Here is a 72,089-nt window from a genome sequence, read left to right on the forward strand (position 1 = left end):
ATGGAATGATAAATGTCACCAAAGCTTTGAGGAACTAAAGAAGAGATTGACTTCTGCACCTGTGTTAGTGTTACCTTCTGAAGGTGGTGGCTTTGTTGTTTATACAGATGCCTCGGGACAAGGTTTGGGATGTGTTCTAATGCAAAATGGGAAAGTCATTGCATATGCTTCTAGGCAACTGAGACCTCATGAGATGAATTACCCCACACACGACTTAGAGTTGGCAACAGTCATCAATGCATTGAAGGTATGGAGACATTACCTATATGGGGAGACATTTCAGATTCTCACTGATCACAAGAGTTTGAAGTACATCTTTACACAAAAGGAGTTGAACCTAAGACAAAGGAGATGGATTGAGTTATTAAAAGATTATGATTGTACAATAGATTACCATCCAGGAAAAGCTAATGTGGTTGCAGATGCTTTGAGTAGAAAGAGTGTTGATATTGTGGCTAGTATGAAGAGTTATAGTTTAAATTCACTAGTGGAGATGCGAGCCATGGATGTGCAGTTAGAAGTAAATGAAGTAACAGGTTTGATGGCTACACTACGGGTAAAACCAGATTTGAAAGAAAGGATCCAAGAAGCACAATGGCATGATCCTTATTTACAGAAAATGCGAGATCGTGTACAACAAGGTAAAAGACCTGATATTTCTGTGGAAGATGATGGAACTATGATGATAGGTAGTCGATTATGTGTTCCAGATGTAGCAGATTTAAGATCAGAAATTCTACAGGAAGCACATAATTCTCCTTATGCTATGCACCCAGGAATGACAAAGATGTACAGAAATTTGAGACCTTTTTACTGGTGGCCTACAATGAAGAAAGATGTATCTGATTTTGTTTCCAAATGTTTGACATGTCAACAGGTTAAAGCCGAACATCAAGCTCCCGTGGGAAAACTAAAACCTTTAACCATACCAGAGTGGAAATGGGAGAGGATCACTATGGATTTTGTGATGGGATTACCAAGAACAAGGCGTAGACACGATAGTATATGGGTGATAGTGGATAGACTTACGAAATCTGCTCACTTTCTACCGGTTCAACAGACAGACTCGATGGATAAATTGGCTAGACTTTATGTGGAACAAATAGTGAGGTTGCATGGAGTACCTATATCTATTATTTCAGATCGTGATCCTAGATTCACATCTAGATTTTGGGGCAGTTTACAGCACTCCTTGGGAACAAAATTGCATTTCAGTACAACTTTTCATCCACAGACAGATGGACAATCAGAAAGAACTATTCAGACCTTAGAGGATATGATGAGAGCTTGTGTTCTTAATTTCCAAGGTGAGTGGGATATACATTTACCTCTTATGGAGTTTGCTTATAATAATGGTTATCATTCGAGTATAGGCATGGCACCTTATGAGGCATTATATGGAAGACCGTGTAGAAGCCCTATATGTTGGGATGTTGAAGGAATGAGGCAATTGGAAGGACCTGAGTTAGTCCAGGAAACTGTTGAGAAGATCAATGTCATAAAGAAGTATTTAAAAGTTGCACATGAACGTCAGAAAGCCTATGTGGATCAGCACCGAAGGGAAATGGAATATAAAGTTGGAGATAAAGTGTTTTTAAAAATATCCCCATGGAAAGGAATAGTTCGTTTTGGCAAAAGAGGGAAGTTGAATCCAAGATACATCGGGCCTTATGAGATCATTGAGAGAGTTGGACCATTAGCTTATAGGTTAGCTCTACCACGAGAATTGTCTTTAATACATGATGTATTTCATGTGTCAGTATTAAGAAGATATAGATCAGACCCAAGTCATATGATTCCTGAACCTGAGATTGCAATAGTGAACACAGACTTGACTATTCGTGAGCAACCTTTGGAGATTTTGGGACGAGAAATGAAACGACTCAGAAACCATGAAATTCCAATGGTTAAGGTGAGATGGAGTCATAATCAAACACTTGATGAGGCAACTTGGGAGGTAGAAGAAAATATGAGGACACAATATCCTTACCTATTTGAAGCTTCTGGTAAGTGAATTTCGGGGACGAAATTCTTTAAGGGGGGAAGAACTGTAAAATCCCTAAAACCCTAACATATACATCTTCCCACATTCATATATGTTTTCATGATCACATACATTTTAGATTCATCTAATTGGCATTGGAAGTTTCGTATGCATAATGCGATTATCATGCGATTAATAGACGATTAGTGTGTCGTTAAGATGTAACGATTGGTTAATTGAGTTAGGACTTAAATGAATGAATGAATATGTCCTTAATTGATCAAATTAGACTTGTGGAGGGCTGGAAATGAGTTTTGTAAGCAAGCACCTCACTTAAGCACGAGGTGTCATCCAAGATTGAGACAAAATGCACCTCTTCATTTCAAATGGATGTACACAACTCATTCTTTATGCTTTCCAGCCACAATTTCGACAAAAGCTTCATCAAATCTTCCCTTTTCATACCCTAACATCCTCCAAAGAAAACTCTTCCAATTTCTTCCATTTTCAAGTCAAACAACTCAAGTTAGGAAGCATACTAGGTGATAGACACAAGTTGAAGGTTAGTATGTTGTTTTAGCTTGTTTTCTATGAGTTTGAGATTCTGAAATACCTAGGTATGATCATAGGATTTGTTTTGGATGAGTTGTGATTGAGTTTGTTGAATTTTGGTGTTGTTTAAAGTGGTTATAGGCTGTCCAAATGAAAGATATGTATCAAGTGCCCTAAACAGAAATCTAGGGTACTGCTTTCAGTCATTTTGGAGCATGTTTTTTATATTGATATTGTTCGAATTTGAAGATATATAAAGAATAAACTATGTTCTTATATGTGTTATGAAACCCTCTGTAAAATATGGGACTTTAATTCCATATATAGAGGAAGAAAACCTAGATGGATCATGACTGCCTCGAAATTGAATGTCATGTGAGGCAGCCATGTTGATGTAGCATTTTGAGGACCTTAGAGTCCGAATTGAGAAATTTTCTTTATACAAAAGTGTTCCTAACTACTTGATGTATATGTCTGTAAAAGTATTTGGAAATACATTGTGTTTATTGTGAGATAGGTTGAGTGCATTATGGTAGATGCAAATCTGGGTAGTCTGTTTCTTGGCTGGAAACAGGACAAAATCATTTTGCATGCCATAGATTGTGTAGAAGTGATCTTAATATGAATTTTGGATATGTTATACCCATATATGTCTAGCTTCAGTAGGTTCAAGAAACAGGGCATTTGGATTTATATAGAGAGAGTTATGGCAGAATGTGTGCAAGTAGGTCATGTGATGATCTAAGACAAAAGGATTAGATTGCATGAACTTTGTGGAGTTAGTGTCTTGTAAATCATATAGCATTCATTAGTTTATATTTTCATTAAGTTTATGTTAAGGCTAATTGTATAAATGTTATGTGATATTAGGAGGGCAAGGTGCAATTGAACGCAGACCCGATCGTGTTGAATAGATCGAACCAAGTGCGACGGTAAGCATATTGCTTATATATGTGTATGACTGTATTGTGCCTTGTAACTTGTTGAGTGTGAGATGTGGTTGAATCTGATGTGAATGATGTGAATAATGTTTGAGTGTTTGTGATACGTCATCATTGATAAGAAAGTGATATGATTGAGTATGTTGCAGTGTTATGAGTAAATACGGCATGTTGAGCCTTGTGCACATACTGGAACTGAATAATGGTTGGATTATAAATGACTATGAGCTTGCTTAGATGGATATATGAAATGGTCCAAGTTGAGAGTGCTATCCGAATATTGTGAGCCAGAAGCACATGTGTTGAGATATATGAGTACGTGAGTTGAGTGTAACTCATCCGTAGCACAGATGATTGTATTCCGAATTTAGTGAGCCGGAAGACAGATTGGGCCCAATGACCATTTTATATATATTGTCTAAGTACAACAAGGCCTTTCTAAAACTTGAATGGTGGAAGCCTTGAATAATCCTCTAAAGCACGAAGGTTGGTGTTCTTCAATGGCAGACGGAGGAAGGACTAGGATTCTTCAAGGATGGAGGCTAGGGTGTTATTTTACAAAAACTAAGGATCCAAAAACTAAAACTAAAAACTAAAAATTGATTGATGGAAAACTGATTACAAAAACTTTCTTTACCCTCTCTAATTTACAAACTGGTTAACTTTTTATTCCTTACGAATGAAACTATTTATAATGAAAAACTAAAAGTTATTCCTAATAAAAAACTAATTAATAGAACATATTTCTAATGAAAGACTAAATAATAAAAAACTATTCTAATGAAACACTAATTAATGAAAAGCTATTGTAATGAAAAACTAACTCCACAAACATTATCTAATAAAAACTAATTTATCTTTGGGGATGGAAAATCAAATTATTTAAATATAAAAAGTTCAAAGATAATCCCTAAAAATCTGTCAAAATACTAAAAGATTTTTATTTGAATTTGAACTCTTGAGCAGGTTCAATGAATCTGGTCAGAAAGACTGAGTCCAATGAATCTGGTCAGAAAAGCATTCTGATTTTGATCCTTTAAATATCTCTACCTTTTTGTCTCTAAAAATCTGCACATAATCTCATAAAATATTATTTAGATAATTCACCCAATTATCCTACTAAAAATTATTTTTAATTTCCAAGTCAAAATTGATTTATTTTTGGCAGGTTAATTTCTTAATTTTGGATACAGATTAAGCTCAAAATAACATATAGAGATTAATTTATCAAAAGTGACAAAAGTAGAGATATTTAATAAAATGATAAAAAGGTAATTCAAAACTTAAAATTGACAAAACAAGAATAAATTACTATTAAAGCAAATAAAAAGATAATAAAAGATACAAAAGAATCTCTAAAACCATACTAAAATATAGGAATTTTGACCCATATCAGTAGGCCCTTTTGCTTAAATGTTGTTTATATATGTATGTCTTTATTGATGTTGTATAATATTAACTTGGCTCTTGTTTGGTGGTTTGTAGTGAAGATGAGTTCCAAAGGGTGCTCGATGGACTTCACCGATATTGAGTTTGACCACCTCAAAAGCTGATCGATATTCTAGGTTCCACTCGAAGAGCTGCTCCTTTTAAGCAGGTGGTAGAAAGGAATGCACTAATGAGCGGGACTACTTTTCTAGGTTTTATAGAAACATGTGTCAATGATTTGGTGGACTAAGGAGGTTTTGCTTGAAGTGATGCTCCATCGTCACTCCACCGAGAGCCTTTTTATCGAGGAATCTCTAGACCTTGGACTCCATCATCTCTTCAACGTCTAGGGGGACAAGGGGGCCAAAGGCTAGGATGATGGATGATTGGGTATCATACTGTTCCTGTATTAGGACAGGTTGGATGAGATTTGCTAAGATCAGAACTGCTTTTGGGACCATTACTGGTGTCCTAACGGACGATGCTGGCAGGATTGATGTGGAAGGTTGTTATTGCAGGGATGCTTGTGCCTTCAAGAATTCCTAAATCTTCTTATTTTCCTCTTAGAGGAATTGCTTTGGTCGACGGTCTTCATTTGGGCAGCCGTCCGAACGACTTGAGTGGTTTGTAAGTTTTTTATCATATTAATGTGCTGCTTGGAGGGCTAGCCGACTCTTCATCCAAGTCGACCTCTATTAGTAGAGGGCCAATGTTCTACGGCTGTATTGCAGGGCTATGCTCGACTTCTGTTGCGGGGGAGCTAGAGTTAGCAATCAAGAGGTTTATCATCTCCTGGACCGGCGTAGGGGTTGACTGTTGATCCGCCATGCTTGATACAACTACAGTGGGAAATATGACTTTCGAGAATGAGAAGAGGAGTCGTGTGCTACTCCACGCTCACTACATCAACTAATAAGGTTATGAGATTTCCAGACTATGGCTTCCGCTGGTTCTCCTCCTGCGCCAGAAACAGTCTCCGTGAACACTCTGACGACCAAGTTAGAAGAGTGATAGAGCAAGATAAGCAATTAGGCTATGTTCTTTATCGCTGAACTGAACTAAATGCTACTGAATACTGAACTGAATTTAACTGAATGTTACTGAACTTAACCGAATTTAACAATAATGATGATATTAGACTTTAAAATAATTTTCATGATAATATTGGACATTAATGAACTTATAATAATAATAATGGTTCTAATAAATTTAATAACATCAATAATAAATAAATATATTATTAAAGATAAAACTAAATTGAATATCAAATAAAAGCCCGGATTGATAAAATTTTGGCTCGATAAAAGCCTATGAAATTAAACAAAAATGAGTCTAATTTAAATTAAAAATACAAATTACATACAAACACAAATTTACATATAATTTAAAGCCTATGAAATTAAATACAAATCTTCATATGAATACAAACTCTTAACTTTTTATTTTAATTAAGGGTTAAAGTGCAAAAATAACGTTTTGGATCAGGAGTAATTTTACCCCTAACGTCTAAAATGGTGCAATTTTATCTCTAACATTGTAAATTCGGTAAATTTGAGAAATAATTTATAATATGGATGCAATTCCTAATTTTTAAATATGGATACATACTTTAGTTTTAATTTTTTTTATTAAACGATATATATTTTAATAAACTATCATTTCTTGACTTTTATATAATTTATAGATAATGATAAACTATAAATAATAATAATAAATAAATAATGATAAATTATAGATAAATAATAATAATAATTATAATAAATTATATATAAATAATTATAATATAATAAATAATGATAAATTACTGAATGCTGAAACTGAACTGAATTGAACTGAACTGATTGATACTGAAATTAAGTGATAAAGAACAGGACCTTAGTAGAGAGTTTTAGAGAGAGATCCTGAATCACTTAGCCAATGGTGTAACTCATATATTTGTGAGGATGGAATACTGGGTTTCAAGACTGACGTGACTTTGGACAAATATCCTGATGGGCCTAACCTGAGTTGGGCCAACTTTTTGGATGGGGGCGAAGGTGGACTTACTAGGCTTTATATGTTTACGGGCCCACCTGTTCCATCAATATTTTTTTTAGGTGATTTGTTTAATTGAATTTGATATTTGATTTTTAAACTCGAATCTGGTCAATCCAAATTCGCTTAAATTAATAGTGGGTTGAACTGAACTAGAGCTAAATATTTTTATATGAAATTCACTTCGACACGATCCGAGTACAACTTGTAAACTATGTCTATATAATAATGGGTAAAAGTTTCTATTATCACTAAAGTAGAGACTTTCTGCATCACTAGTCACACTGACGCAATTTTTCATCCAATAAAGTCACTAGAATAATAAATTTATGTCAATAAATTCATTATGGTTGGATTCGATAATTTAGGCCATCGAAAAGCCATTATGGTTGCCATGTCAACAACACCTCACAATATGTTTGTGCAATATCGTCATATGATAATTATTTAAAAAAAAAGAAAGGGATTGATTTGAGATACAGATTAAAATATTAAAAAAATCAATATTTCAGTTGTCACGTGCCATTATATGGCTGCCACAACATATCAAATATATAGTGAAGTGTTGAGATGATAGCCACGTCAGATTTTCGGTGCTCTAAATAGTTGAATCCGGTTAAATTGACTTTACTGATAATGAATTTAACGACTTTATTAGATTAAGGTCATGTTCTTTAACACTTAATTTCAGTATCAGTAATTTTAATTCAGTTCAGTAATTTTTAGTTCGAAAATTTATCATTATTATTAGGATCTTTATTATTATTATTATTATTATAACCTTATTTATTTTAAATATTTGTATTTTTAAGTCTAATATTATGAACATTTATTTCAGTTCCGTTTACTTATTTTCAGTCAAGAAGAAAAAGCGAAAAAAAAACTACAGTAACTTTATTTTTTTTATTATAAAAACTACAGTAAATCTATTGGTGTACTGTATAGTGAGCATAAATTCTTTTACCCGCCTAATAATATGTGATTGATTTTTCAATATTAGAAAAGGGTGTCTTCTATGGTTACTTTGTTTTTGACAAAGTACCATTACTTGGTGTGTTTTCACCATTAGATGATGGAGTATAAAATTAATCCAATGGTGAAAATACACAAAGTAAGGCTTACTTTGTCAAAAACAAAGTAAGCATAGCCTTTACCTAGAAAAGGGTGTCTTCTATGGTTACTTTGTTTTTGACAAAGTACCATTACTTGGTGTGTTTTCACCATTAGATGATGGAGTATAAAATTAATCCAATGGTGAAAACACACAAAGTAAGACTTACTTTGTCAAAAACAAAGTAAGCATAGCCTTTACCTAGAAAAGGGTATCTTCTATGGTTACTTTGTTTTTGACAAAGTACCATTACTTGGTGTGTTTTCACCATTAAATGATGGAGTATAAAATTAAGGGTAAATTTCAAAAAAAACCCCTGTGGTTTCACTTTTTTGCCAAAAAAGGATTGTGGTTTTTTTCGTTTCAAATACAGGACTGTGGTTTATTCCGTTACACTATTTACGGATTTGGTGAAGATGCCGTTAATTTGCTGACGTGGCTGAAGGGCAATTATGGGTTTTTAAAAAAATTGGGATAAATTTTTTTAAAAACAACCCTGTGGTTTCACTTTTTTGCAGAAAAAGGATTGTGGTTTTTTTTTCTTTTCAAATACAGGACTGTGATTTATTCCATTACACTATTTACAGATTTGGTGAAGATGTCGTTTATTTGCAGACGTGGCTGAAGGGCAAATATGAGTTTTTTAAAAAAATTGACTATAAAAGGCTTTGAACAACCATGTGAGATTGCGCTCATGTGAGATTTTATAGTCAATATTGTAGCCGCAAAATAGTTATAAAAAATTCATCGGTAAATATTGTAGACCCAAAATAGTTATAAAAAATTTATTGATCAATTTTTTCAAAAATCCATATTTACTCTTCAGCCACGTTAGCAAATAAACGACATCTTCACCAAATCCGTAAATAGTGTAAAGAATAAATCACAGTCCTGTATTTAAAAAGAAAAAAAACCATAGTCCTTTTTCTGCAAAAAAGTGAAACCACAGGGTTTTTTTTTTAAATTTACCCTAATTTTTTTAAAAACCCATAATTGCCCTTCAGCCACGTCAGCAAATTAACGGCATCTTCATTAAATCCGTAAATAGTGTAACGGAATAAACTACAGTCCTGTATTTGAAACGAAAAAAACCAAAATCCTTTTTTGACAAAAAAGTGAAACCACCCGAGTTTTTTTTGAAATTTACCCTAAAATTAATTCAATAGTACAAACAAAGTAAGCATAGCTCGTAAAAGATGATATTCTTTTAATATCTCCAATTTGCCGTTAGGCATTAGCCAAAGCTCGCAAAGGGGTGGTTGTTTCCTGCATCAGCTTCCTCTGCCTCCAAAATGTTATCTTCGGCCATTTCCCGCCTAAATCTCCTTCCGAAACCTTCACTCCCTCACGCTCTATCATCTTTCAGAACTTCGAAACTTCACGCCCAACGAATAAGACTCAATTGGTTACTTTTCAGTTCCTCGAACTGTTCTCCTTCTGCTCGCTTTTCTTCTTCGACCGACTCTAATTCACTGAAATCCCAAATGGACGTTAGGAGCCCAAAACATGATTTGGTTGTTCTCGGCATCGAAACTAGCTGTGATGATACTGCGGCTGCTGTTGTATGTAATAGAGTTTCTTCTTCTTCTTCTTGGTTGTATTTTGAAAGCGGTGTTTGTGAGTTTTTGTTGAAATTAATCGGTTTTGATTGTTTTTGGTGGTTTTATTGAGTTTAGGTTACAGGAAATGGTGACATTCTTAGTCAGGTGGTGTCTTCTCAGGTATTAATTTAGATTGTTGAATTGTTTCTTTCACATATTTTGTGTTCGGATAGCTTATTCCAAGTTTTAACTAAAGGCAGACCTGCTAGCAAAATACGGGGGTGTTGCTCCTAAAATGGCAGAAGAAGCACATTCGCAAGTGATTGATCAGGTTTAATATTTGGATTATGATTTAAGTATTTCTACATCGAATTATAGTGCTTTGAGCTAGGGATTCCATTCTTTGTAATTTTGTCGTTCTCCTCGAGCATTGTTATTCTTTAGTGCAGGTTGTACAAGATGCCCTTAATCAAGCTAATTTAACAGCAAGTGATCTTTCTGCAGTTGCTGTTACCATTGGTCCGGGTTTAAGCCTTTGTCTTCGTGGTAATCTAACCCTTCTATGAGTAGAATCGAGAGAAATTTGAAAGTAGGAGAAAAATGAGATAGCTTTCTTATCGGTGTTGTAGTCTGTCACAAAAGATTACTTGTATAGTAGAGGGATTAGGTCTTTTATCCCATAACTTCATTCTATCCTTATCACCATATCATTTGCCCTATCAAAAAGGGCGGCCCGGTCGCACGCACTACGCGTCCCCGCTGAGCGAGGGTCCGGGGAGGGGTCCCACCACAAGGGTGTACTAGGGGCAAGCCTTCCCCTACCAATTTATTTGGCAAGAGGCTGCTCCTAAGACTCGAACCCGTGACCTCTTGGTCACACGACAACAACGTTTACCGTTGCGCCAAGGCTCGCCCTCAATATCATTTGCCCTATCCACGGGATAAAATTCCATTACATCTGAATCACTTTAAGATATCATCTTTTTTATTTTTATTTTTTATCCTCGTGGACCCATAGCTAGTCATGGACAGATACAAATTCTTACACTAGGCGTTATGGTTTAGGATATTTGATTTTGTAATGTGGGAAGAAAGAAAAATTGGGCTATGTTCAAGTTGTGTATATATTTTTGTGGAATAGTATTGGTATTAGGGGATACATTTTTTAATTTTTGTAATGCAGTTGGCGTGCAGAAAGCTCGTAAGCTTGCTGGAAGTTTCAATCTACCAATTATTGGGATCCATCATATGGAGGCTCATGCTCTAGTATCCAGGTATATAGTCAAAAATTTCAGAGTAAAGAATGACTACAGCTTTGAGTTCAAATGTAGATCTTTTACTATAAATGATGAATTTTGTTTTATGTTGTTCTCTGATGAGGTTATGTGTTCTTTATTGAATCACAACTTGTCACATTGAAGTTCTCTTTAACTAATCAGCATCTTTTTGTACATGTCTTCTTCTAGGCTAATTGAACAAGAGTTACAATTTCCTTTCATGGCATTGCTTATTTCTGGTAAGCACATATCCTTCTGCCTATTTACGGCGGGTTCTTCCTTTTCTTTTGCTACTTAAGCATGTTGTGGGAGGACTACTTAGAAAATGTGTCTTCATCGCATAGATGGTTTTAAATTTCATTTGAATTTGAGGAATGAAATAATTAGGACGGGAGTAGGGGTTACATCTATTGAGAATAAAATGAGGGAAAATCGACTAAGGTGGTTTGGCCATGTAGGATGAAGAACACTTGATGCGCCGGTTAGAAGGATTGAAGAGTGGCAAAGGGATGCAATGGTGAGGGGTCGGGGAAGGTCTAAGCAAACTTGGAAGAGGGTGATTGAGAGTGACATGAGTTTATTGAGGATTGAGGAAAATATGACAGTGGATAGGATGGAGCGGAGGGAGAGAATATATGTCGCTGACACGACTTGATTTCACGGTTTTTATGACTGTTCATGTTAGCCGACACTGAATCATTTCGGGACTAAGGCTTTGTTGATGTTGTATGTGTCAAACAAGCATTATTATATGAATTGCTCAACTGGTGCTAGATTGCTAGTCATGACAACATCAATTTGAGAAATTTTAGTCCTTGACTTCTGGCAAAGCATTAATCATCAATTTTTACTTTATTCTTATGCAATCCCTCGATTGTGTGCATTGTTTTATATATCTTGAAGAAAAAATCAATTCGTTAAATTTTTACATTGTCCCCACCTTCCTTTGGGTTCATTGAAGTTCAAGTTATTCTGGCTGCATATGTAATAGCGTTCTCGTCAGTTCACATGCTTTATGATTCTCAGGAGGACACAACCTGCTTGTTCTAGCTCGTGATCTTGGCCACTACGTGCAACTTGGAACCACAATTGATGATGCAATTGGTGAAGCATATGACAAGACAGCCAAATGGCTCGGTCTTGATTTGAGAAGGAGTGGTGGACCAGCAGTTGAGGAACTTGCTCGAGAGGGTGATGCAGAATCAATCAAGTTTTCAGTTAGTTATTCCCGAATGCCTTGGTCATTATACGTTTTTCTTTTTTCTTGTTATGTGATGTTTGGTAGCATGTGTATTATACCGTTTGGTAATAGGTACCGTTCTAATTTTTAGGCTTTTTAAATTTTGCTGCTTTGTTTTCTTAAGACTCCAATGAGACAACATAAAGATTGCAATTTCTCGTATGCTGGTCTGAAGACTCAAGTGAGGATGGCAATTGAATCAGGAAATATGTATGTAAGAGACACTGAGATTTTTTCTCTCTTACTGAAAGCAATTGGCTATATGTAGGGTAAATTACACCATGGCCCCTCAACTTGAGCCTCACTTTGTTTATGGACCCTCATCTTCAAAACCGGACATAAAAGTCCCTAACTGTCCTTTACTAACGTAAAAGTCCCTTATGAAAGTAAACGACCTCAAAATGACCGTTAGTGACCTCAAAATGGAAAAGTCCAAGAAATAAAATTGTTTAGAACTACATTTCCCATGGATCCACATTTTTTATTTTTCAACACCACCATTTTTAAAGCTTTCTCTCTCCTAACCAAACAACACCTAAATGACCTCAAAATCAAAAAGTTCAAGAATAGAAGTTGCTTACCATCAACTCTATAGTGGTAGGTTCCCTCCCCTGCTATTGGAGTGGTTAAAGGTTAAGGGACTTTTATGTTAGTTAAGCGCAAAGTTCATAGAATTTTATGCTCGGTTTTGAAGGTGAGGGACCATAAAGAAATCAAGGCCTAAGTTGAGAGACCATGGGTATATTATGCCAGCTATATATGTACGAAAGTCAACTATCTGGAAGTTAATACTCTGTTCTCTTCTCTGTTTTGATTATTGGTACACTTATGTGCTCTGTCCAGCAATGCTGAAATTCCAATATCCCTTGCAAGTAGCCAAGAGAGAAGCTCCAGAGCTGATATTGCTGCATCCTTTCAGGTTTTCTTTTGCTAATATTAGAAATTTGTTAACTTGTTTTGCTCGTTCTGAAACCTGTTTCTTATTCAGCGAGTAGCAGTATTGCATCTAGAGGAGAGGTGTGAGCGTGCAATTGATTGGGCAAGAAAGATTGAGCCGTCTATAAATCATCTGGTGACATTAACTGCAATTTCTTTTTTTCCCTGTTTATTCTGTCCACTTTTGATGCTGCTTTCTGTAGGGGTGTGCATTATTCGGTGATAAACAAATTACCAAACCGACTCACTTCGATTTTTTGGTTCTGTTTTTTTAGTTGTTCAGTTCAGTTTCGATTTTAGGTATATTTCGGTTTGGTATGGGAAAAATTGTAAAAAACCAAACTGAAATACTCATATTATATATACACACATATTTGATTTTAGAATTTTATTTGTTTTTTTTATTATTGTTTAGATAATAATTCAAATAGGTATATATATATATATATATACACACTATTGTTTAGATAATAATCCAAAGTAGGTACTCCCTCCATTCCCTTATATAAGTCTTTCTAGCAAATTAGTTTTTTCCCCGAATATAAGTTATTCTAGTTTTCCAAGAATTTTTAGTTTAGTTTTTCGGTCCAAGCATTAAATTTTTTGTCTTGGTCCATGTGTTTTTTAACATTCAAAGGCTTATTCCCCTCCCCAACCATGACATTGGAGAGAATTTTTTTCAGTTAACTTATATAAATTCATTAATTTGACTCTATGTTAATTGTATTTCTTAATTTGTGTGAAATACCCTAGAATGACTTATATAAGAGAATGGAGGAAGTATATTTTGAAAGTATTTTAAGTTTTCTTTGTTGTTGTTTGAGGCAAATTAATTGAGGAATTATAGTGATTTATTGTTGTTGTTTTTTTTTTATAATCTAAATTCGGTTTTTTAAGTTTAAAACTGAACTGAATATTTTGGTTTTACATGTTATTTGGTTCAATGTTGGTGTTAATTAAATTGGTTATATGGTATATTTGTGGCAATGTATTGGTCCATGACTCAAAGCTTTATTTTCACCTCTTGCAGGTGGTCTCTGGAGGTGTGGCATCAAATCAATATGTCCGCACCAGGCTTGATCATATCGTGAAGAAGAAGAACCTCAAGCTTGTGTGCCCTCCTCCCAGTCTATGTACTGATAATGGTAGGATCTATAGTCTTCTGTCAACAATGCTGTAAATAATCCACAACGTTGCAGAATGTGAACTCTCGCTCCACACAAAATAACTAGTTCCTAAAATCGCAATTTGAAATCAATAAAACTAGGTGGCTTTTGTAAGAGAAGAGGGGTAAAATACATCCTTGACCTCTGAATTATAACCATAGTTGTCAAAGGCGTGCCTCAAGGTCCTGCACCTAATAAGTCCTAGGCAAGGTTCTATTCAAAAGGCTCTCGCCTTGTGCGCCTTGCCTGGGCTTCGCAGGCTCTCCTCAGGCGCCTCTTCTGCGTTTTGATTAGGATTAGGTTCTTAATTTTGTTTTTTTACTGCTCTCATCAAAATAAAAGGTAGATTAATCTTAAATACTTATCCTTTTTAGTAAACTTAAATCTAAACTGTTGATCTAAGTAAAATAATAATAAGAAGAGATGTAAAATAGAAAGGAGGGAAGAAAAGTAAGAGACATAAAGGAGAGGAGTTCTTTCTGCAGTGCGACACAAGAAGCCAACAGAGGTCTGGTGCAGTTCTCGTATCTTAGTCTATGTTGTCAATACTTAACTTGGTGTTTTTGACGTTTAATATTATGTTTTTATGTGGTTATAAGTGTTTTTTAGTTCATCACAACTTGTGCCTTAGTATCAAATATTGATAGTTAGATTTTATATCACTTTTTCTTTCATTTGCTGTGCTTTCTGTTCATCGGGGATGCGCCTAAGCCTTGCACCTAGGCTCCAGGACCCCTAGCGCCTTAGTGTGCCTTTAACAATTATGATTATAATGCTACTAACATTACGGCCGCTAAACTTCATTTCCTGACCTAAAAAATTGCGGGCTTTACATTATTTAATGCTAAAGTACAAATCCGTTAAAAAAATCAATGTAATGTTGATATAAACAAGTCTGACTACATTATTGACTCTTTTTTATCCGTATCACTACAGATTATGGTCATATACCTATTTCCAAATCATCATTTGGTTAATTTTGTAGCCTTTTTTTTGGACTTCAATGTAAATAATGTAAAGTTTAAAGATTTTTATATCACGGAATGAAGTTTAGGGGTAATAAGTAGCGGTACAGTTCAAGGGACATGGATTTGTATGTCGTTTGACTTTAACTTTGAAATATGGTGCTCGCTCTGTAAGTAATTTCCAGCCATTGATGTATGTAACGTAAGTTTCATTTTCATCTCAACTCATTAGGTGTAATGGTCGCTTGGACTGGAATTGAGCACTTCCGTGTGGGAAGATTTGATCCTTCACCACCTGCAGTTGACCCTCAAGATTTTGTGGTTTGCTCTCTAAACTCATTACTCTCAATTTTTTGTCTCTCCCTACCCTACGTGCTTAGACACTCAATTTTTGACACGATAATACGATTTATAGAAACAATCCACCTAATACGACTCATTTGACATGGTTATTATTTTTGTTGCATTTATATCATATATAATCACATGGAATATACGGATCACATTACACAATTATGACGCTATATGTACTCATTTTCTATACCACTACACTTCTCCAGAACTGTATATAGAATTATGAAGCTGACAGATTTCACAGAAAGTTGATATTTTATTTAATTCTGTGCAATTTGAACTTTTGGGGAAGTTAAAAAGAGAAAAAAATTGTGGTTTTGTGCTGACATTTTGAAGATTGTAAACTTTTTTTTGTGACAAAATAGTATATGTGGTTCTCGTTATTAGCAGAAAAAGGAATTTTTAGTAATACTCTTAAAGTCGGACGTTTTTGTTCAATCGCTTTTCTTGCCTAGGCATTCTATTTTGCTTTTTCTGCACATAACTCAAATCACTTGAAGTCACCATTTTGTGCATGTATGTGAGGGCGAGCCTTGGCGCAACGGTAAAGTTGTTGTCGTGTGACTGAGAGGTCACGGGTTCGATTCTTAGGAGCGGCCTCTTACCAAAAAATCCGGACCCCTCTCCGGACCCTCGCTGGGCCGCCCTTTTTTTTAAGTGAGAGCCTTGATCAACATAATTTTGGTTCTTAATACAGTATGATCTGCGGCCTCGATGGCCGTTGGGAGAGGAATATGCTGAAGGAAGAAGCACTGCTCGCTCGATGAAGACGGCTAGAGTTCATCCATCACTTACATCTATGATTCAAGCATCACTTCAAGAGCAATGACATCTTCATTCTCAAATTTCTATACAGTACAGTATCACTAGTTGGCAACATGAGGATAACGAATTCTTTGTTTGATAATTCAACAAAACATGCAAAATTTAGGATGAAATGTACAAATTCTGCTAATTTCAAGTCGTACTTTGGGGTACGGATCAAAGGCTTGACAAGTTTGGAGATTCGTAGTGAGCGTACTGCTTCATTCGGAGTTTTACTCCAGAGACGGGATCATGTGAATTTAGGTTCATTCGGGTTCGTACTTCGGACCTTATTCCAAAGCCGGATCATGTGAAACTTAGCTTAATTGTAGCTATTCTAATTGTAGTTGTACGAGTTTTTTTTTTTGGAATTTTTTTATTTTTAGCTTTGGACTATATGCGAATTTATGTGAATCCTTATTATAGTTGTGCGAGTTTTCTTTTTGGGATTTTGTTATTTTTAGTTTTGGAAAATTGCATTTTGCTATTTTAGTCCTTTATTTGTGTTTTCTTTTTGGTATTTAAACCCTTAAAACACAGATATTAGTCAATCAAATTGATTTTTTCCAAGGGTTTTTCTATTAGAGTTTCTTTTTGTGTTTCTTACAGCACTTCAATTTAAACAATTTAGAATGGCAAAAAGCATCCTAAGGCCCCTGATCTTTCATTGTTTGGTGCATTAAGCCCTCGATCTTTTATTTAGACACATTGAGCCCCTGATCTTTCACCATTTGGTGCATTAAAGCCTCGATCTTTCATTTAGACACATTGAACCCTTGATCTTTCATATATGAGTGTATTAGGTCCTTCCATAAATCAATTAATATATAGGTTTATTAAGGGCATGTTTGGTTAGGTTTATATAACTGCAGCGTTTCGCATTTTCTCTGGACACTGCAACATTTTGGAGCTTTTCACGAAAAGCTTTTTTCATGAACAGTTGTTTGTAGTTATTTGTTATTGATAAAATTACCCTTCTTATTTCCACAAAATAAGCTTCAATTTTAACATTATTTTTATTTTTAGAACATAATTATCGAAAAACAAGGTTTTATTATGTTCAATAAATTTTTTATTTTTTTATTTAAATTATATTTATTAATTTGTATAATATATTTTTTATTTTAGAATTTGTTATTTTTAGAACATCATTTGTTGTCACACCAAACATGCCCTTAATAAACATATATATTAATTGATTTATGGAAGGACCTAATACACCCATATATGAAAGATCAAGGGCTCAATGTGTCTAAATGAAAGATCGAGGCTTAATGCACCAAATGGTGAAAGATCAGGGGCTCAATGTGTCTAAATAAAAGATCGAGGGCTTAATGCACCAAACAATAAAAGATCAGGGACCTCAGGATGCTTTTTGCCATTTAGAATTTCCTTCTTGATTGTTGGATACAGGATTTATGATTTCACAAATTTATTTTATAAGGGTTCTTTGACTGTTTGATTCTAATTCTAAGTGAACTGCTAAATACCACCTCCAAATTTCTTATCACCGCCTATGTTGGATTTTTTTTGCCCTTCTCATAATTTTGATCAAAAACTGTAAATTCTCTCTCCAAAATCATAAACCCGAACAACAATAATTGAAATTATGAAAATAATTGATGTGTGACAATCCGAACCCCGAAAATGGATGATTACGAGTCGAAAATATTAAGATTTACATCTTTTTATCAAAGAACTCATGAAAATAATACATATTTTTCATAACGATTTTGCATTTTTCTTCACAAAAAATAAGAGAATTTTTCATTTTTTGTCATAAAAAATTGAATGATTTAGTATTTTCGTCACTAAAAATTTTACGATTTTGCATATTTCAAAATTTGGCCTAAACGGATGCGGCATACCGCCTGACCCATGGCGAGAACGGATGCGGCATCCGTTCCCGCCATGGTTCGGGCGGTATGCCGCATCCGTTTAGGCCAAATTTTGAATTTTCTCTCAAAAAAAAAAAATTCCCCAATTTTGAAAAAAAAAATTATGCCAAGGGCAAAATTGTCCAATAGAAGTGGTGATAAATAATTTGGGAGCGGTAAATAGCAAAATCCAATTCTAATTCATTGCCATTTTTAGGTGATTTTGGGTTTTCAAAGCTTTGTTTGCACCACAACATTTCTTAAATTCGTTGTGAAGAACTTGATGTTCACTTTCAGTATGATACATCAAAAATAAAGTTTTTTTTTTTTACACTTTCCATGGAAAAAACTTTAAACTTTTCATGGATGTTGACAAAAAATTTAAACTTTTCATGGCTCTTTGACAAAAAATTTGAATATGAGTAACATCTGCAAAGTTTCTAAAATAATCGTCATCATGTACTAAGTTTGCCTCAACATCAACATCTTGAAACTAATTGGATGAACAAATTCGAGTGGAGATAATTGAATGAGAAAGTTTCTATCGGAATTAATTGGATGAGTAAATTCGTCCTAAAATGAATTGAACGAGCAAACGTGTTATAAAAAAAAAAGTATGTAATGCAATAAGATCAATGGAGAGAAAGTAGGTGTAGTCATGAGAAAAACATATATCTATACGTTTATGAATATATAAGTTATATAAAATCATAAACTATTGAGTTGTAAATATTAAATGAAGAGTTACAACATTAAAAGGGATAAGGTAATAGTAAGTTGCTATATGATAAAAGGGACAATTACAAAACTAGCACCTTTTAAGGTGTTAGTTTTCTTTTCTAACTCATTTTGAAAAACTAACCAAAACTAACATATTTCAACAAGTAACTTCCAAGTTTGCCCTCATCTTCTTCCTTAACATAACTGTGTGTCTTTGTTTTTCCCCCTCTCTCTCGTGCTTTCTCTCTCTAAAGAACAGAATAATCTACAGAACGACTACGAATACTACAACAATTAATCCAACTCACAGTTCATACAACAAAATTTCTACAATCATATAAGTTTTTCATTGTTTTTAGTTTCATTGAAAAGATTTAAAGTTTTGTCCATTCATCGTTAAGATCTAGCAGGTTGTTTCTCTACAACCCAATGTATATTGTTTCTCTTCATTTTTCATGTTTTTACTGATCGTGCGAACCCCAAAAACATTGACATTGTTGTCTGAAAATACACTTTTGTTGGAATATCAGTTTCAGACATTTTTCCCCGACAGTGTCGATATCTGTAGATATTTGTCGATATTTGTAGATATCTGTAGATATTTACAATATTTATCGATATCGACAAATATCTACAGATATCGACAACACATATCTACAGATATCTACAATATTTGTCGATATCGATAAATATCTACAGATATCGACAACACATATCTACATATATCTATAAATATCTACAAATATCTACATATATCTACAAATATCGACAAATATCTACAGATATCTACAAATATCTACAATATCGACAAATATCGACAAATATCTACAGATATCGACACTGTCGGGGAAAAAATCTGAAACTGATATTCCAACCAAAATGCATTTTCAGATAATAATGCCACTGTTTTTGGGGTTCGCACAACCAGGAAAAACATGAAAAAGGAAGAGAAACAATATATATTGGGACGAGATTGCCGGAAAAAGGGTCGCCTTCTTCCTCCTCTTCCGTTCGCCGTTCGCCTTCTTCTCCTCCTCTTCCTATCGCCGCCATTCGCTTCTCCTTCTTTCTCCTCGCCGTTCGCTTCTCCTCCTCTTCCTATCGCCGTCTTTCGCTTCTCCATCTCTTTGAGTGTGCCGTCGTCGCTTCTCGTTCTTCCTCCTCTTCCTATCACAGCGTTTGATATGTTAGAGAGATGAAGTTCTGTTTAGGAATAGCGAGGGTAAACTTGAAAGTTACTTGTTGAAATGTGTTAGTTTTGGTTAGTTTTTCAAAAGGAGTTAGAAAAGAAAACTCACACCTTAAAAGATGCTAGTTTTGTAATTGTCCCTATGATAAAACTGAAAATTAAACATTGAAAAAATAAGTACTTAATTTTAAGTATTGAGAATTATAAGTGTGAAATAAAAAAACATAGTTGATAATGTTTAACTTAAAGTGTTAAAAGTTGTAAAAAAAAAAAAAAAAACTTAAAGTGTTAAGTAAATATTTTGATATATCAAAATAATTGATTTTTTAAACTTAATTGAATAATTTAAGCGATAGGAAAATAAACTTTATTAAACATATTTAAATTTACTAATGAAGGTTGATTTGAGTGGTCAAGAGTCTCAAGTTGCTTAAATTTGATTCATGACTTCGAATTTCAGCGTACGCATAAAGCTTGCATAAAGCTTTAATTGGGAAAGGATTACCTACAAAATGTCTCACAAACCTAAATCGGACAAATTATATAAAAAAAACTTAATACTTAACCTTCCATTACTCCCATTTACTCCCATTAACCTCCTTCCAAACAAGGGCTAAATTTAATAAGTGCTTAATTTTTTTTTAAAGAAGTAATTAATATTTTAATTTAAGTAAAAAAGTAGCTAGATTAAATTTGTAAAATAAAAAATCACACTTGCCTCTAACATAAATTAATTTATTCATAATAACAGAAAATAAAATAAAAATGTTACTATTATAAAATAAAATGTTATATTATATTACGAGTGTGACTGTGGACATAATTTTGGTAGACTAGTGTTCTGCAGTTGCTCTAAAATTAGGTTAAAATTAGGTTTTAACTATTCATTGCATTCCAATTTGTGCTACACCTGAGTATTTCTTTTGTTGATTCTTTTTCATTGGAATCGGGTAATTGTGACTTTGGACTGCATCTCGAATCGTTTTTTCAGTAGAGATCAATAGAGAGAAATGCCTCTGTTCTTTTGATGCGTGCTGTTGGGGAAGAACAAGAGAAAGATTAACTAGGCATGAGATTATGCAGTGGATGGCGTCGTTTCCTCCTTTGTTTCTCTATGATGCTTATAACATTTCATCTCTTATCTGGTAAATTGTCCTTTCTCATCATTGATAAATAGATTATAATGTTTTTTCATTGATTACACGAAGTAAAATTTTGCTGCATTTTTGTATTTTCCCCAGTTATGGAATTGAATCCCCGCGCAATTAGAGAAGCTACCCCAAAAAAGCAAAACAAAAAGTCTGATCATTTGATATTTGGTCCTGCTGCTGGGCAAGGTTTGCCTAATCGGCTGCAATGCCAAGGTTTCTCTTAACTTTTCTGATTACTTATAACCTAATTCTCTAATTCATTTCATCTGTATTTGAAATCGTCTTCTTTTAATTGTTTTCCCTAAATTTGAAACACACTGTTTTATCTGAGTATCTTAATTTGTGTTATCCATATGGTTTCCCAGGTACTAAAGCTCTCAATAAGAGTGTTTTCTTTACATCTTCCAGTTCCTCCAGTATTAGGGACAATATTGCGTTTGTCACTGTCTTCACAATCTACAACACCTCATTGGATTCTCGGACTGGTAGTATATCTTCAAATTCGGTTAAAGTTGGAAATGTTTTATACAGTAAGACAGAGAAGTCGTTGGCCATTTTGAATGTCTTCATTAATTTCATCCAGGTAGTTTTATCTGTTGAAGCATAGGATTATTGTCTTACCAAGTTACCACCACTTAAGTTTTATATGTAATAGGTCATCATTGCTATGTTCAATTGCCATACTAAAGTTATTGTGATCTTTATTCTGAGTGCGGATTTCAGGTGACAATGCCTTGGAGCAGTGTTATCATTCTAACTGATCCAGCATCCGATCTCTCACTGCAGAGAAATAAGGTTACCCTGTATCCAATTGAGGGTGAATACTCTCGAGACAAGTTGATGCTTCAAAGGATCAGATCTTACATTGTAAGAGCACATAGCATTGACAAATAGGTAGAAAATTTCTGTTTCTGTCTCTGACAAGTTCATATGTTTCTTAAGACACCTTCGAGAACCTTATTTTTTTAATTATGCTTTTATCCTGTCCATATCTCATGAAAAATTGCATTTCCTTCCAAATCGTCCACCAATTTCAAAGTGAGTTCCGTTCTTGTGTTATTCCCCACCCTGATATTAGGCTCTCTCTGCCTTTTATCGGCAACCCGTAATTCTCATCACTGAAAGAATATTACTATAGGGTTTATCTTTCATCTATTAACTTTTTTTCTTCAATTTCTGTGTTGTTTATACAGTCTTTTCTAGACAGGAAGTTGAAGGAGATTGCTCAGAACCCGAGGAACACAAGTCATTATGTCTTCACTGATTCAGATATAGCTGTGGTTAGTGACCTAGGACACATTTTTCACAAATACCCAAATTTTCATCTGGCTCTTACCTTCAGGAACAACAAGCAGCAACCACTGAATTCAGGATTTATAGCAGTTAGGGGGACCCCTGAGTCAATTTTAAGGTATGTGAGTTCTGTCTTACAGTGCTATATGCTCATTTGTAGTAAAAGGGTCAAAGAAAAGAGTTTGGCTTATCCTGATCTTTGGGATGCCAAGATTCTCTACAACTTTGATCTTGGTATTAGTCAATAAAAGGTTAGGGCTTTGTATGTTGTTTGTTTTAGCTGGGCTCTTATTCCTTTTCTAGCACAAAACTTATAAGGAACATGCTTTTGATTGTCTTCCTCTTCCCCTCCTATTGTTTTTAGTTGTTAATGACCTAGGGCACAATTCAGAAGTACCCAACTTTTCATCTAGCTCTTACCTTCCAGAACAACAAGCCCTCAGAGCAGCAACTGATAGCAGTTAGGGGAACTCCTGAATAGGCTGTCAATTTCTGAAACTATAACACAATTTACAGAGAGAACTTGCCTGACACAACCCATTTTATACAATTATCATTCTTGTTGCATTTACATCATATATAATCACGTGGAATATATGGATGACGTATCGTGATTATGATACGGCTACCTGTTTTGACACCTCTACAGTACTGAGTCAAATTTTAAAGTATGTGATTTGTGTTTTCCAGTGTTCAATATTCATTTGTGATTAAAGGGTAACAAAAAGAGTTTGGCTTATCCTGATCTTTGGGATGGCAAGATTTTTTGAGACTTCGATCTTAGTCCTAGCTTAATAGTATGGGTTGTGGGGGGTAGGCATTTGTATTTAGTTTGTTTTAGCTGGGGTCAATTGTCCCCCTATAATTTAGAAATGTTCTATTTACCTCTTTAACTTGCCTAAAGTAACCTATTAACTCCGTGAACTTTCTTAAAGTGACCTATTGGCCCCCGAAACTTGCTTAAAGTGATACTCTCTTCAACTTGTCAAAAATCTTCCCATGCCCTGCCACGTAGACTTAGGGGGATCAATAGGTCACTTAAAGCAAGTTCAGGGGTAAATAGGGCGTTTTCAAAGTATAGGGGGACAATTGATTTTTCTGGACAAGTACATGGGGCTATGAATGTATTAGGCCTTTTACCTTGGTTCTTATTCCTTTCTAGCATAGAACTTGAAAGGAACATTCTTTTGATTGTCGTTCCCCTGCTATGGCTTTAAGTTTTTTCATAGTTTCTTGGCAATTCTGACAAGTGATTTATGATGCATTACAAACTTACCATTATGTAAATTGGTTGCAGGGCAAAGATTTTCCTTCAACAAGTACTAGAGGTTTACTCTTCCAAGTACATGCATGCTTCTCGAATGCTTGGAGATCAGTTAGCCCTTGCCTGGGTCGTAAAATCACACGCTGCTTTTGATTTGCGGAAATTTAGCAGACCACAGGCTTTTGTCGAAGAAATTGGTGGCGCATCAGTGCTATTTTTACCTTGTGCTACATATAATTGGACACCACCCGAGGGAGCAGGTCAATTTCGAGGAATGCCCCTAGATGTCAAGGTATGCTTATAGTATCTAAAAATGGTTCCATAGAATAATATGTATGATAATCCTAATACATCCATAGCCCCAAACTTGTCCAGGAAAATCTAATGACCCTTCCAACCTGGGCAATGACCGATTAGCCCCTTGAAGGTTCTTCAAATGGAGATTTGAACATGTTGAAATGCAAATCACTTTAATTAAGTTTAGGGGCCAATTGGCCACTTTAAGCAAGTTCAAGGAGTTAATCTGTCGTTTTCAAAGTTCAGGGAGGCATGGAAGGCCAAGTTGGAAGGGCTGTGTACGAATTAGGCCTTTCTGATATATCACTATGCTTCAAAGACTTGACCAATGTATGAAACTTTGCTACTGGCTTTATTCCGTTTACGCAGGTGGTGCATTTTAAGGGGTCCAGGAAACGTCTAATGCTAGAGTCTTGGAACTTCTTCAATTCTACCTCGGACATTTCTGATATGTTATGCCTTATTTTGATGAGTGGTAGAACCAAGTATGATTTTTGAAATTGTAAGACTAGTTTAGCTTTGACCAAACATGTATTTTATACATAGTTATGGTGGTTTGCTTGGAAGAAACAGCATGGAATTTTTTTGCTGCATCAGGTACTGCAAATCACCATTGCTGGATAGAAATTGAACAGTGAGTTCCTAACTAGGAATTTGGGAAGTTTATTTTTACTTTTTCATTGTTATGGATCACAAAAAATTCACTTTGTATCAATAAAATTATTCATTTTTGCATCTTGTATCAATACTCACTTCACTTGAATATTTTCAAGCTATATTTTCACGGCAAATGGTGACTAAGGCGTTTAGTGAATTCGATCAGATCATATTAGAACTACACGTTAATTTACTGTTACGCGGTATCCATTTTCTCTTATTTTCCAAACTAGTAAATAGGAAATATTTGTTAAATTTCTGTATATTCAAGTTAAATCTTATAATTGATGAGTAGGCAGGCAACTTTTTACTGAGTAGTTTCTGCTGTTGATGTCGTATCCTATATGGCATATGCAATTAAATAATGACAGAGAAGATAAGACAACTGTTAATCTGACAAATGGGGAAAGAATCTGTGAGGTTTTTTCTGTTTGGAAATATATTATCCAATGAATCTAATCACCTCAAACGGCAAGTTTAAAGAGCTTGTCTGCTATTCCCATGTAATGCCAGTTTTCTGTGTCACGGGATCTTCTTTTTACATCTGCCCAACTATGCTGAATAAATATTCTGTAAAAACACAAATCTTGAACTCTGCAATTCATCATTCTGACCAAAATATTCTGATACATGGAGATCCAAAAAAAAAAAAGTTCCAATTTATATATTATTCAGATTAAACCAGCAAAACAGAGTTAAAAAAAACTCTGGTTTTCTACATTTAGCAACCAATGTGGTATTTCTAGACTGTAATTTATGCCATTAGTAAAAATAATAAAACTATAAACAGAGTGATTCTTGTTAACTTCAGAATTTTCTTGTTTAAATCCAGTTTTGCACAAAAAAATTGCATTCAACAATGTCAAAGGTCTCGAATCCGAGAAAACAAGAGAAGAAAAGAAGAATTAACCAAAACCAATCATCGCATCCCTATTTAGTACCCGTTTAATTCTCATTTTATAGCTCATCTTTGTTGTTTCACTCTAAACAGTATACATAAGAATGTTGTTTATGATTGAAAAACAACTAGATACCAGCAATAGCAAACGACAAACAGCATAAACCGAAAGATCAAACAAGTTACCATATCAGCTCCGTGCAGACCATAACTGTGTATCAGTTAGACTGAGTTCCTAACCAGTGAGCCAAAACCTTAGACTCGTTATACCAGAAAATGTGATCTTGTAGCATCATATTACGGACTACACTGACCATAATATCCTATCTGAACATGTCCAAAAAACAAATCTAAACCTTAATCATGAATTTCACTTTCTGCGTTTAACCTGGAATTGAAATCTTGAATTTGCTCGCATTGACAACATCTAACAGAGGATAAATCCTTAGCGGTAAATGCAACAAACCATATCAGGCATGTCTATAACAGAAACGAATATCGGAAGGAGTATATATGCTGCTGATATAGGAGAGTTTGTATATATAGGAATGATCAGAATCCGGAAAGAGAGGAGAAGTGCAAAATGGTTGTGTACATTTTTATTGAAGTTGCATAGGAATGATGATACATGTCCAACAATCAGCATATGTTCTAATCGATTAACGAATTCTACAATGGCGAAACTAGTACAATTACATATTTGAAAAATAGACATAGATGAAAATGAAGGTTCTGTTTTCCTTCCAACACAGCTCAGGGAAATGTCCACTGAACTTATATTCCATCATCAATCACAAACTTCTTTGACATTGGAAGCGGTACTCCTCAATCATATGATCATCAATTTAAACAGATACCGACTAGAAAAATTCATCGTGCAATGAACGAACGAACCATTTATGAAATGGTAACAAAAAAACAATCACAAGAATCATAATGAACAAAATATTAGTTGGAGTAGTAACCGCTCACAGGATCAAAAAGAATGAAATTTTTCATCAAGCATCCGCCTTCTTCCCTCCTCCTACGCGATAGTAGCTGAGATACCATCTTACAAATTTCTTCAACCCTGTCTGCAGATCCGTGGTAGGCTTATACCCGAATTCCCTCTGTGCCAAGCTAATATTAGCATGTGTAAACGGAACATCTCCATTCCTAGGCAACTTCATAATATTCCTCTTCGCCTTCGCCTTCAAAAGCCGTTCCAGAATACTAACAAGATCATTAACCGGAACAGGAGATGTATTTCCGAGATTGAAAACCCTCAATTGAGCAGGTCCGGTCTTCTTCCCTCCGCTCCCAGTACTTCTCTGTGCAGTATCCAAAGCACCTAAGCAACCCTTCACAATATCATCAATGTAGGTAAAATCCCTAGCTACTGTGCCATGATTAGGTGCTTCAAAGATTGAAATTTTCTTCCCTTTCAAAATATCCCTAGTGAAAAAGAAATAAGCCATATCTGGTCTACCCCAAGGTCCATAAACAGTGAAAAATCGCAATCCCGTGAGCGAAAGACCGTAAATATGATTATATGTATGTGCAATTTCTTCTCCAGCTTTCTTAGTAGCAGCATATAAACTAGCAGGTTGATCTGTTCTATCTTTTTCAGAAAAAGGTACTTTAGTATTAAGGCCATAGACAGAACTAGAAGATGCCCAAACAATTGCAGGTTGTGGATTAGCTTCTTTACAAACTTCTAATAAACTAACAAGACCAGCAATGTTACTATGAACATAAGAACCAGGATTTTCCATTGCATACCTAACCCCAGCTTGAGCAGCCAAATGCATCACATGAGTAAATGGCACAATCTCGAACAGTTTCTTCAGCAATGCTCCGTCATTGATATCTCCTTCAACGATATAAATCCCGCTCCGTTCAAGAAGGGCTTGCCGAGCTCGTTTCAGCGACGGATCGTAGTAATCATTGAAATTATCAATCCCTAAAACGCCATCGCCGCGGCGTTTTAGGGCTGAAGAAACATGAGTCCCAACGAATCCGGCTGCGCCGGTAACCAGAACTGAGAATCCATTCCTGGACCGGATTCTCGCCGATGACCTAACCCGTTTCTCCCATTCGGACCCACCCCACGATGCCCGGAGAGAGCGGCGAGATGGATCGGAAGGTAGTGGATTGATCGGAGAAGAAGACGGGGATCGATAAAAGAAGAGGAAAATCAAACCAATGAAAACAAAAGACCAAAATGTGAGTTTCGCCAAAGATGAATGCCACCTGAATCTGTTATACGGGTAAGAAGATTTGTCCATCTTGAATTTCCCCGGCGTAGATGGAATGTGGTCAAGATGAGACATTTGTTTCATCTGGGACATTGAATGAAAGGGTTAAAGCTGAGTGCTTTATCGCTATATGATCCCTGATTTGAGAAATTAGGGTTAGGGTTTTTTTTTTCTCTTTTAATGGAGATTGATGTTGGTGTGGTGAATGAAGATGAAGAAAAAATGAAAGGGAAAGATGGGTAGGTAGTTTCTTTCTTTTTAGCTGTTATTTCATGGTGTGGGGTGGGAAAAAAGGAGGAATCTTTATTATCAATTTTAATTTTTTTTTTTTAATTTTAGTTTTTATGGTTTGTTGGAGAAAAGGGTTGGCTTCTGTTTTCTGTTTTGGTATTTAGATTTGAAACAAAAGAACAAAAGCTAACTGCTTTTTGGTTGATTTTGATTAGCAAATGGAATGTGAGGGAAGGAAGGCAGGAGAGAGAAAGATGAGGAAAACTTTGGGTAATTAATTAGAGATCAACTACTTAATTTAGGGTTAGCATTGACTTGCTTAATAATAGGCATTAATTTTCATAAAAAGGGGGAAAAAATGTCATCTTTTTTATTTTTTAGGGTTATGTAAACATAATTTGGGGATTGCAATAATGGAAAGTAGAATTTTTGCAAATATTAGTGACATTGAATTTTGGCCAATCAAATCCTTTTTTTGAGGATATATATACTTTATTTAGTGAAAACACTAACTTAGTTAATGGGAGTTTAGTATAATTGGGACCATTAAAAGGAAAGATTATTTGTTTGTTAAGGTTTTGTGGGTAATTAATGAGAGGTTATTAATTTTCACACCTTTGAATGTTCTTGATTTAAGTTTTGAACTCTCCTTAATTAGGATTTAGGTTAAATGCTCTTTTTATTTCCTTTGTTGGAGTATGTTTTTGTTGTTTTATTCAAAATAATAGGTATAAAGTGTTTAATCATTGGTTGTATTTTGAAAGAAAAATTAGTTAATTTCCAGTAATAATAAACACAGTAATTGAATCAAAGAGACGTAGAAATTGTTTAGAATAAGATGATTTAGTTTAGCGTTATGGATATCATCAAAATATGTTATCATGTAATATAATATATATTCAACATAGTTATTGATTTAATAAAAATGATAAAGGTGATAGATAATTAATGTATCTATAAATCATATTATCGTGTCATAGAGTGACAATTCTATTTAATAACATATTTCGTTTTATTTATTTAAAAATGATCTTCAAAATCGTTAAAAAAAATCTTAAAACATTAAGTAAATAAATATCATTAAAAGTTTATTTACTTCAACTGAAGATTTTAGGTTTGGTGGTGTCATTTAGGACTGTCACGTGTTTTGTCTTTGTACTTTTTCAGCCTTATCCTTTTTACTTTTGAATATTTTGGTACTTTTTCACCTTTATTTTAAGGTTAAGTTTCCGTTTTAAAAGCCTAAGGATAACGTTTTTTTTTAAAATCTTTTTAGGCATCTTTTGGAGATCATTTTTTAGGTCTCTTTTATAATATGTTTTCGTCATTGTTGAATAAGAGAGTTTTTAGCTCATTTCTATCTTTATTCCTTTGCTAAGAGCTTGTGCATCTTGCTTCTTCTTAATCTCGCCATTATGAAGGGTGAGTAGGCCATCCATCATGTAATAGGTGTAAGAAAAACATATTTGGGTAAGAATCATTTATTTGGGTATTAATTATTTAGTGTTCTTAGATATATGTTTATAGCATGTGTTAATAGCCATAACATTGTGTGCTTTTCGATTATTGTTTTGAGAAAAAGGATAATTGATCTAGAGTAAGATCTGAGATGTTTAGTGTTGAATTGAATAGAGATATTAACTTAAATATTAAATCGATAATATATTTGATAAGAGATTATGGATCTATTATTCATTGTGCTAATTATGAAATCATTGATTGAAATGCATAAAGATATGATTTTGATTATTTCATTTCTTTGGTCATAGAGGTGTGGGAAGAATATTCTTATGCTTTTATAAAAATATACAGCTGATTATAGTTTACCATGTGCTTTGCCTGATCGAAGCTTATTTCATGTGCCCTTTATCATTACAGTTAACACAATCTTTAGATCTGTGTTTTTCTTCCTGTGTGTTTTATTTATTTCCAAGGTTGTAAAAAACGCTAGGTGCTAGTCGGGCGGACAGGACCCTCGAGGATTAATCGGATTTGTATTTTTGTATTTTTTATTTATTAATCAACATTGTATAAATTCAATTAAAATATGTATTATACTATCTAAAAATAATAATACAAAATTATTTAATATAGAAAAACACATATATTTATAATATTTATCCTTAAAATTGTGCAAACATCAACATTTCAACAACAATATCATTGAAAAAAACTTAAAATTGAATTATAATAAAGCAAAAAAATAAATTCATAATTAAAAATGTTTTTGTTCATTATTGTTTAGGCGGTACCTAGACAGTGTCAGGGCGGTCTAGGCGGAGCCCAAGCGACTGAAAATCGCCTAGGAGTCAATAAAATGCCTAGAAGGACTAATCAAAGAAAATCAGGACGGATTCTCGATTTCGAGCACCTAGATGGGGCCTAAACGGTCCAGGCGGCCTTCGTTTCGAACAGTGCTGATTTCTTTTATATTCCTGTTTGTTACTCAAAATCTTTACACCCCCCTCTTGGTTACCTTACTCTCTTAGACTGAACAAGTATAATATACTTAACCTATATTTCCCTATGGATCGATAATTGGACTTTCATTTTATACTGTTATTGATGACCTGTGCGTAATGAGACTATTAAAATGTGCTGAAAAATATGCAACATTTTTCATACCAATAGGCAATCGTATCCTTCAGGATCGTTGGGAATAAATGACACATAACAACATTAGTGGCCTTTGCAGTTTCTAGCGAATGTTTGAAGTTATATACATAGACAGTTAGGTCTCCGAATCTGTTGTATTCTTTAAAGGATGGATATTTGAATCTCCAAGGTATAAGCTCATTTAATATTCTTGCACAGAGTCGGGGAACTAATATTTATTACCACTAGGAGTCGAGTATCGGTTGCAGCATCCGTGATGTCATTCTTTATTTCCTAATAGATGAGGTTATATATCACCTCCTTCTCCATGGGGATTTTTGTCCTCATCACTTTTAGAAGAGACTTTTTATGAGATGACCATCGATCTCGATGAGATATTGGTTAAGTAGTTTTATCTTGTCACTATACCGATCGTAGGGCTTAGGTTCGATAGAGTTTCATATCTTTTTTCCCGCCTCTGTGGAGATTTGGACTCGACAAAGTGTTTTTGGAGCCTACCCTTATCTAAAGGAGATCTTGGCTTGACATATTGCTTCGGGAGCCTATGGTGTAATCATTTCCAACTGCTCTCCTTGGAAGATAGAGAGATTGATCTAGAGTGTTTACCTCGACGCCTGTAGGGACTATGCTTCTTCTCTAGGGATATTCCCTTTGACTTTTATTGCTTGGAAGAATGGGAGATCTCCTTCTGAGCAAGGACAACTATAGATGATGTGATGTCTGGTTGAAAAGGCACCAAAGTCTTGGTTGCCTGAGCGTTGGATAGCCTATATTGCCTCTTTAAGTTGAGCTTTGATATGTTCCATCTTTGCGACGTGTTCTCCACGAATCACGTTTACTACTTACAAGATGGTTCCCACATTGTAAATGAGCTGTTTGGTGAACTTATCCACGAACTTCTTGTTTTCTAGGTCTAGCGAACCTAGACATTCATCCATCCTCTTTTCAAAATCAGGGGTGATTTGAAGGAAGCCGAGAGGATTGCCACTATCAGCCACATGAGTTTTGGGCTCTCAGGATCTCGCGCTCGGAGGGGGAATATCTGTGACTAAGGGGTTGAAGTAAAGGGAATCGTACATTCAGATTAGCCATGAACGTTGTATAAGATCCACGTTTACTATACCAATTTAATGTGAGAGGATCTTTAGGGTACGATTTCGAATGATATATCAGTCAAAGTATTGCGTGAGATCAAACATAAAATAAATCTAAGGATGGATCATGGATCAACGATCCCACTTCGATGTCAAAGTTAGCAAAGTACTCAGAGGAGAGGAAGAAGAATGAACTTTGTCATTCAATAATAATGTACATTGTCTGTGAAGTCATCTTATTCTATTTATAAGATATGTAAGGGTAGTTTAGGAACTACCATTAGTTTCTGTATCGTAGCTGGTGCCAAGGACACATGTAGAGGAATCTATCCCATAGCGGCTCCACTAAGATTTGACACTTTCTAACTGCAATACATATGTTACGGTGATGTCAACTTATGAGTTAGCATGCTTCTTTCATTGGTCTACGTGTCAAAACAGTTACAACTTCTTCGAGTGCACATCTATTGTTTTACATGTTTGATACAGTAACACGCATGTTATCAATGTTGCAGAAGCCATGCTCTGAATGTTATAATATGTGCTTTCTCGCTTAATTTTCAAAACGTTATCTTTGAATCCGATGCTAAGTCGATCGTGATTGCTTCCATTCTAAAAAGATGGTAGGGAGATGCATAAAGATTGTTGGAAGTATTTTTTATAACACTTTGTTTTTTTCTATTTATCCCATTTCGCAATTACAAGTGTATTGGCACTATTACTTGCTTTTATGGTATTTGATTGATCTTTTTTTATTTGCTTTTTCTTTTGTTTTTAGCTTTTTGATGCCATCTGAATTTTCAATAATCAGCAAGTGATTGAAATGATGTATAAGTGGGTCTTGATGCCATTTTCAGTAGTAATTCTTCATCACAATAATTATACTTCATCATAACAAGATTCCATATATCAATGATAAAAAACATATAAATGTTTTCATGTCTAGCATAGTATGTATATCTAATTAAAAGGAAAAAGAAAAATAAAAACATTTGACAACACTAGATTTTTATTTATTAAGTTTTTAATATTTTAATTTGATACATTAAACTTTAATTAATGGATTATAATTAGATATATTAAATTTAGGGAAAAGTACAAAAATAAACATCATGGTTGGGACCATTTTCAAATATAAACTACGTGGTTATAAAATTTGCAAACTGATACCTTAATATTCAAACCGTTAGCGAAAAAGTCAAAAATACTAACAACGTTAAAAAATGATGATTTTATCAATTTTAGTGAAAAGATCAAAAGGTAATTTTATCAGATTCCAGGGCTATGGGTTCTTCTTCTCATCACCCACTACATCAACAAACTTTCTGCCCCAATAAAAGGACCTTTAAAGCTCTGACTTATATCAAGCTCTGATAATAGTAATCTTTGATACATTTTAAGCTCCAATATAATTTTGGCTCTGATACTATTTCACTTCTTAGCTCTGAACCATTTTTGTTATTGAACTATTTAACCCTTTGGGTGTTTTCATTTTTAGCAAAATTCAGTAGCTCAATCCTTATAAAGGAGTATCCAGAACCTGAGTAAGTTCATCAATTCTGGAAGAGTAAGTAAAGTTTATTCCTTCCTCTGAATATTTTTATCATCATCAAAACGGAGTAGATTGTTGAAACCCAATTTTGACAAAGTTTTTTATTGTAACAAAAATTACAATTAAGGAATTAGATCCCCAAGGTATTAAAATTCAGAATTAATTATTTGTGTTTATGTGCTAACAATTTATTTGAAGTGTTTAAAATGATTAGAAGCAATATACACAAGTAAGCCAAAAAGGCTTTAATGAAAATAAAGGCTCAGTCGAAATAACCTAGAACCCAGAAGCTGAAGCCCATGTCGAAAGTCAATAGAAGACTTTCCCTTTCTGGAAAAATATCAGAAGATAGAAAAATCTGTCAGAAACTCATCTCTCTCTCATCACAAATCAGGAAATGTGCAGTCCGTAAGTCTGCACATTCAGAATTCAGAAAAAGATCATTGGTTGCGCGTCTCAACGGTCAATAGTCCTCTGAATTCAGAAACGACTATTTCCTTAAATGGCAATATGGGCGCAGCGGTCAGAAGCTCTAGAGAAGAATAGAAGTTGTTTCTTCACAATAGCTCTCTTCTATTCAAATGACTAGTTTGAAAGCTCCACCTATAAAAGCCAAGTCCAAGCTCCATTTTCACAACTGATCATAACATTGCAAAAGTGAAAAATAAGAGCAAAGAGAAATACACAAAGCAATTTCAAATTCGTGTAATCACATAGAGAGAGAGAGAGAGAAATTAGTTCATATTAATTTCCTATCGAAACCTTTCTATTGTAAAATCAGAAGCTTTGTTGTTGCTTCAGTTATAGACATCAACGAGTGTGATAGTTAAGTATTGTAGTAAAGGACGGTACTTCACTCAATCTTAGTTTATCATGTAAAAGGTTTGTGATATACCTTCGAAAGAGTTATTTAGCGGATTAAAGCACAGAAGAAGGTATTCTGAGGATTGGACGTAGACAGAAGGTCGAACCAGTATAAATCTGACAAGTAACTCCTTCCCCTTATACTCCTTTTTACTTCCTCTGATATTGCATGCTCTGTATATTTATCTCACATATACCACTCTGATCATTCTGTGCATAATGTATAAATCATAAGCAGACAGAAGGTCGAACCAGTATAGATCTTCAGAGGTTCTGTTAAAAGAGTTGTCCTCTGAGTGCAAGTATCATAAGCAGAATCAATCTTAGTAGATTGAAATCTTAGTAGACTGAAGTTTCCTCTGATTCCGAGAATTGCCTATATTTTGTAATTGACTTAAAAGAGAAAAGTTTCTAAAGGTTTTAAATTACCCATTAGTTCTATTCACCTCCCCCATAGAACTAATCGGTCATATTAGGTACCAACAAAAAGAAGGGGAGAACGATATAGTTACTAATTAGGGAATGCGGAACAGTGATCTGGATCCTCGTCGAGAAGGTCTGGCTTCTTCGGGGGTCGTCTCTGTGCGGGGAACGGTCCCTATGGAAGCTCCGACGGTCAAGACAGTTAGTAGTTCGAGAGTGTATTCTAATCAAATGAGAGTGAGGTAGAAAATAGTTACCCGATCCCTTTCCTTCCTTCATTGGTATATTTATAGTGAATTGTCCTGGGCCTGTGGGCCTTCTGTTACCTTGGCCCTTTCACTGGTCGGGCTCCGTTGGGCCTCTTGGGCCTAAGTGATATTCCGAATCAGGTAGTCCCCCCCGGCTAGTTAAGCCGAGTATTGCATGCGAGGAGATGAAAATTCAGCAGATCATGCTCTTCTCAACGAGTGGTTGACACCTGTATGAAAGGTGCCCGATTTCCTCATAGAGACCCTTCAGATCACTGCATGCGCTTTTGGGTTTTAGCGTGCAATTGAATGCCCCTTCATTAAATGCTCCTACAAGCGCCGTAAAAAGACATTGAATGTCGTGCATTGCTGGTGCCTCCATTTTTTGTTGGATATAAAATGCGGGGGGAGGCTCCATTTCTGTCTTATTTCGCCAAATTTTTCTTCTCCTTGTGCGATTTGACCATCTCCTTTTGCCTGTGGAGCCTCTATTTTCTGTCGATCTTTCCATCGGTGTTCTGTCGTTTGCTCGCGCTTGCTGGGCACCGGGCATATTGATTGACGGCGTTCTGGTGAAGATTCTCTACGACACTTGTCGTAACCTTTACGAGGTTAGTCGTACCTCTTATTTCTCCTGTCTTTAGTTCTTTTGTTTAGTTTTTACTGGGGAGGGGGAGTATGTCAGAGGGTTCTTCACGGGGAGCCCTAAGAAGACTGCCGCCAGTGACACCGGGTGATTTTACGCTTCGCGACGCTGCGCGAACGCGGATCGTAAAACGAAAAAGGCGGGCGAAGATGGGAGAGGAGAGTGTTGCTGCTATGAGAAAGAAAAAGAAAATCGTAGAGCGTGCGCCGCCTAGTGTCGAGCGGCCGGTAGGAGGAGTTGCTGCCGGCGTTCTTGAGGTAGCGGTTGTAGTACCGGAGGGTTTGATTACCGAAGAGCGTCCACTGGCCTCGATTTATGAGGAAATGCGCCAGAGGGTATGGACACATTCCGCGGGGGTCACTAGTGTTGATGGTAGGCGGTTTGAGGGAGTACAGCGGCCAAAAAGACCGGAATCTTTTTCGGTGGACGACGCGCACAGTATCATTGTCTCCACGGATTTAGCTGCTATCTCCGTGGTGTATCGACTTGGGAAGCCATATGAGCTAGTTGCGCTTGGAGAAAAAATCCGTGCTCATCATGCGGGTGGTGCGAACGAGCTCGTGGTTTACGAGGAGCAGTTGGAATCGGGGATGCGGTTGCCCCTGCTTCCCTTTTTTATGGAGGTTTTAAAGGAGTATGACCTGTGCCCTGGTCAGATCCATCCGAATGGATGGAGGATGATGGTGGCCTTCTACTCGTTATGTCGATCAGCTGGATACCGGGCAACTGGGTTGGTATTCCGTGAGTTCTTTCGGCCAAACAAGGGACCCCGATCGCAACATGTGACCTTCTCGCATCAAAAGTTCAAGGTGATTGGTGGGTTGAAGGACAAGGTTCATGAATATAGGCATCGTTACTTATTAGTGAGAAAGCTGGACGGCGACTTCCCTTTTCGAGTAGTGTGGAACGAGGAGCCCATGGATTCCAGTCGTTGGCTGAAACCGCGAGAAAAGTTGCCTTTTAAGGAGCAGCTCGTGAAACATTTAAAGGGGCTTCCAACAAATAAAGATCGTAAGCAAGATGTGGATGAGCTTGTGCGTCACTTCCTGGCCGTCGAGTACTATATCTGGAACCAATGGCGAATGAATCAGCTATCCGGCTGGACGGCAGCAGACTTTGAGAAGTGGAAACGTGGGTACAATTTCAAAGCCGGAGAGTTAGCGGAATTAGAGGCGATCTCCGTGAACGTCGCTGTTGTAGGTGAGGGGTTGGGGTTGTAGGTTTCGTTTATTTCATCCTCTGTGTTGTTGTTACTATATATTTTATACGTGGTTTAAATTTTCCGCTCTTTCTTGCTTTGCAGGTCCAGGAGATCCCTGTGTCAGCATGGATTTCGATCCGAATGAGTTCGGTATCGGCCTCGACACTGCGGAGGAAGCATTTGTTGTTGCCTCCGGAACCCTGGCGTTGTTTTCTTCGCTTGAAGATGCGAACCAAGTGGTTCAGAGCATGGGGGGCGTGCTGGCGATGCATGAGGACATTGACGCTACTGGTGACATACCGCAAGGGATGCCCGTGGTAGAGAAGGAGGCAAAGGAAACTGCGGAGGTGATGGCTGTCGAAGAGGAAAAGGTCGAGAATCAGATTCAGGGGCCCCTTACCCGAAAACGTAAGAAGGACAAGGGTAAGGCCGTTGCTGGGATGGAAGGCGAAAAGATACGTGCTGGTGATGATACCGTCGGGGCAAATGAGGGCTCTAAACGAGCGTGTACTGATGGCGGGTCCGAGCTTGGAGCGGGGATGATGGATCGGGTAGGCGATCACCCGGAGATGATGAAAAGAATGGATGTCAAGATTGCTAAGTTTTGGGAATACATTATGGGCTTATCGGTTCACTCCGATATGACGACGTCTGACCTTGCGCGGGCAATGGCTCGCATCGCTAAGGTGCCCGGAGAAGTTGCCCGAATGGACGGTGTGACTAAGATGAATCTTGGTATGGAGACTCTATCGGCGCTTGGTGTGGTAAGCTCTCTTGACCTTCTCACTTAGGTTTGCTTCTAACAACCGTGTCCTAATGTAGACACCGAGTCGGAGGACTTGTGACGAAAACCCACGACAAACGGCTAAAGCGGTTGATTCCATTAGTTAGGAAATTTAAAAATCAAAGGGAAACTCGAAGAGCCGGCATGTGGTAGCCCCGCTAACAAATTCAGTATCTCCTGAGTGAGGTCAGGCACGTTCATTGTCATATCGATAAATGAGAGGGCCCCGGAGGTCGAGCGTCGGCCGATGAATGACCAACGTTGCTCCCGGCAATGATCGTCGCTCCGTAAATAAACGGCGTGCGACGCGTCGAGCGCCCGCCCGATGAGCCGAGCGTTGAGCGTCGCTCGTCGGACGGTGCGCGTCGCCCATCGAGCATGGCCCAACGTTCGATGGGCGGACGCCCAACGACGTCGGGCGAACGCCCAACGATGTTGGGTGAACGCCCAACGTTCGTTGGGCGGACGCCCAACGTTCGTTGGGCGGACGCCCAACGATGTTGGGCGAATGCCCAACGGCTGTTGGGCGCGCGCCCAACAGAAGTTGGGCGTTGATAGGGGCGTTTCGTCCCTATCTTTTAGCGTGATTTACGGTTTAATTTTAGAAGAAATAAACAAGTTTAATTACAAAAATAAAGCGTTTTGATAAAATAAAGAAATAAGAATAAATTTCGTACCTTCAGTTAATTTTTCATGTTTTTGATTAGTTTAGGAAATAAAAACGTCAAGCTAACTCGGCTCTTAAGATTTGTATTTCAGGTACGAGCAAGGAGCAAAAATCTACTCAAATACGCGGGGCGTGTTGTCCTTTACGCGAGGCGTATCATCCCTTATGTGGGGCGTAAAACATGGTGTCAGCAATAATTGCCTTATCCGCAGACACCATGTGGAATTGACTCAGCATACGCGGGGCGTATGCCACCCTACGCGGGGCGTATGACACATGTCAGAAATAATTGGCCTAATCCTGAAAGTCATACTGCATTGTCTCCCGGAGTCAACTCTCTATACGCGGGGCGTATCATCTTTTACATGGGGCGTATCATCCTTTACGCGGGGCGTACTTCAGCTACGCACGGCGTAAAAGCTCCAATTCAAGCTATAAATTCTCAGAAACTCATTTACGCGGGGCGTACTTCAGCTACGCAGGGCGTGTTTGCGACAACGAGATATAGAATTGGTCCACATGCAGGAGATTTCTGACGGAATGGGCACTTACGCGGGGCGTAGACCACCTTACGCGGGGCGTATCATGGGTTTTCTGCACCAAATAATGTTGCTCCATACTTGTACCTTGTGAAGTTACAATCCTACCCCTAGCTTGATGTATAAATAAGAGTGACTAGCACTCATTTAGACATCTCTTGAAACCTTGTACATAGCTACATCTTATTTCTTTTGATAGAATTCTTGTTGTTTTAGATTCAGTTTTATGTAATAAAACTCTACCACCTCGAGAGCTTGTTCATTTGATCCGTCATTTCCTCGAAGTTCCATTCCACCTTCGTTCACCAAGCTCGAGAGTTCCACCTCCAAGTCCTAAGAGATGGTCTTGAGTCCGGTTAGCTAGTCCCGAGGGCCGAATTCTCCCTCTTTACTTGCTAATTAGCTTGCACTCTTCCTATGTACTAGGCTTGGTTGTATTCCACATTTACGCTTTCCATATTTATAATATATGATTTGCAATTTCCGTTCTATATACGTGTTGATGTTTATTGCTTGTTTTGATACTCTTAATTGATTATTGTGTAGGGGAACGCGATTTCCGACGCCATTCGGGCTATCTTTAGGGAGTCATATAGGTGTTGCCTTACCGGAAGTGACGCTCCGGAAACCGTAGGAATTGACAAGCCACGGAACTTACGGGCCCTAGTTTCCGATCCCCAGCATTAGACACGCCTTGACTAGGAACCACGTAGTCTAAGTACTTCACGGGTCGGTCGAACTACACGTAGTCGTCTTTGCAAGAGTAAATCATCAACCGAATATATTCGGAGTTATTGCGTATTATATTTATAACTTATCATCACCCATATCACTCCGTGGAGTTTTTCATCACATAAATCTGTGTCACCAATAGGTTAGAAGTAGTTTGTAGTTGTGTCTCACACCAACTCAAAGTATTCACCGCTTAGATAACGTATAAAATCGAGTCGTCTAATACTAGCAGTTATAAATCCCGTGGATTCGATACCCGGTCTTAACCGGATTATTACTTGATACGACGGAGTACACTTGCCCCTAAGTAGTCGTAGCGTCTAGTAGAGTTAAGAGCAATTTATAAAGACCACATCCATAGATATAGAGTCCGTACTCATAATATATACATTTCGTCGTAAGAAACTCTACCACTAGGCGTTACGCCATCAGGCGTCCGCCCAACCTGAGTTGGGCGTCGCCCAGCTCCCGTCGGGCGACGCCCAACCTTTGGGATCCGTGCCTATAAAAGGCACGGATCCCCATGCACTTGAGGTGAGGGGGAATTTTGGAGCTTCTCACTCTAGAAAATTATTTTTAGAGAGAGAAAGTGAATTTTTGGGAGAAAACATTTTTTTTCCTAAAAAATCCAAATTTCCTAAAAATTTAATATTTTACCAAAACACCAAAAGACACCAAAAAATCATAACTCGTGGAATCGACCGACATCAAGCCGTCAATACCGATCTTGAGGTATTATCCGAGGACTAGACTCGTTTTATTTATTTCGTCTATTTATTTTATTTATAGTTTTGTTTCTTTATTTATTTATTTAGTTATTTATTTATCACGTTTATTTATTTTCCCGTATTTATTTAATTCCCGTCTCGTATTAAATAAACGTTTTGTTTTGCTTTGAAATAAAAACCTCGTCTTAAAGTCCCAACACGAACCGTGACCCGATTTAAGGGTAGTTCGGGATTAAGACGTTGTAAATATAGAATTTAGAAAAGCTTTTTAAATTAACGTTTTGGAAATAAAACATCGCTTTGGGATACTCCGTTATAGACTATGACCCGATTTGGGTAGTTCGGGGACCAAAATGATAGAATAGAGTAGATTTAAAGTGTTTGAATAAATCTGGAAAGTTTGGGACTGATTCTGTAACTTTACTGTTTCTGTCTTTAAAGGCAGTTTAGCGACGGATTTTCCGTCGGTAAAGCTGCTGGAATTTTAAAAATCCCCTTTTAAGCCTTTTTCTTAACTTTTTTGACATTCGGCCTTATATATATATATATATATAATTATGTAATTTATTTATTAAAAGTGTTTTAGGGTTCTATAACTAATAATTAGATATTTTATACTTATCTATTCTATATTCAAACTCAATTTATATCAATTTAGTTTTTTTTGTAAAGTAATATATATATATATATAGTTTTTCACTTGTTTTTGGGATAATTAATTGATCGATGATGTTTGGGGTTATTAAATATTGGTTTAGTGTTTATTATGTAAAAACTATTTTCAACTAAACGTTATTTTCTACATTTATGAACTTTGTTCATTGTTTTACATATTTTTAATTAGAATAAAAGTGTATTATATTTAGTATTTTTTCGTTATCACTATTATACATATACTTAGTTATATTATATAGTATCTTTTACTTGTTTTTCTAACCTATAGATATATCCTTATTTTTAGATAAAAATGTATATATATATATATGGGTACATTCACTCTACTTTTGGTCATTTATATGTATGTATTTCAAATTCGTTTTATTTTGCTAGTTTGGGATTTAAATTGATCATTCTTGTGAATATGTTCAAGTAAAGTTAATTGAGTGAAAAATGAAAAATAAACCACAAAAAGAGAGTTTAACTTGCTTATTTAAAGTAAAGTTTTTCTAGATATGGATAAAGTGTAAATAAAAGGCTTTTTACCATTTCAAACTATTTCATAAACGTCACGTCTTAAAACCTTAATTCGTTCCAACGACGGATTAAGCGAACCTTGTAATAAAAATCGTTTTCTTTGTAAATAATAGAGTTTTGAATTGTTTTCTTAACTAAACGGTTTTGTACAAAAATAAATGGACTTGTATGCTTAGTCACGTTTTTTGTTAAAACTTTTTGTTCAATGTTTTCACACGCTCGAGTCGTTCCAACGACGATTCGAGTGAACATCATGTAAATTAACGGGGTTTTGAAACGTACCTAAATCGTTCCAATGATGATTAAGGTACGAACCATGTAAAATAAACTCATTTTTGGGGAGTGAGATTAGTGTAGATTTAATGTATAATATAAAGCATAACTCACGTTGTGAATAAACCAAGTCCTTCTATCTCCCTCTTTCTTCCATATACTCTAAATACATGTAAATGGGTGATTCTTTACTAATATGGCTTTCAATAATATATGCTCAAAACGGTTTCCAAAATGAGAAAGAAAAGGTTTCAAATGAATTTTAAACTTAAGGAAATATGCGATTAGTCCGTTAGCGCCTAACATGCTAAGTAGGAGGCCGGTGGTTCATAACCGGACGATGTCGGGGTGCCTAGTAGCCTTTCTCCGGAAAGGAGCTAGCCTTTTCGGCTCGTACATAAGTTTCCCGAACCCTCACCGATCTCCCGCAAGGGATCGGTGTTCATTTCCCATTCGTGGGTGGAGACTCTTCCATACTCCGAGCTCCGGCCCTGCCGAGCAGCTTGATTCCGTGATTGGTTGCTTTCGGCGCCAATCACAGCATCTGTCGTCAACGGTGTCCACCCCCCGGTCCGCCCGGGCAAGGCCGCGACACCTACACCTGAGTTGTGCAATTTTTATGCAGGCCATTCAAAATGCTAACACTGTCTTCGACATGTGTGTGAATGATGAGAATCTGTTTCGTGATATGGAGCAAGGTCTGCGGAATGCGGTGAAAGAGCTGGAAATGGCGACCGGGAAGCTAGCTACCGCTGGAGAGTTGTTGGAACGCCGTGAGGGCGAGATTGCCATGCTAACCGAGCAGCTGAAAGTGGAGACGGGAGGTCGAGTGGAGCTGGCGAAGAAATTGGAACATGATGCGGAGGAGCTTCGCTCTTACAAAGTTATGCTCAAGTTTGCCACCCTATGGACCCGCTGAGTGAAGGAGAAGTTCGACGAGAGAGCCAAGCAAGCCGACGCGCTGTCTGATGAGAACGAGAGACTTAGGCGAGAGCTAGAGGTGGCTCGGAAAGAGGCTAGCGAGTTGCGTGCCCTTGCGGGCCAGCGCGAGGAGAAGCTGATCAAAATGGATCGAATGATGCTCATTGCTGCTGCTCACTCTGCCGGGTATGAGGTTCCTCCGGAGGTCATATTCTCTCCGAATGTGTATGATAAGGCGGCCCAGGCGAAAGCCGTAGAGTTCTGCGGCCGTTTTAAGAAGAAATAAATGTAACAGGGGTTTCTGGGGCCTATCCCAGCTGATCCGGCGCATCGAGTGACGCATGTTGGGAAAGCATGCCTATATCATAGGCAAAATAGGCATAATACCGATGAATGTGTCGACTGGCAAGCAGTGCACCAGGCTTTAATGGATGCTGAGGCCATTCCTAATCCTGATAGTGCTAACGGAATGTTGTAAGAGATTGGATTTATCTTGTGTCGAGCGTCGAGCGTCTGTGCTCCAGTGTTTGTACTAAGGACCCTTTGCTTAAGTTTCCCAACTTTGTGTGGTTTATTATGCCTAATGAAAATTTGCAATTTCGGATTTCCTTTGTTAGTACTCCCAACAAAATCGATCCTGTTTGATATTTGATCGCCCATTGCCTCCTCATGTTTACGCAGTTAAAGTGCTCAAAATTTGCACGACGCTGTGTGAGCGAGGATCGCGTTGGACGCCGCCCTTGGTTGGTTTATTGGTTAGGTGCTTCTTCGAGAAGCTTAGGAAAACCGTTTTGGGTCGATCCGTGCGAGGACCGTATAAAGTAGTTCGTTGGTTAGTTAATCGGTACCAACATGGGGTTGTTGGCACGATTTAAGAGGCGTTTCATGATGAACGAGAAGCCTGGAGAATAAAGTTTTGAGCTATTCAGTGCGAGGACCGTATAGGGTAGCTCGCTTCTTGTTTAATCGGTAACAACATGGGGTTGTTTGTGCGATTTAACGGGCGTTTCGAGATGATCGAGAAGCCTTGAGAATAACGTTTTGGATTATTCTGTGCGAGGACCGTATCAGGTAGCTCGCTTCTTGTTTAATCGGTAACAATATGAGGTTGTTTGTGCGATTTAACGGGCGTTTTGAGATGATCGAGAAGCCTTGAGAATAACGTTTTGGATTATTCTGTGCGAGGACCGTATCGGGTAGCTCGCTTCTTGTTTAATCGATAACAACATGGGGTTGTTTGTGCGATTTAACGGGCGTTTTGAGATGATCGAGAAGCCTTGAGAATAACGTTTTGGATTATTCTGTACGAGGACCGTATCGGGTAGCTCGCTTCTTATTTAATCGGTAACAACATGGGGTTGTTTGTGCGATTTAACGGGCGTTTCGAGATGATCGAGAAGCCTTGAGAATAACGTTTTGGATTATTCTGTGCGAGGACCGTATCGGGTAGCTCGCTTCTTGTTTAATCGGTAACAACATGGGGTTGTTCATAAAAAACAAATTCTTATTCATGATTCACATTACAGGAGCCTATTGATAATACTTCTTCAATGTTTGGATGTTCCAGCTATTATCATAGACCAAACCGTCTAAAGAGGCGATTTTGTAGGCTCCGTTGTGGAGGACAGTGTCGATCTTGTACGGCCCCTCCCATGATTGTCCGAGCTTGCCGTGAGCTAGCGGGGACTGGGCAGCAGCGGCGTCTCGGAGCACAAGATCTCCGACTTGAAAAGTGCGGGGATGAACCCGTCTATCGTGGTAACGCGCTATACTCTGCTTATGGGCCGTGATGTACAATAAAGCATTAAGGCGCTCTTCCTCTAACCGCTCACTTGCTTCCGCAAGCTCCGCGTTGTTGTCGGTTTCCTCAAAGGTGGTCTGCCGAGGAAAGCGAAGGATGACCTCAGATGGTGCCATTGCTTCTGCCCCATAGGTGAGGAAAAAAGGAGTGCGCCTTGTGCCGGAGTGGGGGGTTGTGCGGTATGACCATAATATTGCCGTGATGTGGTCAGGCCATGATCGACCCTGGTCGGATAGGCACGTTTTAATTCCTTGCAAGATTGTTCGGTTGCTTACTTCAGTGAGGCCGTTACTCTGAGGGTGTGACACCGAGGTGTATCGCCCTTTGATGCCCCACTCTGCGCAAAATTCGCGGAATTGACTGCAGTCGAACTGCCTCCCGTTATCGGTGATGAAAGAGTGAGGGACTCCGAATCGGTATATGACTGTTCGTTTGAGGAAACCGATTATGTTGTCGGTGGTTATCTTGGCGATTGCTTCAGCCTCGATCCACTTGGTAAAGTGATCGACTGCGACCACTACAAAGCGCTTCTGTGCTAAAGCCATCAGAAACGGGCCGAGCAGGTCAATATCCCATACTGCAAATGGCCAAGGTGTGATAATGCCTTTGAGTGGAGCCGCCGGTGCGTGATGAGTATTGGCGTGTAGTTGACACGCCTGACAACTGTGAACCAGACGCATCGCATCGGAGTCCATGGTCTGCCAATAAAGCCCCTGGAGCTGGGCTTTCTTCACAATCGTCCGAGCGCCCTGATGTGAGCTACAGACGCCCTGATGTATATTCTTTAGACAGTGATCCCCTTCCTCTTCGGATATACAGTGCAACCAGGGGTGTGTGGCGGACTTCCGATAGAGTAAGCCATCATGCATCGCATATCGCTAGGAACGCCGAACCACGAGGGATGCCTGCGTCCGGTCTTCCGGTAGTGTTCCATCTTGAAGATACCTGATTATCGGACTTCTCCACCCGCTTGCTGCTGCGTCCGTCGTGTCTATCTGTAACGAGCACTCTGTGTGAATGGCCGGGGCCATAGCAGTCTCGATGAGGGTATGTGGATCACTGGACTGCTCGCCTGCTGCGAGAGCGGCAATGGCGTCTGCCTCTTCGTTCTCCTCACATGGGACAAGCATAAGGTCAAAGGTTACTCCTTTGTCTTCGAGATCCTTCAACAAGGATTTTGCGAGGGCCAAGTATTGACACATCGTTGGGTCCTTCGCCTTGTAAGTGCCGCTGACGTGGCTAACGACGAGTTTAGAGTCCGAATATACCGTCAGATGTCCGTTTACAATTGTTTTGGATAACCGAAGAGCTGCGATCAGGGCCTCGTACTCTGCTTGATTGTTTGTGGTCGGGAAGTCGAGATGGATGGCATACCGCATTCGGAGATTATTAGGTCCCTGAATTGCAATGCCTGTGCCTGCCCGTCCTGGGCCGCAGGATCCATCCACACTCATGGTCCATATGTCGCCGTTGCAAATTATTATCGGCGTGGGGCTGCTGGTTGATGACCCGGTAAACTCCACTATGAAATCGGACAGCACCTGGGCTTTGATCGCTGTGCGAGGTTCAAAACGTATATCAAACTGGGATAGCTGGACCGACCAGTTGGTGATCCGACCGGAGACTTCTGGTTTCTGAACTGCCTTTTTTAGAGGGTAATTGGTCCTGACCACGATCGTGTGCGCCTGGAAATATGGTCGAAGGCGCTCGGATGCCTGTGTGATGGCGAACAGAGCTTTCTCAACCTCGGAGTATCGGATCTCAGCACCCTTCAGGACCTTGCTCAGGAAGTAAATTGGGTAGAGCTCCAGTTCCTCTTCTTGAGCTAAAACGATAGCTACCGTTTCATCAGTGATGGTGAAGTATAAAAGAATGTCCCGTCCCTGCTTTGGTACTAACAGTAGGGGAGGGGTAGCGAGGAAAGTTTTGATGGCGCTGAATGCCGCCTGGCAATCCGTAGACCACCTGAAAGGATGCTCCTTCTTGATTGCCCTATAAAAAGGTAAACATCGCTGCGCCGAGCAGGAAATGAACCGTCCCAAGGCGATTATCCTCCCGTTGAGCCTCTGAACTCTCTGTAAGTTGCGCGGTGCTTCCATCGCTAAGATTGCCTCGATATTTGCGGAGTTTGGTTCGATTCCTTTCTCGGACACCACGCAACCAAGGAACTTGCCGCTACGAATTCCGAAGAAACATTTCTCCGGGTTCAGCTTGAGGTTGTAATTTCTGAAAATTTTAAACACTTCCGCCAAGTCACGCGGATGGTCGCTTTCAACAGTGCTTAGGACAACCATGTCATCGATGTATACTTGTACAGTATTGCCGATGAGGTGAGCGAACATCTTATCTATCAGTCGCTGGTAGGTGGCCCCCGCGTTCTTCAACCCAAAAGGCATGACGTTGTAGCAATAAGTGCCTTCATGCGTAATGAAGGAGGTTTTCTCGGCATCGGCCGGGTCCAGAGGGATCTGCTGAAAACCAGCAATGGCGTCAAACTGAGATAAGATTTTCCGACCAGCTGTCTGGTCGAGTAGCTAATCTATGTTAGGCAGCGGGTAAGAATCCTTGGGGCATGCTTTATTAACATTCGTAAAATCTACACACATGCGGTACTTTCCGCTGGCTTTCTTTACAAGTACAACGTTAGAAAGCCAATCCGGATAGTGAACCTCGCGAATAAATTTTACAGCTAGTAGCTTCTCGATCTCTTCCTTGACTGCAGCTTGTTTGTCCTTTGCTTGCACTCTCAACTTCTGCTTCAGGGGCTCCACGGAGGGGTCGATGCTTAGTCTGTGTGTTGCTTGCTCGGGTGAGACTCCCGTGATATCCTCGGTGCACCAAGCGAACACGTCTGAATGCTCTGATAGAACAGCCTTGATCTCGTCGGCCAAATGGGGCGTGAGTTTGGTCCTAATTTTCACTGTCTTGGTGTCCGCGATGGCACAGTCGCTGACCGGTTCAATAGGTATGGGATTGTATCCCCTCATGTCCATCAGACCGTCTTCCAGGTAAAGCGTTGTCCGAGGTTGAGTAGCCTCCCACTGCAATCTTTTGGCCAAGATGCGATCTCCTTGGATGGTGATTCTGTCATGCTGGACCGACAAAGTCAAGCATAATTCGGAGATATCCACCGTGGCCTTAAGGTTAGCCAGCAGAGGTCTTCCAATGATTGCATTGTAGGCCAAGGGGATATCGACCACCACTCATTCTGCAGTGTCCTCTATTTCCTTATCGCTTTCGGCAAAGACTGTTGACAGGGAGATGACTCCCTTCACTGGGACTTCGATTTCCGACAGGCCAACCAGGGGGAAGGTCCCGGCTCAGAGGGCTATGTGAGCATTCCTCATTGCACGGAGTGCCTTCCAAGTGAGCAAGTTCACCGAGCTGCCTGTATCCACCAGTACTCGATGCGTTTTAAAGCCGGCGATGTTGATGGTGACCACAAGTGCCTCCGAATGGCTGGTCCAGAGTGGTGGCTGCAACGTCAGGGTCTGATCAACTGCTTTTCTCTTTCGGGAGCTCTCCGGAGGCGTGTAGAGTGCCGGAGCTCCTTCCCTTATGACGTGGATCTCCCCGTGGTACCTAGGTCGCTTTGGTTCATCTGCTCGACCGGTGTCCCGCTGCTTCGGGCTCTGCTCCATCTGCCTAACTGCTTTTGGTGGCGCGCCTTGCTCAGTTATCCGCTCAATCTCTTTCTGGAGTTGGTAGCAGTTCTCCGTGGAGTGCCCGAAGGATTTGTGATACTTGTAGTACTCCTTTTCTACACGGGCTTTGCCTTTATCGACCGGCGGAGCCGGGTGCGCAAATCGGTGAGGCTGGCTCTGAGCAGCATAATACACCTCCTTCCCGCGGGATCGGTCCCCTCTGCGCTCAATGTTAGTTCGCTCGACTCGGGCTGGGAAAGGCATCGGGGCCTCCTTGCATGCCCGACCTTCGTCACGTGCCTCTGCGGTTGGCCTGCTCCTTTCTTGTTTGTGTGTGTCGCCTCTGGCCTTGTCTCTTTCTAACTCTTCGTACCCTGCAGGCCGGTCGCAGTCGTCATACCGGACGAAGGTTTGTGCCATTATCATGAGCTCTTCGAAGGATCGCGACATCTTTCTGAAGCACTTCTGCTTTAGGGGTTCACACGAGGTCCCTTTTGCTAAGGCATCATGAGCCACTTCGAGGTTGAGGCCTTTGACTTGAGAAGCCATATGGTGAAACCTGGAAAGAAAGTTGCGCAGTGGCTCAGTTGCCCGTTGTTTGAGCCCGTTGAGGTCCGAGCTGATCTTCCTTACCTTCGCTGCCGCGGCGAAACGGGAGAGGAAAAGGTCCTTTAGGAGATCGAATGAGTCAATTGATTCTGGAGCGAGTCCTCGATACCACTCTTGCGCACTGGAAGAGAGTGTGGTCGAAAAAACTTTGCACATGATGTCCTCGTCTTTTGAGTACAAGTTGATGGTACTCATGAAAGATGCCACGTGGTCGTTTGGGTCCTCGGTTCCCGAATACTGCGATAGCCGCGGAGCCTTCCAGTCTCGTGGGAACCTCGTCTCGATGATCCTTTGTACTAGCGGTGTTTTACTAGAGGTGATGCTTCCTCCCATAACACCCCCAAGGGCCCTCTTGTTTAGAAAACGCTGGATCTTCAGCTCCAACATGTCTTCATTGCTCGCGGCCGCTGTCTCGTCGCGCCGCGCACCGCTCTCTCCGGCCGTGGCAGCTTCGGCGCCTCTCCCTACGAGGACTCCGGGTCTTGAGGGCTCCCCCGGCAGCGCCCCCTCTCTTTGCATTTCTGCTGCTTCTTTAAGGTATTGCCAGATTTTGGCGTTCTCCTCCTGCAGGCTTCTCTGTTGATCTATGATCTTCATCTGAGCCGCCGTATGAATAGCATGTGTAGTCTGAAAACCTTGTATCGCACTGAGGAGCTGTGTGGTATTGTAAGTTTCTTCTTCTTCAAGGCTCACCTCCTCCATCAGTGGTCCTAGGTTTCTAGGGAAAATTGGAATTGTCGGAATGGAACGCTCGATGTTAGTCATGGAGCTAGTTGCTCCTACTTCCGGTGCTAGTGTTGGAACAGACTCAGTTGGGGTTTGCATTTTGTTTGAAGCTCCGAGGTCACTTGTAATCCACCTTCACCGCACCAAATAATTAGGGAATGCGGAACAGTGATCTGGATCCTCGTCGGGAAGGTCTGGCTTCTTCGGGGGTTGTCTCTGCGCGGGGAACGGTCCCTGCGGAAGCTCCGACGGTCAAGACAGTTAGTAGTTCGAGAGTGTATTCTAATCAAATGAGAGTGAGGTAGAAAATAATTACCCGATCCCTTTCCTTCCTTCATTGGTATATTTATAGTGAATTGTCCTGGGCCTGTGGGCCTTCTGTTACCCTGGCCCTTTTGCTGGTCGGGCTCCGTTGGGCCTCTTGGGCCTAAGTGATATTCTGAATCAGTTACTTTTAGAAAGAAAAAATTAAAGACATATTAAATTTACAGAAGCAAAGGAGATAGCGGAAACTATCGAGTGCGGAAGGAAATGAAGTATGGTTCTTCACGTCCTTTATATAGAGTGTTAGGGTGGAAAATTGAATCCACGACTAAAACTGCATTGTTACTCCTACACAATGCTCAAGAAACCCCAATCAAGCCAAAGAAAGCATGTGCTAGCCCAAACCTCTCCACCTTCATACGTTTTCTTTTCTTTTCTGGTCGAGACGCATATTTCAAGATAAATACATTCACACACAAAAAAAGTGAAGTATCCCATTACCTCTCTCTACAATTAAAGCGTCCCCTACAGCAACGGGTCAGACCCTCCAATCCTTTAGGAAAGAAAAGTTTCTCATAACAGATCTTCGATTCCCTATATTATGATAGAAAGAAGCACAAATCGAAGCCCTAAAGAGCTTTAGTAAGCCAAAGTTGAGGACATATGATAATAAAAAATTAACCGGATGTGACACGTAGACCAATCATACTGCATCCCCAGTAAGAACAATGATGGAGAGGTAACTGCTTGGACACCTGGACCAATGGAATAGGCATGTCGATCCTAAAAGTTGTCATTCCAATTTGCACGGCTTCAGTTAGCATACGCCAAATCGAGATGGTTAATATTTCTAATACCATCCCTACATGTGTCTCATGCCTCAACTAGGGCATAAAAACCGGTGTTTTTCAAAAAGACATTTAGAATCTTATAAATAGAAAATGAAATTGTGCATCCAAGGTATCGCATTTCTAAACCCTATAATTCTACTATTCTCTTACTTTCAACCTCAAAAACTCTTGTAACTTAGCATCAAAGTGAGGTCACCGGATCTCGGTTTCTCTTTTGATCCTTTTATATCGTATCGCAGGGTATTCAACCCTTAATTCACGTACCATAAGATCCCTTCTAAAGTTTTTCCACATCAGCAAGTAGAAATTTAGGACCTTTTGATTCATCTATTATTGTTACTTTTAGTTGTTTGATATTTGTTACTATGGGCATTTGATAGATGATAACTGATTTTTCTTCCAAAATAACAATAAACAACTGTTTCTCAATCAGATATAATGTGCGTGATTTTAGTTAACGGATGCTTAATATGTCAAATTAAAAGATGGAATTAGAAACTTTTTTTTTGTTTTGTTTTAATTAAAATTATCAATTTAATCATGGTATAAACATAAGCATATATAAGGGAAATATAAAAGAAAACAATAAACAAGACAGAGGGACGGTTGATAACATTTTTAGTAATGTGTTTTTGTTGAGAAAATATTATAAAATGTTGAAACAAAACTTGGAATGAAGGCAAAAGACACTTTTCCAATTATTCCTAATTCATGTCTTTCATTGCAATTTATTCCATGTGGGTCGGTCTATCTACAGATTACTGTACGACCATTACATAAAACATTTGGGTTAATTTTAAATTTGTCATTCATAAGTTTTCAAATTTAGGTGTTTTTGATACTAGATCAGTTTACGGGTTCGGATACTCGTCGCGTCTGCTAAGCCCATCTGTAAACGCCCATATGTAAAGGGGAAAAAACGACTTTAGGCTTGATCCAGTTTAGATCCGCTAAAGCCTGTTTATATCTAGGGTGAATTTGAATTTATAAAAATAGCACAGCGGCTCGGCCCACCCTATTAATATATTATTAATTTTAAATAATTATAAAATTATATATATTTTTTTAGATGGGTTTATTTGAGATGGTTTTGAGAGTTGATTTTTAAATCCAAGCACATCCTGACTTAAAATCACCTAAAATAACAGCAGGCTAGGTTCGGTTTAGGCTTTTTTTTTTTTTTTTTTTTTTTTTTTGCAAAGCTCGGTGTTGTACCCAGCCCAGCTCTACCCATGAACATGTTTAGTTGATACTACAAGTTCTATTTATTATGCATGCCACGAATCAAGCGAGTGATATTAAATGCCCGTTTAATTTTTCTTATAAATCCCTATTGTTGTTTTACGGGATAAGACCGGTCATCAGAGTTCCATGTGTTCCTTGGGGCATCGAGATATCCAAAGTTCAATTGGGGATCCCGACTAAACCGTACAAAGCAAAAAGACCACAAGTCCCAAAAATAGCCTCATGCCTTGGTGGTAGACCTGGGCATGGGCCGGCGAGCCCGCTCAGGTCCATGCCTATTTAGCCGAGTTTGGACACATGAAATTGGTGTCAGGTCTGGCACGGTCCAAGCCCGTATAAGCCCACCAGAAACTGGACGGGCTTGGTCTATATGAATTTTCCATTGGACCTGCCCGACCCGATATACCATATATATTATAATTTTTTTTTTTTTTTTTGGTAAGAGTATATATTATAATTTATAAATATTAATTAATTATATTTTGTAGAATTAATTTAGATAGCTATTTAATATTATTATGTTGGATAAATCATAGACTGTGTTGCTTTTGATTTATAGTTAGCTATTTTTTATTGTTATGTTGTAATTTAATTTGGATTTGATGTTTCGATAAACAATTAATTTATTAGAATTTTTTCAAACTTATTAAGTATTGTGTTGTGTGTACTATTTTTTTATTAACAAAAGTTGGTGTGACATTTTATTTTTATTTTTTTTAATATACAGATGAATTTGGGATTCATATTTTAGGTCCGAGTCCAGCCCGAGCTCGACTCAATTTATTGCTGGCTGGACTGGGCTTGGACTCGTCAGGTTTTATTAAAAACCCGACAGACCCGGCCCATGCCCAGATCTACTTGGTGGTTTCTCTTTGGAAATCAAGTGGACGAACCTCGACTAACCACCAAAAGTCTCACGAAAACGGCCTAATATCTTAGTGGCATTCTTTTGAAAATCGATTAGCCGAATCCTGAGATGGAACTGACTGATAGATTAATCACATATTTCTCGGGATACTAAGATATTCATGTTCTACTTTTAACAGTAGATATAAAGTATTTATTTAGAATAGAGAAATAACTCTGGTAACTATTTTAGAAAATAATAGTAATATACAATAACAGCTGAAATCAACACGATTTTTTTTTTTTGGTGAATATGAGATGATGTAAATCCGAAATAATTATGAACCTTTTAGTTCATAAGATTTTCATTTGCAGAATTATAAATTTTTCTCTCTTGACAATTCTCCTTTTTTTTTTTTTTTTTTTTTGTTATGTTATGAATTTGCCTTAAATGAAATTAGATTGATTGATGATTTATAATAATAAATAATATAATTGAAGAAGGAAAAGACATTGATCTAACAACCAAGCCATGTGAGAAAGTGTGTAGAAAAATAAAAAGGCACGAGGGCGACATGTCTCTATACTCTTTTTATATACAATAGGCAACATGTTCCATGCCTCTTTATTTAATGTTTCTTTGGGTATGTCATTCCATTTCCTTCTTACATTTTATACCTTCCTTCTACTTTCCTTCTTGCTTAGGTATCCATGTGACCACGATTTCAAATCTACAATGTTATTCTATCCAAATTCAGTCCGGAATCACCTATTTCGATCTAAATTGTCCGGAATCACCTCTTTCGATCTAAATTATAATTATAATGACCGGATTCTAAAACCTAACGTGTTTACGTGTAGTAGAATTCACCTTACTAATACAACATAATCGTTTTTTTCTTTGCTTCAGTCTTTTCCAACAGCAAACAGGAAACAACACGTAAACCGAACGGGCTCTTAGAGTCTCTCCTTGTACGAGCATTCTACTTTGACACCACATACTTTATTAGACACTAGCTTTTGCCTTGTTCATCTCCGGACCAACAAATTGTATGTAGAGAGTTGACTCTGATATCAATTGTAACAGTCTAGACTAATACCATATAAATATTGTCCGTTTTTATCCAAATTCAATCTATTGGATGTCATGGTTTTAAAATGCATCTACGAAACCACACTTTATTAATAATACGCCAGTAACTTTCCATTTCCAATGTGTGATTCAATTTATTCCTACCGACCCTGACCTCTATACGCTCCCTTCTCTACCACTGTGTGCACCCCTTTCTCCGCCACTACATGAGGCGGAGTACTAAACTAAGATTAAAATTAGATACTCAATTCTTATACCGGATTTACATCAGTTCATCTAGCTAAGTTCTAACGATGAGAAAGACCATTTTTCCTTTAACTAAAAGTTCAGAATTTGAATCTTGTTAAGAACAGATACTGGACTATTTCCAAACGCAAAAAATAAAAAATTGTATTGAAAGAGAAAAAAAAAAAAAAGTACAGTCATCCATTTATTACTGATTAATTTCACAGATTACAATATGAATTCATTCGCATATAATTGTCTAGAAAAACAGCGGCTACGCATAAACATTGGTATTTTTTTTGCTAGTCTGCTACATTTAACAATATCAACTCACTCAATAAATAATCGAATATAAGAGCCTGGTTCGTCGGAAAAGGTATTTTGCTGGTTGCTTCTGCATCATCGTGGTCGCAGCAACAATGTTGGATAAACCTCTATCTCTTAAGTACTGATTTTTAAGTTTTTCAGGTTTCTGTTCATTGCTTAGTGAACCTCTGGAGGACTTCGAAGTAGTCTGGGAAAGTTTTTCGAGTGCAACCAGGATCCTTGATCGTGACTGGAACGTCCCCGCAGGCAGCAAGAGAGAATGCCATGGCCATTCTGTGATCATCATAAGTGTCAATCTCTGTAATATTTAGTTTCTCAGGTGGAGTGATCACACAGTAATCTGGTCCTTCTTCAACAGTTGCTCCTAGCTGAAATTGGTAGAATGGATATAATATTAGAAATGATATGCCAATAAATTTTGTTTCGATAAGTTGGCACAAAGCGAAAATTTATCAGCAGCTAACCTTCCTGAGTTCTGTGCAAACAGCAATCATCCTTTCAGTTTCTTTCACTCTCCAACTTGCCACTGGAAACAAGAGAATGGTATACAAATTACGCCCAAGGAAATCGTTCCAACAAATGAATGGAAATAAAAAAAAAAAAAAATGGGATAGTATAAAGTGGTAGATCCGGAATGAATTCATTGCACAGGGAGATCTCCTATAGACTATGTTGCACGATAACGGAAAGCGGGAAACGTTATTTCTAAAAAGATATAGCTAGGAAACGGTAATGAAAACGGAAAAGAAACTGAAACAGAAACGTTGAAACGCTAGTGAAGAAGAGTTTCCATGTAACACAGCCTATAGATCCAGAACAATTCGATTTTTGGGATGGTGAACAGAAAAAGACAAACCATTTATGGTTTCTTAATCCATCTTCCGATCGCTTTCTAAAGTTGACTATTCCAGCAGTTCTAACTTTTCCTTCCTCTGTTCTCCATTGATACCGTGGTCCGCATTGATTCTCTCTCATCACGTACATTAAGGACTTGGCATTACCACCACGCTTAGGTCCTCCATCTCCCTGTTCAGGCTCAGTTGAAGCAATTTGCATTCGCATAGTGCTTCTTCTTCGTTTTGAATCATCCAGTCATGAAGAAGTTTTGTCAGATTCACCTCATAGTGATTGGAGCAGCAGCTCCATGAAAATTGAAAGGAAGTGCTTCTTCCACCGAAGATATTAGCAGATAAAAACTTTCTCTGCTAATATCTTCAACGGAAACACACTTTCTTCAACTTTCAAGGAGAGATGAGACCAAAAACTGGCTGCTTCTGAGTGCTATTAAAGTCGTTGCCTCCAATCACTACAGGTGAATCTGACAAAACTCCTTCGTGACTGATTGATTCATAACGAAGAAGAAGCATTACACAAATGCCAATTGCTTCAACTGAGATTGAACTGGGCGATGGGGGACCTAAGCGCAGGAAGTACTACCAAAGCTTCTTATGTTTTTTGTCAACTATTAATATGAAGTGGACCTTTAACTATTAGCTCGAGCTTTTAGTTCAAACGGTTCCATGACATTTTTCAAGCTATTAAGAAGGGGATGTGAGAGAACGCAGAAGACATCAAAATGCAGGCTGCAATCGTTGTCAGGAAACAATCAGAAGACGGATCAAGAAACCATAACAAAAGACACGACTTGATTTCACGGTTTTATATGATGGTTCATGTTACCCGACCACGAATCATTTCGGGACTAAGGCTTTGTTGTTGTTGTATTAATTTGTTCAAAAAACGTTTTTTGTTCAAAAGACGTTAATTTCCGTGTGAAATGAAAATAAAATGAACATACCATCTCTTATGGCAGTAGGGCCATCAGCAAAAAGCGCAACCACAGCCAATGTCATGGCAACATCGGGCATTTTGTTCATGTTCACATCGATGGCACACAAGTGTTTTTGACGAGGAGAATCCCTTGGTGGCCCGGTGACAGTAACGCTGTTCTCTGTCCAGGTAACTTTACATCCCATCTTCTCGAGAACCGTAGCAAAGTTTACATCACCCTGGATTTTCATATAAAACAAGCATCAAACAATGAAAAATCTAAGTAAATTATTAGGGATAAAGGAATCTATGGGACCTCAAGAATTCGTTACGAAAACATTCAGCAGGTTTTTAAACCAACAGAAAGCAATGGCTACTACGACTAAATTCAGAACACCATTTTGACAAAATTTGAAGCAATAAGTAGATAAACAAGATAAAATACCTGCAAACTGCTTGTCCCACAGCCTTCAACAGTGATAGTTCCGCCAGTGATTGCTGCACCGGCCAGGAAATAACTGGCACTTGATGCATCACCTTCAACATAAGAATTTCCAGGAGACCTGATTGATTTTTCAGGTTGTTACTTACAGTAGAATAATAGCTAATGAATTTGCACATCCATAACACAAAAATATACCAGGTAAAATACATCCATGGCCCCTGAACTACAGCGCTACTAACATTATGACTCCTAAACTTCATTTCTTGAGATAAAAATCCTTTGAACTTACAATACTATAACATTAAAGTCCAAATCAACAAAAGAAAATGATGACCTGGACAAGTTTGATTACACTATTGAATGTCATTATCATCTCACCAAAAATTTATGGTCAAATACCTAGGAAGCACCGACACGGATACTCATAAGGTACAGGTGTTGGTGCAGCAAACGGCATTATTTTAAAAATGTGAGACACGGGTATGGCGGGGACATGCCAATTATATATATATATCATAAATAACATTCATAAGTCATTATAAACCATAAAACATCCATAATAAGTCATTAATTCATCAAAAAAGAAATATTTAATACTTCAAAATATTTAAACTACCAAAAAAGGGGCGATTGCTTTATTCTTTTCTTTAGATCTTTTCTTTCTTTTCTTTATTAGGTTTTTTTTTTTCTTTTATATATCAATCCCTCTTTTTTGTAAAATCATTAAAAACAAACCCCTAAATTCTACTTAATCAACTCAGAAGCGGTGTCCCGAAGTGTACCCATATTAGGGCGGCCCGGTGCATTACGCGTTCCCGCTAAGCGAGGGTCTGGGGAGGGGTCCCACCACAAGGGTGTATAAGGGGCAAGCCTTCCCCTGCCAAATTTTTTGGCAAGAGGCCGCTCCTATGACTTGAACTCGTGACCTCTCGGTCACACGACAACAACGTTTACCGTTGCGCCAAGGCTCGCCCTCTTGGGTGCACCCATATTAAAAAAGAAAATAGAAAAAAGAGGGGACACTTAGTTTGGAGTGTTGGGTGGGTGTCCCCGGGTGTCCCCACTCCGACACTCGTAAGTTAACCTCCTAGAAATTTCGGTGCTTCCTAGTCAAAGCCTGTTTTACCCTCATGATTTCTTTAATTATTTAACTGACTTTTGTTGGTTAAGACTTTAATGTTACAGTATGTAAGTTCAAGGATTTTTATGTCAAAAAATGAAGTTTAGAAGCCATAATGTTGGTTGCGCTACAGTTCAGGGGCCATGAATGCAATTTACCCAAAATATACCTACTTGTACTTTTGACCTCCTCGAATGAAGAAACGATCCCAACTGCTACTGTGTTGTACAAAGACACCATAGCGTTCCATTAACTTTAAAGTCATCTCAACGTAAGGAACGGAAATCAGTTTATCAATGATCTCAATTTCTACATCTCCAAGAGCCAAAGGAGCTGCCATGAGCAAAGCAGTCAAGTATTGACTACTAATCGATCCCGAGAGCTTAACCTAAAACAAAGACATGGAAAATAAGTTATAAGAATGATGAATGTCATTAAAAAAGAAAACAACGGAAAATATTGGAAATATTTACTAAGCAAGTGAAGAACAATTGACATGCTAAACAGATAGATCTAGTTCTTGTAATGAAAGAACCTTTCTTTTTTCATGGAAAATTAGCAAAGACACTTTGACCACCAGCAACAAATAGCAGTCACCTATGTTGGATACGGAAACTGGGAAACAATTTTTGTAAAAAACATAGGAAACGGAAACGTGGGGGAAACGTGTAAATAATAAATATATATGAATATATCCATGAATTTTTAAAATTATAAGAATGTATGTTTAATTTATATACATGAAAAAATTTGAATACAAGTCACCTAAGAGGGAAAAAATAGATTTTTTTCGTTTTTAAAGCTTGTACAAAATGATCTAGTCTGAAAATACATTACATCCTAGGATACGAGTTTCCAAATTTTAAGAAACAAGTTTCCAAATTTTTTAATTACAGAAACATGATGCGAAAAGCAAAACTTTTCGTTCAAGTTTCCTAAGAGTTTTGGTTTCCAAAACATTTCAGAAATGTGCAACGTTTTAAAATCAAAGTTCTTGTGCAACATAGGCAGTCACCAGCAGCCAGCCAAACTTAAAACTTCTTTTAACCAACTCCATAGTGACACCAGCAAAAAAAAAAAAAACAGTATCCGATTTTCACATCAATAGCATGCTGACACATAACTTTGAGCTAACTTCGAATGCATACGTGTCTTGCAGCATTGCATATTGCGAGAAATAGAACAGGACATAAAATGATCAAACATATTCTGTCATACATCACTGAAAAAGACGATATACTGTACCTTTCCCCCAGGAAGGCCTCCATTTGCATTTACGTGAACAGGGGGGCAGTTTGTGGAAGAACAAGTTACATCTGCACCAAGCTGCTTAAGACCAGTTACCAAATCCCCAATTGGTCTCTCCCTCATTCGTGGCACCCCATCAAGTACGTAGCTGAAGCACATCGGATAGTTAGTTCTGATGGGCAAAAATTAGGGGATAGGTGGGAAGTATTGTACAAAAAACAAAACAAGCACAGTCCAAAGCGGTAGATTTCATTTAGTTATTGCATAAAGCTGAAATTATAAATGAGATATTAACCATTGATCCAGGAGATAACTTGTACAAAGATATCCATACTGGAAAAGATTAAAAAACAAAACCGGGCCCATAGCCCGACTGCGACAAGCTCATAGGCTAGCTGAATTGGCCCATTCTGGAGAAAAATCATTGCGGCTCTGGACATCCTCCCCCACTACATCGGGCAACGACCCTGTTGCCTCACGATGATATGCCTCAATTTTTGCCTCGTTGTCCAATAGTGTGGGCTCATGTTCCCAACTCAACTCACCATCGGGAAGTCCCTTTTGTTTGACAAAATCCTGCACATACCTAGGATGGCTCTCCCTAGCCTTGACCCTTCGGTGCTTAAATCTCCTCAACCTTATGGTCAATAGCAAGTTCCTTAGTAGGTTGTTGCCCCATGGCAACTTCAAACTGGACTCGCTCATTCTATAGGACATGCAACCTATTAGAACTCCAAATCCGTATGCTTAAATGCAAAAGAGAATGTTATATGTTATATAAAGCGGCTACTTTATCAAAATAATTCTTGTAAACCACCCAATTTGTGCTCGAAACTTCCCACTTGAAGGTTATGTATCCAAATCCCATTTCAGACGAAGGTGCCAGATGTATGAACTATAAAATGGACGAAATCATCTAATACAATGTAGTTGTTGACCCTACTAGGCCATACAGAGTGTGTATAAGACATGCTTATAGACGTTAAATCCACATACAAATTTAAATCATATAGAATCTCACAGGTTCTGAAGAACAATTCCCATTATTATATAAAGCACAGCAGATATAAAAACGGTAAGAAAAGGAGGAAGATAAAAAGACCTTGAATTTCCACCTGCTGCAGTAACTGCAGCTGTCAATGGACGCATTGCTGTTCCTGCGTTTCCGAGAAAAAGTTCAACACCATTCTTTGATTCTTTACCCACTGGAAAATGACCTCCACAACCTTCTACAATGGCTTGTTTGAGTTCACTATTGTCTTCCACTCGTAGTCCCAGTGTTTTAAGTGCACCAAGCATGTATCGAACATCATCACTATTCAGCAAGTTGTCAACAACAGTTGTGCCCTGAATGATACATCAAAACAACAATTATGCACCTTTTTAATAGTCAACCGGGTCGAGAGTTGAGAAAGCAAAAAGTTTAAGAATATCCCACTCAGCACTGTACAATACATAGGTACATAAATTCAAGCATAGAACGCTTAAAATCACAACTTAATACAGGTAAAAGGAGCTATTAAGGCCAGAATTTGATGCTTATCCTTTCAAGAAAAAAATAGAATAATGCATATGTCAACAAAACAACGAAAAATCAGTTAAGTTGATAGTTAAAGGCCCAATTCATATTAATATCTGACACAGCCCTGCACGCACGCGAATGCCAACTAGGCTTGAAGGGTGAACAACACGGGCCCATCTTACCATGTGTTGAAATTAAATCAACAAATGGGTTTGCCAAGAATCAAACCCTTGATCAGTTGGTCAAAGAAAGGCTCTGATACCATGTCATGGTACCAATTGAACTAAAGCTTAAGCCAATAGTTAAACGCCAAATTCATATTAATATCCGACAAGCATAAACATTACATAATTTAACTAAAACTAAAATCTATAAGTAGGACTTTCAATTTCTGATAAGACAACACCATTTAGAGACGGCTATCTATAGGTACAACAACAAAGCCTTAGTCCTGAAATGATTTGGGATCCGTGTCACGGCTATTATGTTCCCTGTGCTTCTTTTTGCCACTAAGTAAGAAAAGATGCACGGATATACAACAAACTTAAAATTATCAAGCACCGGAAAGAAACAATCTTTATCAACTTCGCATGGAAAGTGTGATTTGGTAAACAGAAAAACGAAAAGGAAAAAAAAGCTCAACAATTAAAAAAGTTTTCCATTAATAGACTATTGATTAACAGTAAGTAATCTAAGTGAACATAAAAGCCAAAAGAATCTAAGTTGTTTTCCTTTTCTAAGTTGCTCAAAAATAAAAATGAAAGCTCAGTTTACAATTCAATGGCACATAATGCAATTGCCGACAAATCCAGAAGAATTAATACCTCAGATAAAGCAGCAAGGAGGAGAATCCGATTGGACAGCGATTTCGAACCCGGCAACGTCACAGTACCGGAGATTTCATTAATGGGTTGCAACACTATTTCTGGTGCAGTTGAGGGCTTCTCTGCTGTCGCAACTGAAGCTGAAACTCGAAAAGGACTAGCCTTAATTGTACCAGCAATACAATCACCCTTTTTACGGCACCGATTTAGACCCAAAGAAACCGACGACACATTGAACTTTGACCTAACTGAAAATGCAGGCAGAGATTTGGGATTCTCCGAGTTAGAAAATTGGGGGTAAGTGTAGGTTTTTTGAAGTCCATTGCAGAATTTGCTAACTTGAGCCATTTCTAGGTGAAAAAATATCCTCCACCACTCTCTGATTCTTCCTGGTCACAATGGTGAAGAAAGATGGCAGCTTTGCCTTTGAGGTTGGGGAGGTTTTAGGTAGTTAGTTGTGTGGAAAGATGAATCAATTTGATGGTGTTTCATTCCACCAACCAACTCCAGCTTTTGTAATTTTACAAAATACCCCATAAACTTTCTATGATTTTCAAGACACATGTTCAACACTAGTTATAAAGGGAAATTTTTAGAATTGTATCTATAAAAAAGTGCATTACAATTAGGGATGCAACTGGGTGGGAATTTCTTGTCCTGTTGGTGACCCGTCCCGGTAGGGATGGAGAATCACCAATAAGAATCTCCATGGAACGGGGATGAAGAAAATTTTATCCCCCATGATGGGGATGGGGCGGGAATGGGAAATGGTATTCATGCCCCGTGAGGATTCCCGTCCCGTTAATCCCCGATGGGGAATCCCCAACGGATCCCCAATTATTTCCCATTATAATTATAATTATACTTTATATATTATAAATTATAACATTTAACTTCAATTAAATAGATTTATTTTCAAATAAAAAATTAAATGGGATAACTAAAATATTAGCCAATGACTAAATGGATATTTTTTCTAACCTAAAGTATAATATCTCTGTCAAAACCTAGAACTAGAAAGGAGAAGAGAAAAGAAATATATATTGATTTTTTTAAAATATAAATGGTGATTCTCCGCGGGGACGAGGATGTGGAATAGAGAGATGGGGATCCCAGCGGGGACGGGGACGAGGGACAAATCTTTCCCCGTCTAACTCGTGGGGATGGGGAATCCCCGACTAGTTGAAAATGGGGATGGGAAATGCATTTTCCACCTTACCCCGCCCCGTTTGCATCCCTACTTACCATTCAATTCAATCCCGATAATTATTTTTATTCCGATAATAAGATGTTGTTTGTTTACTTCATTTTCTCCTCACACCTGTTTTTTCATTTAAAAAAAGAGAGTTTTAAGTATCTATTTGCCTTTTATATATAAAAAGTAGCTTTAAACACGAATTTTAGAAAAATAATTTTTTTCAATAGCAAATAATAGGTAAATAAAGTGTCCAAGTTTCATACAAAAAGAATTCATTTTGCTCATGGTTATCATGTACCGTGGATTTGGATGTAAGGAACTATAAATTTGTGGGCACAATTGAGATTTTATGAATTTTAAGGACAAGAACAAAAGAGGTTGGTAAGACTGAGACAGTGGCGTCTCTACCAAACACGGCCGAATGTGGGTTATGATTCTATAGTGTCGATTTTATTATTGTGATCAGCATACTTCCAATTAGATTTTGCCACATCAGTATTTGGGTCTATTATGGGTAGGTTTGGTGAGAGGAAAAAAAAAGGGGTAGGTTACGGGGGCCCGTTGAATATGAAATGGTAGAAATGGGCTTTTAACACCAACCTAAAAGGAAAAAGAAAGGATTGTCTTTCCTCTTCTATGATAATGGGTAGGTACTAAAAAAATTCATACACTAAACTCAATCATTAACATGATATTACAATTTATATAGAAAATTTAATAACCTAATATTATTATTATATTAGTAAAATGTATTGTTAATACACATAGGCATGTTTTAATATCCACGTAATAAATCTGATTCACACCAAAACAGATATATCTATATGGCATTTGGATCAAACTGTTACAATTTATATCAAAGTCGATTCTCATAAGACGTTGGTTTAGGAACGAGCTAGATAGAAATTGGTAGGTTATGATGACTTGGTACTAAGGGGTGGATGACCCAAACAGGGAGTGAGTCTACAAGATGACTATAGTGTAGAAATGAATTGAATCACATATTAGAAAAATGAGGAGTGACTCAATCATATTGTAGAGTGTGTTTCTAATACATGTAAACTCGTTTTTAACATGATATATTTGATACAATTATTATTTTTTATTAAGAAAAAATGATATATTAATGCAAATCAAAGTATAAAGTTGGATAAATAAAATATGGTGGTCTATTCAGTCATTCCATAAGTTCTGGCATAGAATAAGTAGCTTTACCTAATTCGCGAGTCACACCACTCATTGAACGGCCAACAAACTTAACACTAACGTCATTAAAAGAATAAAGTAAAGGATTACAGTCCTCTAAAATAAGGTCATATGTTGACCAAAAAGGACATTGTCTAAAATACTCAACCACTAAACAATTATTCTAACCATAAATTTTGGGCTAACTAAGAGCCTTTCTTAATCACCATAGTCTCTCTGGCTTTAGCCACATAACTACTTATACAACACCATAGTTGATTCTTATAAAATGAAAATATCGGGATTCCTACCTTTTCGATTTCTCTAGTTTTCATAAAAACAACCAACAATCAAAACACCATAGGAAGACCGGAAACTTGGTTCAGCTAAATGAGCAACAACTATTGCAACATCCGACTCAACCTCAATCTCATCCAAACTCTTAGCCTTTAACCAGCTCAAGGCCTCTCAAATACCCATAGCTTCCCCATCATGAGGTTGAAACTCCCCAAAAAGGTGGCGAGAAAATGCCCCAAAAACTCACCCTTGTCATTTCACAACAACACAAATCCCTAGGACCTTAGAACCCGCAAACACTAAATCATCCACATTGAACTCCAGTTTACGTCTGAAAGACTATGTACTAGATCCCAAGAAGCAGATCAACGAGCACGCTCATGAATCTCATAAAAATTAGTAAACCGTCGGGGCATACTACACCCCCCTCCCCCCGAAACTGACTTCCACAAAATGTCAATCAGAATTTAGAATTTTAACCATCCCTGACAGATGTTGGAACAGACTCAAATCGTCACTCCTTCCTTCACAGTCAACACTCGCACACTCAGCACACTTAATTCTTCTTCGAATTGTATCTAAACAATTTAAACATATGTGAGTCTCGAAAAGGAAAATGATATCAGGCTTATATTGATGGACAAGATCCATAAAAACTCATAGTACGTGTGGGTTGCACAGCCACGGCAGTTCCATGCCATTAGACTCATGAGAGAAACCAAACAAAACTTGCCAATTCTACAAGATATTTTTTATCATACAAAATATAAAAATAGATAGAGTAAATTACACTCATGGCCGCTGAACTTTATCTCAACTAACATTATGACCATTAAACTTCAAAACGTAATATAAAAGCTCTTAAACTTTATACTTTCTAACATTATGGTCATTACACTTCAATTAATGGTTGTTTCTGACCTCAAAATATAAAGTTTCAAGAATTTATGGTATTCTAAATAATTTTAATTCTTCAACTTTTTTGTTTTAAAGTCTTTTAGGTGTTGTTTGGTTATAAGAGAGAAAGTTCTGAAAATGGTAACTCAAGCAAATATAAAAAAACATGGTTCCATAGTAAATGTGTTTCTAAACAAATTTAATTCTTGGGCATCTCCATTTTGAGGTCGTCAACCGTTATTTTGAGGCGCTAATTGAAGTTTAGTGGCCATAATGTTAGAAAGTATAAAATTGAGCGACTTTTATGTTACGTTTTAAAGTTTGGTGTCCATATCATGAAAATAAGTGAAGTCCAATGGCCACGGGTATTGTTGGGGTTTAGTGTCCTATAGACAATTGTTCTAGGATACAAACTTTATGTAAATGAAGTGTTCTTTATATCATTTGTTTTAATGAGATATATATGTTTTATAACTATATAAAGGCAATCCCTTTTAAGCACTAAATAAAGTCTAATAAAAGGAAATCTGTAAGTTTGTTTTAAAGTGATTATAAAGTGTTCATACAAGCATGAAGTGAGACAAAACTTTATAATAAACTAATAAACTTAAAACCACCCCAAGTCAAGTAATATGTTTAGGATTGGCATATCACTGCTGAGACTTGCATGTAACAATGTCTTCTGTTTGACAGAAAGCTGATCTCACAAGCTTCATATATATAGATATCTGGACAGTTACATGGATCCGATGAAAAGTAGTTCATTAGGATTGGGGACCCGACTTGAGATAACAGGATGGGTAGATTCATCCTTGTCACCTGTTCATCTCATTGGTATTAATAGGTATAAATAATCCTCAGACTCAAAGGAATGTTAATTGGTATTCTGGATTACGGAATGTGACGCTTTGATCCTGTTGTAACACGATCCTTAACAGAGATGACTCTGGGATGTGAACAGCAGAGGTTGGGTATCACAGGAAGTGATTGCGGGATCGTTATATATTGGATTGAGCATTTATCACTCCTGATAAATGGGAGATATGTCCATGGATCGCTTGTGGAAGTCTTGACTCTAAATCCTTGCAAGGTGATAGCTTAAGATTGAAATACAGATTTCTCTTAACCTATCTAATTGGAGTTGACTCGGCCAAGAACAAGTAAAACGAACGTCTCGCTATATGTGACTTGACATTACCCATAGTCATAAGATTCAGTTCAAGGACGTAGTTGATAAAGGATCGAATTATACCGTAACTAATACTGAAAGGTCAACGACAGAATCAACCTGTCTTCTTATAGCTCTAGGGGAATGATTACGGACTTGCTAATCACATACTCTGTACATCATTCCGTTATGCAAAGATTAAAATATAATTCTTTGAAAATTAATTTTAATAAGTTGCATACGGCTAGAAGCAATAAGAACCTAATGGGTCACACATAAGACTTGGAACCCAAAAGAGAGACAGATGTTAATTAATTGACGGAAGCCCAACTGAGCCCAATAAGGCCCAGTAATAGAGGGGGGGCGATTTATGTATGTAAATGCATAAATAATTAGTTTGATTTTATTAATCCTAATTAGATTAGGATTATGAATTAAATTAATTAAAGGATAAATAAGTTAGGAGTTTTAATTAGATTATATTACTCCTATTATTATCCAATAAGGTTATTGATTATTATCTTTTATATTTAGATATATTAATAGATAATATTTAAGAATTCTATTCCGAATTGAATTCTTATTCAAGAAACTTAATTTTATCTAACTAGGGTTTAGATACAAGAGATTATATAGGGATTTTCGAAATCCACTGTTGAATTCCAAGAGAGAGAGAATTCGACCCCCCCTTAACCGATGACGAGATTTCACCGCTTCCTTCCGTTCAATTGATTTTCATATTTCTCTCTTTATCCTTGATCTTATGTTGATTAATTAGAGGCAATCTATTTTGGTTGCTATTCAACGGTTGATTCTAACTTGATCTTATATTTGTTTTGTTCTGTGCTCGGGAACTCGAAGTAAGAGTTGTGGGCACTTCGTTTGCAACGGTAGATAGAACTTCAGAAAGGTATTTCTTTTATCCCTCTTTATATGAAATAACGATTAACGGATCTTGTGGTTTATGGAAATAGGTTAAAATTTTTATATTTCCGCTGCTATACGTTAGCCTATTTTTCCAACATTGGTATCAGAGCCATCGTTAAATCCGTTATTTCATATATGAAAATTTAGAAGTTTTTCAATCAGATTGAATAAATATTTATAGTTAGGTTAATTAACAAAACTGTTTTGATTAATTAGTTCTAAAAGATAAATAAGTTTTAATTAATTGTTAATTAAAATAAATTGTGCACATGTTCCTAATAATTTTGGTTGATAATCATTATAACAAAATCTATTAGTTTTATGGTTAGATAAATAAAATCAGTTTTATTTATTCTAAAAGATAAAACGGAAAATCTATGATAGTTTTTCCTATTTTCTGAAAATCGTTTTAAAACTGATATATATATATATATATTTTATAAATATATAAAAAAATAAACAGGCGCGACCCGACTACTGTTGCGCGTGGCGTCTGGCTGCCGCTGCCGCAAGGCAGCGGCATGTCTGACGCCTAGGGCTGCTGCCAAACGGCAGCAGCCCGACCTCGGGCCCGGTCCGATTCCCACCTAGTTTTAAATTGTTTAAAACTATTTTTAAAAAAAATATATATATGTATGTTTCAGAAATTAATAGTTTTCTGTTTTGATTATCGAATGAAAATTTATTTAAAAGTTTATTTTACCTATTTGTAAATCAAAGTTTTAAATGAATTAAAATCAAAATAATTGGGACGTGCATAATTAAAGTTTTGTGTAGTTAAGATAACATAAAAGACACGAAACTGTTAGAAGTAAAATTGGATGAAAGTTAAATGATGCGTTAATGTGATTAACCCAAATATTACATAAAATAGTTATGTAATCAACCAATTAAATTTATTTAATTGAGTTAATGCATGTTTGGAGTTATGGACATATTTGGACCCTCTTTAGTCTTTTGGTATTTTTTTGAAATAGGGTCTGCGAGTCCTGCCTTTCTACTATCTATTGTAATTTCTCCTCTCATCTAATTCCCTTCAATTTAATTGAAGTTTTCTTAGTAGTATAGAAATTAATTTGTAATTTCAAGGCGCCATGGAGAAGACGGAGGACCTAAAGAGAAATATGTAATAGTTAGTATTTCCCTAAGTTTGGCCTTTTATTCCGTCCCTGGCTCGACGGAATAATTTAGATGATATGTCCATAACGCCAATATATGTGTTTGATGTATGCTAAAGCAAATCAAGACTAAGTTAGATTATGAGACCTAAAATAAAATCTCTCATTAAAAAGTTAAGTAAATAAGCAAGTTATTAAAATCGGTTGTCCCTCCCTAATATTATAATTCAGCCGGCAGTACTGAGGGCCTTTGGGTTGTTGGGTAAACTCAAGCTTGGGGTCTTACGGTAACACCTGAATTATCGAAAATCACTTTTCATGAATATGGGGTAATACTTAAATTAGATTATGATAATTGGATGGGTAAACTCATGTTTTCATAAACTAATGGACAATACGGTTGGGATTAATATGAATAGCATATTAGTTACTAATGTGGTTAGTAACCCAATAACCTAGGAATCACATTTAAGATGTGATTGATTACATGAATCTACCTAACGAATGAGACTAGCTTGTTGGGTAAACTCAAGGCGAAATCTCAGGAGTTAGGATCCTAGCTCACTAAAGGATTTGTGAAATTCTTCGAATTAATATGGAGGGCTATTAATTTGGCAAAATAGTGGGCGCAATCTAAAATAAACAAAAGGCCTATAATTTTAGATTGATATACTTTAAAGCAAATGAATAACATACGTTTATTCTTTCTCACTCTCAGGTTTATATAATCACTCTTAAAATCATGACTAACACCGATCTGCAAAACATAATTACTGATAACAAATTGAACGGTTCAAACTTCACCGACTGGTTCCGTAACCTCAAAATTGTTTTGAAGTTCGAGAAGAAAGGGTATGTACTTGATACACCGATACCCCCTTACCCAGTGGATGATGCTCCCTACCAAGAATTTTATGCTTACTTGAAGTATAAGGCTGATGATGATCAAGCGGGAGACATCATACTTGCATTTATGACACCGGAATTACAAAGGCAACTACATGTAGATATGGATGCTTATTCCATGGTCAAGCACCTAAAAGAGTTATTTGTGAATCAAACTCGGTGCGAACGCTTCGAAATAACAAAACAGTTATACAGATGCAAGATGCGGAAGATGATTAGCCTTATCACCAAGTTTTCTAGTATTGGAGATACGATGGACCGTGAACTAAGTGAGAACTTACTTCTTCAGTCCCTCCCCGAGAGTTACTCGCAGTTCATCATGAATTACCAAGCGAGTGGCTTGCAAACCTCTCTTGAAGAGCTTGCAAATATGCTCGAGACAATCAAGCCCAATACAAAAGAAAACAAGGAGATATCAGGCCTTGCTATTGAAGGATCAAAGAAGAGGAAAGGGATCTCTCCCGATCCAAACCATCCTAAGGCAAGGAGGCCATGCTCACCGAAATGATGGGAAAGGAAGTTAAGAAGCCCAAAGGCAAGTGCCACTATTATGGTGAAGTAGGGCATTGGAGGAGAAATTGTTTGCTGTACCTAGCTACCCTCAAGAAGGGAGAAGTCGGGACTTCAACATCTGGTATGTTTTATATTGAAATAAATACAATTTCACAGTCTGAATCTTGGGTACTTGATACCGGATGCAGATCTCATATTTGTACAAATATGCAGGAACTAAATCAGACTAAGGAATTGAAGAAAGGAAGCATAAACTTCCGAGTAGGAAATGGAGCAAGAGTTGCCACCCTCGCAATTGGAGATTATGTTTTAAACTTGCCCTCTGGGCTTGTAATAGAATTAAGGAACTGTTTATACGTTCCACAAATGTCTCGTAACATTATTTCTATTAGCCGTCTTGTTGACGACGGTTTTCATATTTCAATAAAAGACAAACGTTGTGATTTTTATAGAGATTCGATTTTCTATTTTTCAGAAATATCACAAAATGGGATTTATGTGTTAGATGACAAAATTTCTGTTTTCGCAATTGATACCAAAAGACAAAAGCTAGATAATTCAACTTACTTGTGGCATTGTCGTTTAGGCCATATAAACAAAAGACGCATGCTTAAGCTACATCAAGATGGGCTTATAAATTCAATTGATCCTGAATCATTGGAAAGTGCGAAGCATGTTTAAAAGGCAAAATGACAAAGACACCCTTTAGCAATAAAGGTGAACGTGTATTAGACACTCTAGGACTCATTCATTCAGATGTATGCGGTCCTATGTCAGTCGAAGCAAGAGGAGGATTCAGATACTTCATTAGCTTCATAGACGACCATACCCGATATGGTTATATCTACTTGATGAAGCACAAATCCGAAGCTTTTGAGAAATTCAAATGCTTCAAGAATGAAGTGGAAAATCAACTAGAAAAGAAAATAAAGACACTTCGATCCGATCGAGGTGGCGAATATCTTTCAGATGATTTTCTGAATTATCTAACTGAATGTGGGTTTTGCTCACAATGGACACTTCCCTATACACCACAACACAATGGTGTATCCGAGAGGAGGAACCGTACCCTACTAGATATGGTACGATCCATGATGAGCATAGCATTACTTCCAAAAACATTCTGGGGCTATGCCTTGGAAACCGCCCTCTTCACCCTAAATCGAGTACCAACTAAATCTGCTAGTTCCACACCATGTGAATTGTTCGTTGGTAGGAAACCCGTATTCTCATTCATGAGAGTATGGGGTTGTTCAGCATTTGTCAAACGCATTGCGTCTGACAAACTAGATTCTAAATCTGATAAATGTTTCTTCATTGGATACCCTAAGGAAACTATGAGATATTACTTCTATCATCCAGATGATCAGAAAGTGATAGTATCCAAGTACGCAACCTTCTTAGAGAAAGAGTTTCTCGAAGACACAGAAAAGGGAAGCATGATTGAACTTGATGAAGTTCATGAACAAGAAACACCAACTGAAACAACAGAAGCGATTGAGGAACCCGATGCAGTCCCATTAGATGAGACTCAAGTGCCACCCCTTCGTAGATCACAAAGAGTTCGTGAACTCCCTATTAGATATGGTTTTCTAGTGGGAGATGATGATGAGGTTCCTGTGTTAGACGACGAACCTGAAAACTACGAAGAGGCTCTTACTAGTCCAGATTCTAAAGCGTGGCTCGAGGCCATGGATTCTGAAATGGATTCCATGTACACCAACCAAGTGTGGACTTTGGTTGATCCACCCGAAGGGATAAAACCCATTGGGTGCAGATGGATCTTCAAAAAGAAGACAGACATGGATGGAAAGGTTAGCACCTACAAAGCTAGGTTAGTAGCGAAAGGATATCGTCAGAAGCAATGAATTGATTATGACAAAACTTTCTCTCCTGTGGCTATGTCCAAATCAATCAGAATAATGCTTGCTATTGTCGCTCACTACGATTACAAGATTTGGCAAATGGATGTGAAAACAGCTTTCCTAAACGGAAACCTGCTTGAGGATGTATATATGATGCAACCTGAAGGTTTCATATCAAAGGATGCAAACAAGGTTTGCAAACTTCAGAGATCCATTTATGGACTCAAGCAAGCATCTAGAAGCTGGAACAAGCGTTTTGACGAAACCATAAAACAATTTGGTTTCGAACAAAATTGCGAAGAAGCTTGCATTTATAAGAAAGCAAGTGGGAGCTCTGTAGCATTTCTAATATTATATGTGGACAATATATTACTAACGGGAAATGACATAGCTCTGCTACAGTCGGTAAAAGTATGGTTATCTGGTAACTTCTCAATGAAAGACCTTGGTGAAGCAGCTTATATACTTGGTATAAAGATCTACAGAGATAGATCAAGAAGACTGCTCGGTCTTTCACAGGCTACATACATCGAAAAGGTGCTAAAGCGGTTCAGCATGCTTGAATCGAAACGAGGTAACTTACCCATGCTACATGGAGTAAAGTTAAACAATCATCAATGTCCTAAAACCGATGATGATAAGAAGCGCATGGCTGTAGTCCCGTACGCCAGCGCAATCGGTTCGATTATGTATGTTATGCTATGCACTAGACCTGACGTAGCGTTCACGTTATCTATAACGAGTCGTTACCAAAGAAATCCGGGAGACGAGCACTAGATTGCCGTCAAAAACATTCTTAAGTACTTGAGAAGAACTAAAGACATGT

The 72,089-nt window shown here is 37.7% G+C and overlaps 4 protein-coding genes across 7 annotated transcripts; 2 read left to right on the forward strand and 2 right to left on the reverse strand.

The window, feature by feature from the left end:
• The first annotated feature begins 9,287 nt into the window (after positions 1-9,287).
• On the forward strand, positions 9,288-16,790 carry LOC136216741 (probable tRNA N6-adenosine threonylcarbamoyltransferase, mitochondrial). 2 transcript variants are annotated; one of them, XM_066003303.1, is made up of 13 exons: positions 9,288-9,612; positions 9,727-9,771; positions 9,848-9,922; positions 10,041-10,137; positions 10,775-10,865; positions 11,058-11,107; positions 11,895-12,085; positions 12,233-12,318; positions 12,952-13,027; positions 13,097-13,180; positions 14,075-14,189; positions 15,408-15,496; positions 16,227-16,790. In XM_066003303.1, exons 1-13 carry the CDS (start codon positions 9,343-9,345, stop codon positions 16,356-16,358), a joined length of 1,401 nt encoding a protein of 466 aa, XP_065859375.1. In that variant the 5' UTR covers positions 9,288-9,342; the 3' UTR covers positions 16,359-16,790. The 2 variants fall into 2 exon arrangements, with proteins under 2 accessions (XP_065859375.1, XP_065859376.1); XM_066003304.1 differs by having other exon boundaries at positions 9,486-9,616.
• Positions 16,791-20,950: 4,160 nt separating this feature from the next.
• On the forward strand, positions 20,951-24,866 carry LOC136216742 (uncharacterized). Of its 3 annotated transcripts, none has more exons than XM_066003306.1 (7): positions 20,951-21,264; positions 21,361-21,483; positions 21,636-21,853; positions 21,994-22,137; positions 22,464-22,681; positions 23,861-24,119; positions 24,187-24,866. In XM_066003306.1, exons 1-7 carry the CDS (start codon positions 21,189-21,191, stop codon positions 24,250-24,252), a joined length of 1,104 nt encoding a protein of 367 aa, XP_065859378.1. In that variant the 5' UTR covers positions 20,951-21,188; the 3' UTR covers positions 24,253-24,866. The 3 variants fall into 3 exon arrangements, with proteins under 3 accessions (XP_065859378.1, XP_065859379.1, XP_065859377.1); XM_066003307.1 differs by having other exon boundaries at positions 24,203-24,866; XM_066003305.1 differs by having other exon boundaries at positions 24,494-24,866.
• Positions 24,867-26,254: 1,388 nt separating this feature from the next.
• LOC136216744 (UDP-glucuronate 4-epimerase 3) lies at positions 26,255-28,301 on the reverse strand. The gene has a single exon (XM_066003308.1). It carries the CDS (start codon positions 28,007-28,009, stop codon positions 26,678-26,680), a length of 1,332 nt encoding a protein of 443 aa, XP_065859380.1. The 5' UTR covers positions 28,010-28,301; the 3' UTR covers positions 26,255-26,677.
• Positions 28,302-54,114: 25,813 nt separating this feature from the next.
• Positions 54,115-61,655, reverse strand: LOC136216746 (3-phosphoshikimate 1-carboxyvinyltransferase 2). Its single transcript, XM_066003310.1, has 8 exons — positions 61,190-61,655; positions 59,946-60,190; positions 58,841-58,991; positions 57,769-57,983; positions 56,476-56,593; positions 56,059-56,269; positions 54,725-54,786; positions 54,115-54,628 (listed from the first exon to the last, which is right to left on the reverse strand). The coding sequence occupies exons 1-8, from the start codon at positions 61,535-61,537 to the stop codon at positions 54,410-54,412; spliced, it is 1,569 nt and encodes a 522-aa protein (XP_065859382.1). The 5' UTR covers positions 61,538-61,655; the 3' UTR covers positions 54,115-54,409.
• Between the last annotated feature and the right edge of the window lie 10,434 nt (positions 61,656-72,089).

Source organism: Euphorbia lathyris, chromosome 2, assembly GCF_963576675.1.
Source record: "Euphorbia lathyris chromosome 2, ddEupLath1.1, whole genome shotgun sequence".
Classification (NCBI taxonomy): Eukaryota; Viridiplantae; Streptophyta; class Magnoliopsida; order Malpighiales; family Euphorbiaceae; genus Euphorbia; species Euphorbia lathyris.

Coding starts and splice junctions, on each gene's coding strand:
- LOC136216741 (XM_066003303.1), top strand. CDS start 9,343: ATGTTATCTTCGGCCATTTCCCGCCTAAATCTCCTTCCGAAACCTTCA. Junction 9,613..9,726: donor ATGATACTGCGGCTGCTGTT/GTATGTAATAGA, acceptor TATTGAGTTTAG/GTTACAGGAAATGGTGACAT. Junction 15,497..16,226: donor TTGACCCTCAAGATTTTGTG/GTTTGCTCTCTA, acceptor TTCTTAATACAG/TATGATCTGCGGCCTCGATG.
- LOC136216742 (XM_066003305.1), top strand. CDS start 21,189: ATGAGATTATGCAGTGGATGGCGTCGTTTCCTCCTTTGTTTCTCTATG. Junction 21,484..21,635: donor TAATCGGCTGCAATGCCAAG/GTTTCTCTTAAC, acceptor ATGGTTTCCCAG/GTACTAAAGCTCTCAATAAG. Junction 22,138..22,463: donor AAAGGATCAGATCTTACATT/GTAAGAGCACAT, acceptor TTGTTTATACAG/TCTTTTCTAGACAGGAAGTT.
- LOC136216744 (XM_066003308.1), bottom strand. CDS start 28,009: ATGTCCCAGATGAAACAAATGTCTCATCTTGACCACATTCCATCTACG.
- LOC136216746 (XM_066003310.1), bottom strand. CDS start 61,537: ATGGCTCAAGTTAGCAAATTCTGCAATGGACTTCAAAAAACCTACACT. Junction 58,992..59,945: donor GCAGCAGGTGGAAATTCAAG/GTCTTTTTATCT, acceptor GATGTGCTTCAG/CTACGTACTTGATGGGGTGC. Junction 57,984..58,840: donor GAGGCCTTCCTGGGGGAAAG/GTACAGTATATC, acceptor TCTTTGTTTTAG/GTTAAGCTCTCGGGATCGAT.